The 72089-nt window shown below is 38.0% G+C and overlaps 3 protein-coding genes across 7 annotated transcripts; all 3 read left to right on the top strand.

Moving 5' to 3' along the window:
- Positions 1–27946: 27946 nt before the first annotated feature.
- Positions 27947–38820, top strand: LOC133714218 (2-succinylbenzoate--CoA ligase, chloroplastic/peroxisomal-like). Of its 5 annotated transcripts, none has more exons than XR_009848499.1 (13): positions 27947–28932; positions 29016–29088; positions 29172–29343; positions 29463–29561; positions 30033–30130; positions 30291–30484; positions 30558–30685; positions 30763–31187; positions 31284–31498; positions 31602–32783; positions 37358–37427; positions 37524–37613; positions 38582–38820. XR_009848499.1 is itself a non-coding variant. In XM_062140302.1 (10 exons), the coding sequence occupies exons 1-10, from the start codon at positions 28733–28735 to the stop codon at positions 31729–31731; spliced, it is 1668 nt and encodes a 555-aa protein (XP_061996286.1). In that variant the 5' UTR covers positions 27955–28732; the 3' UTR covers positions 31732–31874. The 5 variants fall into 5 exon arrangements, 1 of the variants encoding a protein (XP_061996286.1); XR_009848498.1 differs by having other exon boundaries at positions 38579–38820; XR_009848497.1 differs by having other exon boundaries at positions 37358–37613.
- Positions 38821–44535: 5715 nt separating this feature from the next.
- Positions 44536–46774, top strand: LOC133718449 (LRR receptor-like serine/threonine-protein kinase EFR). Its single transcript, XM_062145288.1, has 2 exons — positions 44536–46164; positions 46280–46774. The coding sequence occupies exons 1-2, from the start codon at positions 44619–44621 to the stop codon at positions 46699–46701; spliced, it is 1968 nt and encodes a 655-aa protein (XP_062001272.1). The 5' UTR covers positions 44536–44618; the 3' UTR covers positions 46702–46774.
- A 21065-nt stretch (positions 46775–67839) lies between these two features.
- LOC133716403 (probable LRR receptor-like serine/threonine-protein kinase At3g47570) lies at positions 67840–71454 on the top strand. The gene is made up of 2 exons (XM_062143115.1): positions 67840–70819; positions 70930–71454. Exons 1-2 carry the CDS (start codon positions 67840–67842, stop codon positions 71355–71357), a joined length of 3408 nt encoding a protein of 1135 aa, XP_061999099.1. The 3' UTR covers positions 71358–71454.
- Positions 71455–72089: the final 635 nt, after the last annotated feature.

Here is a 72089-nt window from a genome sequence, read left to right as displayed (position 1 = left end):
TCTCACTGGAGTAGCAAAAAAGTATTACTTCTCTTTCAAAGAGACTGCTAGAGGAAAAGAATGGCTGGAAGAAATCAAAACTTTGAAATCTCCGTATGATTTTGCAGTACCCCTGTACGATCAGTTCTGTGGAGATCTATCAAATCTAAGTGAGAAAGTTAGAGAAACGGCCAAATCAAATATCTATGCTCTCAAAATTTGCGACATGAGATCTTTTGAAGAATACTTGAATGAATTTCAAGAATATTACTGTACGATTGGTGAACTAGAGAATACTGATCTAGTCAACCTGTTGCACAGAAAACTCCCTGAACCATGGAGAACAGCTGTGCGAGAAAGCATAGCTGAAAAACCGATTGAAAGATTTTCAGTTGGAGGAATTGCCGACAGAATCAGGCAATTATTGAAAGAACAATGCAAAGCCAATCTTAGAGCAAAGATGGCTAAGAAACAACTCAAAGGAGTTGAAAATTTCTGTTATGGAATACTTGATATGCCAACTAACTGGGGCTGTCATGAATCCAAGTTCCACAGAAAAAGAAAAGAAAAATATTACTCTAAAAATTTCAAAAAGAGTAATAAGAAAAGAGATTGGAAATTTAAGAAAAGTTCCAATTACAAGAAACAACAGGATGAAGATCCAAAAAAGAAATTCTTCAAGAAAAAGAAGAATACTCATCAACATAAACAACCAAGCAAGAAAGCTTGCAGATGTTGGTTATGTAAAGCTGAAGGGCACTATGCCAATGAATGCCCGGAAAAGGGTAAAAGATCTACTAAAGCTCTCTTTGAAGAATACGAGCTTATAGTAGAAACAGCAAACATGAAAGGCTACGAAATAGCCTATTCTGATGATGAAGAAGACGACAGGTCAGTCTACTCTGCCTAGTCTGAAAAAGAATCATCTGAGTCTGAATCAGATTCTGAAGTAGAGTACTTCGAATCAAGACAGATGAATGTTCTAAGAATCAAAACCTGGGAAGAAAGTAAGACATAATCGCTAATGTCTTCTTATCAGGTGAACCCTGGTACATTCGTTTGTGACTACTGCCTATGTCACGAAAAGAATGGTCTCCCTATGTTTTGTGAAGAGTCAAAAAAGACTTATTACAAAGAATGCTTCATAGCTGAAGCAAGAAGAAAAACCAAGAATGGCCTTGTCAGCCAATTGGTAGAGCAAGAATATGAAGAATATTTCTCTGAACAAAAAGAGAAAGAAGTAGAAACATTGTTCCAAGAAATCATGGAACCATCTTCCTCAAAAATAAAGGAAGAAGAAATCGATGAAGAAAAAATCGATGAAAATATTGAACTGGTTGAACCACCAGAAATTGTTCCAGAAGAATGCAAACCATTCGTACCAAAGGAACAGGCTTAAGAAAATGAGCTTCAACAATCGAAAGTCGTCTCTACTAGTAGATATAGCAACTACATAAAGATTGGACTCAAATCCCCTGATCACAAGAAATATCATCTACATGCATTTGTAGATAATGGATCAGGTTTCACTGTTGCAAAAAGATTTGCAATTCCAGAAGAACTCTGGAAAGAAGATAAGAAAAGAACTGCTACTGGTGTCACTTTTGACGGTAGTCACCTTACAATGAATAAAGTAGCAAAAATGTTCATATCACCATTGGTGGAGGAACATTTATCATCCATAATGTCAGGCAATCTGAAGGCCAAGGCTCAGATTTCTTGTTGGGAAATGATTTCATTCTCCAACAGAGATTTATTCAGGATGAAGAAGCAATAGGCTTCAGAAAAGGAGAACGGGTGTTCTGGGCGGACAGGCTTACTCAAGCCAAAAGTGTAGTAGGTCCAAACTTTACTACACAATATCAGAGATCACAACAGAATAGTGGTGATCTTACCCCCTACAAACCCAAATTTGAACCCATACTCCAAATTAAACAACAAGAAGAATTACTTGTTGAAGAATCTTCTGAAGAAGAAGAAGAAGAAGAAGAAACTAGTGAAGATGAAGAAACTAGTTTCATCCATGAGCATAACCTCAAGCACTTCCAGAATAAGCTTGAGTCTCAGAAAATTCCCACTCTTGACAAAATCAAGAAACTACTCGAACAAAATATCGATGTAGATCCTCAAAAGTTTTGGGAAAAAGACCCAGTGGTCTGTGAATTGAGATTACATGACATGAATGCTATCTGTCATGTCAAAGCCATTCCTCAGTACAAAGAGGAAGATCAAAAGGAATTCAGAAAGGATATTGAAGATCTCCTGAACAAGAGGTTAATTCAACCTTCCACTAGCCCTCATCATGCTCCAGCATTCTACGTGAGAAATCATGCAGAAAATCTAAGAGGAAAAGCTAGAATGGTGATTGACTACAGAGATGTCAACAAGAAGACTGTCAAAGACGGTTATCAAATTGCTCAAGTAAGAGTATTGATCAACCAGCTCAGAGGAGCTAAAGTCTTTTCAAAATTCGATGCAAAGTCAGGTTTTTGGCAAGTCAAGATGCATCCTGAGAGTATTCCTCTCACTGCATTCGGAACACCACAAGGACATTACGAATGGATGGTAATGCCTTTTGGTCTAAAGCAAGCTCCCTCAATCTTCCAAAGAAAGATGGACAACATCTTCAAGCATGTCGCGGAGTTCTGTGTCGTCTACATTGATGACATCCTTGTCTTCTCCAAAAACAGAGAAGAACACATGAAACACCTCTATGAGGTTGTAAAGCTGATAGTTCAGCATGGAATAATCCTAGGTGAAAAGAAAATCTTCTTTATCCTCGATGAAGTTGATTTCCTAGGAATAAACATCAAGAATGGAGTAATAAAACTCCAACCTTACATCCTCGAGAAGATTTGGAAGTTCCTAGATAGAATTCCTGATTCCAAGAGTTTAGAAAGATTCTTAGGAGTCATAAACTATGGGAGAGATTTCATTCCCAAAATCTCAGGACTAACAGCAATGTTATCTCCTAAAACAAGTTCCAAGAGAAAATGGAACTTCACAGAAGATGATGAAAAACTGTGAAGCAGATAAAAAATCTCTGCAAGAATCTCCCTCCTCTACAACAACCAGAGGAAAATGATGAGATTATCCTCCAAACAGATGCGAGCGATAATTATTGGTCCGGTGTTGTTCTGGCAAAAACGCCTGGAACTAACATTGAAAAGATATGCAAATTTTGTAGCGGCAAGTTCAGCCCTGCAGAACTAAATTATCCCACAGGGGAAAAGGAAATTTTGGCTGTCAAAAAGACAATTTTAAACTCTCCAGCTTTTCTTGGAAAAACCTTTACTGTCCGTACCGATTGTGCTAGAGTAAAGAATTTCAAAAACTTAAACTTGATAAAGCTGCTGATAGAGGAAGACTAGCAAACTGGCAATTATTTCTTAACCAATATGATTATAATGTTGAATTAATTACAGGAAACAAGAACTATCTTCCAGACGCATTGACCAGAGAAATGGCAATGTTTAGCCGAAAAGATGACGACGAAGGTCGCAATCCCAGAAGCAGAAGAACTGGGAAAGAACATGAACCTGCTGAGGATGCCAAAGAAAAAATCCTCAAAAGATTCCTGCTAGGTCTAAAAGGACTAGCCACAACTGATCAATCCCAGGGTAAAGGATTGGCTAGCCCGTCTCAAACGGCAGACGGTAAAGGCTCATCAAGACCGTTGATGGCTGCTGCTTGGCCAAAAAGCAGACCTACTCCAACTGGAGTTATAAATGTTTTTAATTATGAATTAAGAACCTTTGCTGATCCTGTGTTCAGAACTGGCAGGAGGCTAGCTTACCACCAGAAGGCAATCCTTGATAATCTCTTATTTGCCTTTCAAGAAAGAAACAGTGGTATCATGTTCCCAGCTCTGTTTGCCTTAGCTGAAGAACTCCATGGAAATGCTAGACCATAGCATGAAGAAGTTCCTATACAGCAGAGTGCTGTGCGAAGTGAAAAAAATCACTATCTGGAAGATCCAGAAAGTGCTAGAATTCCTATCATAGCTTTGACAGAAACCGATTGGTTTGAATTCCATAATCTGATAGGAAGCCACAATTCTGAGGACTGTATTCCTCCAACCTTATTCATTGTTGCAGGACCTTATGTTGGAAGATATGGAGTTAATGTTCAGAGTGAACATCCTCAAGAACACAAGCTTTGGCTTGTTGAAAATGGTTTTGTCCATAATCTATGGATCAAAACAAATGATGATCTGAAGGGCCTTCCTCCCATCATTGTCAACACAGTCAAAAATGTCAGAAAAAATGACTGTACGCTTAGACTGAAGTTCAGATCCACCCCTCCTGAATGGATTCAAAAGGAAAATGGAGAAATAGAATATATCTCTCCATATCATTATGTCCGGATCATTCAAAGAAAATATCTTCAGCCCGCCTGTGTTGGTTACAATGGTCAGCCAAATTCAAGTATTCCGTGGATGAAAGCCATGTCCCTTGAATACATCAAAAAGATCATTGAAGAAGACACCAGAAATACATTCCTGGCAGCAGGAGAGAAGATAATAATCACTGCCTACGACCATCCTGAGGTAATCAGCAGTGACCTTTTCCTGTCCCTCGCAAAGAGAGAAATTGACTGTACCTTAACATGTTTACGCTGGGTAGAAAAACTGGAAAAGGACAACCACTACAAGATGTATGTAGATACAGATGTAGAGGATAATGCAACCACTACCAGAATGGCTGGGATGGATAGCGACTCCTTCATCCTTGGTCACAATTCAGAAACAGAAGAAAACATCTGAAGCAGCAGGTGTAGAAAGCACCGAAAGTACTTTTGGACTTTTCCCAAAAGTTGCTTTTGCTTTTCAAAAAGACAGGTGAAAAACATTTCACCTAAAAGAATCTGTTTTTCCCCGTCCGACCTCCACCAGCAGGAGCACTCAGGAAAGCAGGAAATCACGGAGTTGTTCTGTACATTTTGTTGTTTTGAATTCTAGTTTGAGTTCCGCTCTCTATATAAGGAGCTTTAGGTTTCATTTGTAAGGCATTCGAAAATTGAGACAGAATCATATTCTCTCAAACAAGAAAGCCATAGTAGCAGTGTGCTCTTCCCTCCTGTCTAGGAAGAAGTAGTGTGCTTGCATTTTCAAGTAAGTACTGTAATCATTCTTATGGATAGCTAAACAACTTCTTAGTTGTTTACCTGAGAATGAGGCTCTGAATTCTTAGCTTGTAATTATGTTTATATGAATAATTTCAGTGTGTTCACCCACTTCATCAAGTTTTAATTTCGCAAGTTAGTTTCTGTTATCATAATCATGTTCGGCCAGTATCTTATACTATCTTTAAGTTCAGTTTTCCTGGTTGTTAGGAAAATTTGCCTCAGCTTAGGATAGAAACAAGCAGCAGTGATTCCGCCTGTTAAAGTAACCGTGAGGCAGGAAGCCATTAGGTGAAAAACTTAGGCATGTTGAAGGCTAGTTTTGTTTTTCTCAGAAGTTGGAACATGGTTTTCTAAGAAAAAGTGAATTTTGGACCCAAAAGTCAGCATAGGATACACTAGGCACTACTTTAGAAAGGACTACCTTTATGAGTCTTTTCCCCTAAAAGTTGTGTAAATGGGCAAAATACAAGGATGATGGATTGATTGGGCAAAATACCATGAAATTTTGGGCAAACGGGCACAACCCCTTGAAAATAATGCTGATGTAACAATATGGTTAGTTAATTAGATTGAGTGCTTAATGCTTGTAGTGGTATGTTAATTAATAGTGCTTGTAAATAAAGCTAGCTAATGATGGTTAAACTGCTATCGTAATCGTAATGAGTAATTAAACCAGTTGGTGCTATTTTGGTTTTGTTTCTTCTTTTTTTTCCAGGGGTTCACTCATATCAACATATAGCTACAGAGACATAAAGACTGCAAACTTAGAGCTAGACTGCGAAACTGCAAAGATACAAAACCTGCAGCTCTTATTCTCTGTCTTTCACATCTTTGACTGTTTTTGTTATGCAATAATTGTGAGAAAGGGGGAGGGAAAAAACCAAGAAACCTTGTTTGCTTCACAAAATATTATTATACAATATTAGAATGATGTATCAATATACGAAAACAAAAAATATAACTTTGATAGGAAAAGTAACATAGTTGCTCACCTAAAAAATATTTTTATAGGGATTGTAAAGTATAAGAATAAATGCACAGTTTTAAGTTGCTTAATTCCAACCTTTAAATTTTATAGATGTGACTATGATTCACTTGTCCCTCATAATTTCTTAAAACTGTCTGATATGTGAGCAAGATTATTTAATTGAAAATAATAAAATAAGTAGTACAATAAGTAATGAGTTATCTGTAACACCAAAATATTGGCCAAATGAGAAGATATCATATATGTGTACCAATAATAAAATGTGACCTTGACTCAATGCCCAGTTTGAGCTAAAATATTCTCATTTAACCTGACAATAGATTTTAATTCACATTCACCCAATTTAAGTATTAAATGACAGTTATGGGCTTCTAAAATTTTTAAATTACACTGTACCACTAATCCATCTCTTTCTCTCTCTCTCTCTCTGCACTCTGTCTCTCTCTATATCAGTTAATACAACCAACTATCATTAAGAATTTCATATTTGGACCAAAAAACAAGTAACATATAGAATACCACAAAGAGAAAGTGTACCTTTTTTTTTTTTTTTTATGAACCTCCGCATAGAAATTTATTCAATAAAAATAAGAGGTGATATAAAGATGGGGACCAAACCAAACCTCTTCAGAAAACAACATCCAACGAATACGGAAATTGAGAAGACCCAAGTAATCTTTATTACAAGAATAAAAAATAAAAGGTGGTGCAAAGTCCCACCAAACTAGACCATTAGAAGAACAACAAAAATTAGCAAGAGCATCTGCAACTTGATTACCTTCTTTGAAAATATGTGAGGAGCAAAATTCCATCTGAGCTATTTGATGTAAACAACTACCCCATGCAACTCAAAAACGCCAAGGCACCAAATGAGAAAAACGAAGAAAACTACGAACAAGAGATGAATCAGCCTCCAACTAGATATGATTTCAATCTCTAACCCAAGCTAAATCAATGGATTTGATACCTGTCATTACCTCTGCATCAAGGGAAAGTGTACCTAATAAAAAATAAGCTTTTGCAATTTGTACATATTTTCTTAAACCACCCTTAAGAAGCATATTCTAACTTTTATCTAGAGAATATCTAACAATATCTTCCATCAAATGAAAAATATATCCATATCCTAAAAACAGCATTGCTTTTGAATAAGCATGAGTAATCAAATGAAATAAAGCAGCTCGATAAGAATCCATACCTAAAGCTAACATCATATAACCCAATTGAGACATTGTAGAATAAGCTAAACCTATCTTAATATATATATATATATATATATATACATAAAACATGAATTGGGACTTGTGTGGTAGGTTGACTTTCCTAATTTGATTTAGAGACAAAGTTGCAAGCGTATGTCACAATTCTCATTAGGTCGAACACAATCATTCATGCAACTATATGTATAGAAGACTTGACATAATCATCCAGACTGTTTAGACCAGTTTTCTTGATATTCGAACTTCTATTACCCATTGCAATATTATGAATAGATTCGTTCTTCAAACGGGTCATCCTAGTAACCTAATGTTTATTTCTTCCAGCACGTCAACATGTATATATTATACCTTATATGAGATAACATTCACAAGTTTTAGATTTGGGATTATAAACTTGTTGACAAGTGAAAGCCATAATTGCTTTAGGAAAAGGGTTATTATCACAAATGGTACCTGAACTATACCTCAATCTTATCGATGGTACCTGAACTTCAATTTTGATCACAACCAGTACCCGAACTTTTTGATTTCATTTTAAATGGTACCTAAGGCCACCTTCAGTCACTATTCCGGCCAAAAAAGCCAAATCTAAAATTTAAAAAAAAGTTCAAGGCAAGTCTATTACCAAAAAGATCATCACTATATATGATCGCAATCCTTGAAATCATCAAAGATCATCACTATGATCGCCTTACATGCTGTTTTTAGTCAGAATAGTGACCGGAGGTGGCTCTAGGTACCATTTAAAATGAAATCGAAAAGTTTGGGTACTGGTTGTGATCAAAATTGAAGTTCAGGTACCATCGATAAAATTGAGGTATAATTCAGGTACCATTTGTGATAATAACCCTTAGGAAAATATTGTAGAATAACCAACCTTGAAATTGTATCCTGTTTATCCCCAACCCCAGTTTTAAGCACATTATTTCTCTTCGACCGAGCAATGACGCTCTTATAATCTTCCTAGCTACGCCATTATCTCCTCTTAATATCTATGAATGCTTATGCCTACCAAATTTGGTAAATAGTTGCACTTTATCATAATAGACATTTCCATAAGCTTTTTTTGTGGAAAGTCTTTGTAGGCATCGTTCACTTCTTTTAAACGGGAAAATAAATAATAATCTCATGTCTCTTCTTCAGCATTCATGTTAGATAATCAAGATGTAAGAAATTATGTGCACATGTCAATATGTTTAACTAAAGAATGCAACTAATTAGCTCTATATATGTAGAATAAACAATCTTTAAGTAAAGATTGAATCCTATATATAGCAACACTAAATCGTTGTTGTTTTAAGGTGAAGTAATTCACCTTACATTATGGAACTAATCCATAAAAGGTACATGAATAAGTTACTAAGCATACAAGGTTTAGAACTTAGAATCCTTTATTGGGGGACTAGGTTGTAATACTATAAATATAGCCTAAAGAGCCTTGATCTATCAATCAAAACAATAATCAATACTCAGCTCCCTTGAGAGTTTGCTTAAAGCATTGATCACAGGAGAAGATTTCGATAACCAACAAAGGTTAGTAAACAATTTCATCTTATTAAGAATGAGCGCAAAACTATGATGTGTTATTTAGAACTTATACTAGAAGAAAAAGAAAGAGCTAAAATCATTTTACCACCTTGAACTTTACACTTAAAATCGATTGTGCCCCCAAACTTCTAATTTGATCGCATGTGCCCTTGTACTCTCCAATTTGATCAATTATGGTCAATCCTTCACTAATCTAATCTTAGAGCTAATTCATGTTACCTCCTTGAACTTTATGCCTAAAGTCGTATGTGCCTCCGAACTTTTAATTTAATCGCATATGCCCTTATACTCTCTAATATGATCAATCATAATCAATAGTAAACTATTTCCTTAATTTCTTTGTAGATTAGTGAGAATACATGCCCACTTAGGGTCAATTTTTAGCCTTGATCATGTAATAGTGTGTTTCTTGCATGATTAAAGGCTAAAAATTAGTTTGAGTAGACAACAATATATGAATAAATTGATAGATTAGTGAAGGATTGACCATAATTGATCAAATTGGAGAGTACAAGGGCACATGCGATCAAGTTAGAAGTTTGGGGGCACAATCGATTTTAAGTGTAAAGTTCAGGGTGGTAAAATGATTTTAGCTCTAAATATTAACTACATATACCTTATTATGAAAATAATTATATTTCCTATTATGAAAACTAGAGCATATAACTATATATAGTTAATATTTAGATAATCGGTAGATTTGGTATTTACCAAAAACCAAACCAACTTTTTCGGTAATATTCGATTTCGGTTTTATATGTTTCGATTACCAAAAAGTTGGTTTACCAAATCTAAAATATCAGTTGGTATTCAGTCGGATCAATAATAACCAAACCAAATGGCAGCAAAGTACTCCAGCATGTTATTCAAAAAAAAGTACTCCAGCATGTTATATCACGAACACTTGTGCCACCCTGGTCACTTGGTCCTCCCTTCCTATACCTCTTGATCCCTAGTAAAAATAATTACCACTGTCAGCATACCCGAACAATCTTTGGACCCCAAGGCCCTAACCATCTGCAAAATAAATAAACAGCTAAATAAGACAACCACATCTTTCTTTATTTCACCGCTAAATGAAGTAGATTCCAATTGCACCAAGAACAAAAGCATAATGAGAAGAAGTACCATATGCTCAAACTAGCAATTTGGGACAAGAAGCAACACATTAATCGAGAATGCAAAAGTAAGATTGAAAAAGAAAGGTAAATGCAACTACTCCTCCATACTTGATAAAAGATCAATGTGAATGCCTCCATACTTCATCTCAACACACACATGTGAAGCGGACTGGAAGGTTTGGATAGTGCAATCATGGGAAAGCAGTATGAGTGGAAGAGGGAATGTATTCGTTGTTTCAAGTGAATGCACGCCGGAGAAAATTCATTGGATAACCATGGATACCAATAACCAGAGAGGAATCAAATGATCCCTAAGACAAATATGGTAAAAGGTTCAAAGAAAATAGACAATATGAAACATAATGACATTAATTATAGTTGTTTCATACATGTATATGATTGTGTTGAAATTGATTTCTATGAGTTAAACGATTTTATTTTGCCAATACTGACTCTTCCCTGCCTCCCCCTCCCCTGTATCTATTGGTTATTGTTGTGCCTGTTGGAACTGTACTTGTATGTATTAGAAGATTTTGAACCAGAATTGAACTATCTTCTCTTGAGCGTTGATTTGTGACCTTTTTAGATTTCACCTGCTTAACCCCCAATTCATCAGAAAACTTTACCAGGAGAAATATGTTTATTGTACACACCCTTTTTCACTCATTATCAATAGTGTCATATTCTTGAAAGCTACATGGATCTTTTTATGATTAGCTTCATTTAAATTTGTTAGAAATTTGGCTCGGCGTATGATGAGCCTTGATTATGCACATTTTTGTTCTCTTAAGAGTTAAGATTCCTTTTCTTTTTCTTTTTGATTCATGTGTTACTATTCTAGGCAAATGCACAATTTGGAAAAGGCTTTTGGTAAGGATGTTAGAGTTTGTGACACTGCTCTCATTCTTGATATTTTTAACTAGCGGTCAGCAACACATGAAGCAGTTCTACAGGCAATTTATTATTGTTTTTTGATTAGTAATTTTAATTTTAAATTTCCATTTGACATAATGTCAACAACTAACTAGTGGTAGTTGGAAATTCTACCTCCATTTTGGCGTTTTAAGTTGTTCATTACAAAGACCATTATATTTCCAGAATTTTCACAGTGATAATTGTGATATGTTTCTAGGTTACATTGGCACAGATAGAACACCAGCAACCTCGACAAAAATGTGGACTCATCTTGAGCGTCAATCAGCTTCATTTAAATTTGTCAACAATAATGACAGTTGAATAGAAAAGAAAAAGAAAAGGAATCTTAACTCTTAAGAGAACAAAAATGTGCATAGTCAAGGCTCATCATATGGCGAGCCAAATTTCTAACAAATTTAAATGATCTTTAAATTGCAAGAGTACAAGGATTCCTATTCTAGTACTATGTACCGTGTGTTACCTCCACAACCTCTTGTCTATCTTTGAATGGTAGCGGAGGGGTATGTAATGGCCATTCTGGCTTGAGTAATGCAATCATTGATGGATTGATTCAAAAAAAAAAAAAAATAGGGGTTTACGTATGAAATCAATTCTACAGTTGATACTATATATTTTCCTCTTTTTTTTTTTTATCTTGATCTTATATATTTTCAAAAGATAGGTGAATATTGTTAACTATAACTCAGCAAATGCCACAAAGCAACTACTGCTAGGAGACAACTCTGCTACTACTTCACACACTAAGCCAACTGATCAAAGTGACTCAAATATGGAATACTGCCAGAATGATCAAGATAGGAGCAGCCTAGTCTAACCTTCACTACATCAGTCCAAACTAGGGCTGTCACTCGATCGATTTGAATCAATAATAGGCCTTACCAACTTCAAAACCAAAGCTTTTGATTTCAAGATGGAGCTACCAATTACCAAACCAAAATTTTCAGTATTTAATCATAACTATCAAATTTGGTATTTTGGTTTTTAGTATTACCAACTTTATAATTTTTGTAATATATATTAGAATAAACTATAGTAGATCTTTAAATTTGTTGAAGGATATTGACACTTAGTGTGCCTAGTCAAACTAGGATAAGTTCTATAGTTGTAATAGGAGAGGTTTCCTACTCCGAGTTAGAATAGGAATCCTTGTACTCTTAGATTATGCTCTTTGTAATCCCTATATATAGGGCTCCTATTCTCTATAATGAAATACACTTCTCTCATCAATCTCTCTCAATACCAATATACTTAAACAAAATTTGATATATTGTCGAAAACTTTGTTTTCATCTCCCTTATCCGACTATAGCTCTTTTATGTACATATGACATCAAATTTTAGTCATATTCAATAAAATCAATTATTTAAGGATTTTTTTACTAATAAGTTACTTAAGATACATGTACTGCTAATCTAATATTAGTAATAATGTTTAGGGGCCGTGACCACTTACCCAATTTAGAGTTTATACTATTATGAAAATAATTTTATTTCCAAAACGTCGATATGTTTTCAATAGAGTACATATAGTTAGTACTAGATTAGTAGTACATATATATTTTCTAATATTCTAGTTTTCAATGCATAAATATTAACTCTATGTACTCTATTATGAAAATAATTATATTTCCTATTATGAAAACTAGAGTATATAACTATATATAGTTAATATTTAGATAATCGATATATTTGGTATTTACCAAAAATCAAACCAACTTTTTTGGTAATATTCGATTTCGGTTTTATTGATTTTGATTACCAAAAAGTTGATTTACCAAATCTAAAATATCAGTTGGTATTCAGTCGGTATGATAATAACCAAACCAAATGGTAGCCCTAGCCCTAGCTAATCTTGTATGGATTAGGACTGCACATGGATTGGGTTGGATCAGTTTTGACTCTAAATCGTCTCTATACTAAAGTGAGCAGTTTAAGCATTTTGGACAACCGGTCATTAAAAAAAATAAGTTTAACCTGATCCAATCCAATCCAATTAAAGATGGTTTGGTTCGGTTGGTTAGGTGGTTTTAACCTATATTATATAAACATACTATTTATGAAAAAAAATATAATAAAATTCAATCTAAATAATAAAAATTATATTAAAAAAGCATATTCTAAATTTAAAATATAATAATCAAATCCAAAACCAATATTCAAAAACCAAAATCTAGAATAGATTCAAATAAGTGATTTAGCTATAAATACTAGCTTAATATGGTAGTATTAAAGGTTAGAGAATGAGAGATTGAGATATGTGATATGAGAGGATAAAATTAATCGTAGCGATTATATATTAGACTTCTAGGCCTTTGAGCATTGGATTCGATACGGTAGTATATCATTTCAGAATAAAGTTATAATTGGATATTTAGTACTTACTTAGAACAACTGGACAAATGAATATATATAAATATATATATATATATATATAAAATTCTTATTAAGGAATTGGTAGAAACTAAAAGGTTTGTAGGAGAGTTATTTTCGATAAGATTTGGTTACTTAGATTTGGCACAAAATTGGTTAGGTGTGATGCCTTACAACCCCTTTCATCTCATTTGATCAAATCTTTTCCACTTTCTTAGTTTATCAACTTTATTTGCACTTTAGTTATAATTTAGTTAAAATCAATTGAAAAGCCAATCCACTACTTTACCTTGTATCACCCTTAGTAGTCTTGGCCTCCAAAGGGTCTAGGCTATTGAACACTTAGATAATGGTACACTTGCATGTGTTTTCTAGGTTTCTTTTGCGGTAATCTAGTTAGGATAGAGCTTCCCCCAATCCTAGGGGTGGGTTCGGTTCCGATCGGTTCGGTTTTAGGCCGAAACCGAAAACCGAACCGAATTGTCGGTTCGGTTTGTGTATTTTTCGGTTCGGTTCGGTTCGGTTCGGTTTGTGTATTTTTTGGTTCGGTTCGGTTCGGTTCGGTTTTTTTTTCTTTCAATAAAACAGTTTTTTTTTTCTTCAATAAAACAATTTTTTTTTGTTTTTTGGCAAGAAAATAATCTTGCTTCGTAGTTCATAATCAAATTTCAAAGCTTCATTATATGAAATGGTTGGCTTTGGTTCTTGTTTCGAATTCGATCAACTAGGTCAAACTTAGTTACTCTTATAAACCTATATTTATATATCATACACTCCAAAGAGAAACCTCTATAAATTCAAAGAAAATAAAAAAACCGACCGTTGGATGCGATTATTACAATAAATTATGCGTGTGGTTAAAAATTTAGCAAATTTCACAATAGTTTCGAACCCGATCGGATTGGTCAACCGTAGTCACTTGTATGTTTTCTTGATTAACCAATAAAGTGACGACCGCAAAACGTGCTTATTTTTTTACATCATATTTGTAAATATTTCATTGATGGATGTGCGTTGACATAAGATAAAAATTTCAATTTTAATTACCAATACATTGGCCTATACCAATTTGTCTCCTAAATTAGTATGACTTATATATTGTATTTAAATTATTGAGGTTCATTCTAAAGCAACCATGAAGAGAAAAATAAATTTTGAGAAACCAACCACTCGATGGAGAGATTGTAATGTTTTATGGTGGTTGTAAAAAATCTGGCCAATTTGGTTCTCGTTTCGAATTCGATCAACTAGGTCAAACTTAGTTACTCTTATAAACCTATATTTATATATCATACACTCCAAAGAGAAACCTCTATAAATTCAAAGAAAATAAAAAAACTGACCGTTGGATGCGATGATTACAATAAATTATGCGTGTGGTAAAAAATTTAGCAAATTTCACAATAGTTTCGAACCCGATCGGATTGGTAAACCGTGGTCATAAAATTTCACAATATTTCGGTTCGGTTCGGTTTTCACCTAGCCGAAACCGAAAACCGAACCGAACATAATCGGTTCGGCTCGGTTTTTTTGTTTCGGTTCAGTTTTTTTCGGTTCGATTTTTTTCGGCTACGGTTCGGTTTTCGGTGCGGTTTTTTTCAGTTTTCGGTTTCGTTTGGCCACCCCTACCCAATCCCTTGGTTACGATGCTCTACACTTTCCCTTGGAACTTCCCCCAATCTCTTGGGTGCTTGGGCATGGATTCTATGATCGAACTCGAAGAGAAAGAAGCATGAATTGTTTTCCTGATTGGAGGTAAGGAATGGAATTAGGAGTGATGACGATGGACATGGTTAGGCTATTGCGGAGGTGAAGAAGAGTACAGGTGCTTTTGGTTGCGGAAGAAGAAGCCACGGAGAAGAAGAGAGGGATTGATATGAAAAAGGATAAAATTGGAATGAAAATTTTGACAAAACGACTTGATTTAACATTATTTTTAAAGTATTGAGGACTATTTTAACATGGAGAAGTTTTGGTGATTTTTTTCGAGTTAAAGAGTTCATATGATTTATATGACCCTGAATCATGGGTAACAAATAGTACAAGAAAGACAACTCTATTTGTTTGGACCCAAAATGAACATTTTGGCCTGACAAGGCACGTCTTGGAGAAATTGAGCCAATATCAGTGGCTCAAACTATATATTGTCGACAATAGCTCGAAATATATATTTAGAGGCTAAATAAAGCCTACTATGGAAGTATGACAAGTCAACTTTAGCATATTTTCCTACTTCGGCTAGGAAAAACCGAGCTAGACAAGGAAGGAGGGGCTCTCCTCGTCTACAATCGCTTGAAAAGAATCCAAACCAATTTTGTTGCAGCTGGTCAACAGTCTCTTTTCTTGCGCGGGCGTGCCAGCACCGTTCGGGTGCGGTCGTCGGGGGTGTCCCTTGACCTGACTTCTATCAAGCGATTGTAGACGAGGAGAGCACCAACCTCGTCGTGGGATTCTTTCTGCCTCGTGGTGAGGACTTTGCTGAAGTTTCTTCTTGTTAACACAATCGATACTCAATATTGCAGATGGAGCAGAGCGACATCACCGGGAAATGTTGAGATCTTGCTAAAGCGTGACTTTAGCTTGGCTGGGTTGCTAGGGCGTTACCCTTGCTTGGCTGGTTCTGTAACCGTTGTGGTCGCGGCACTACCGTCGGCTCCCGAGGAGACTAGGACCGAAGCACGTTGACAGAGGGTTTGGTGGCACTGAAAGTCGGCTTCTGAGAAGACTAGGACTAGGAGTGTGATCACCGGTAAGAGAAAGAGAAAGAGAGGGAGAGGAGTTGCTCTTAGAGAGGTTTGCTCTAGAGAGAACTTAGATCATCTTAGAGATGTTTTGATGTTGTGTTGTGAATGTGTTTGTGTTTTAGAATGAGAGGAGAAGGTGTTTATATAGGGAAGAAAAAGAAGAGTGAAATGATGAGTGGAAGAAAAATAATGAAAGTAGATCTAAGTTCACTTGTAAAATATGGAAAAGATAGAGAAAAGATGAAATGAAAGCAAAGCATGAAGGTGCAGCAACATGGAAGTGGTGATGATCTATTAAAGAGATTGTAGAAGAAAAATATATCCAAGGAAAAAGAGAAAAGCATCTAGCTTTCTTCATGTGGGTAGGAAACATGAACATGTGAATATTGAGCTGGTTTTAGGTCAGTTTCTGCCCCTTTATTCCTTCAATTATTTCTCCAACAAGACTTCATTATATGCCTTCGACTTCTTCATATGAAATGTTCCACTATGAGTGCAGATCATCCTGACAAATTTTCAGATTTTTATTCCATGTGGTTGGGCCGAAAATTCTGCTGGACCTCTTACAGATCCAGTTTTCCAGTTTTGCTTCTGTAGAAAATTGGGCTGATTGTTTGAAGGCCTTCCACTCAAAAAAAGCTCTTGCACTCTTCATAAGAAATGATCCTTGGGCTGTCTAGAATGGATCTGGAAAGTTTCAGCTCATTTCAAGTTCATTTGTTCAGTCTGCCGCCCCTCCTTCCTTGTTTAGCTCGGTTTCTCCTAGCCGAAGTAGGAAAATATGCTAAAGTTGACTTTTCATGTTTCCATGCTTCCATGCTTTCATAGTAGGCTTTATTTAGCCTCTAAATATATATATTTCGAACTTGTCGACAATATATAGCTTGAGCCACTGACATTGGCTCAATTTCTCCAAGACACGCCTTGTCAGGCCAAAATGCTTATTTTGGGTCCTCTCCTCGTCTACAATCGCTTGAAAAGAATCCAAAAAATGTTTGGCTCCAATTTTGCTGCAGCTGGTCAACAGTCTCTTTTCTGCGCGGGCGTGCCAGCACCGTTCGGGTGCGGTCGTCGGGGATGTCCCTTGACCTGACTTCTTTTCAAGCGATTGTAGACGAGGAGAGCACCAACCTTGTCATTGGGATTCTTTCTGCCTCGTGGTGAGGACTTTGCTGAAGTTTCTTCTTGTTAACACAATCGATACTCAATATTGCAGATGGAGCAGAGCGACATCACCGGGAAATGTTGAGATCTTGCTAAAGCGTGACTTTAGCTTGGCTGGGTTGCTAGGGCGTTACCCTTGCTTGGCTGGTTCTGTAACCGTTGTGGTCGCGGCACTACTGTCGGCTCCCGAGGAGACTAGGACCGAAGCACGTTGACAGAGGGTTTGGTGGCACTGAAAGTCGGCTTCTGAGAAGACTAGGACTAGGAGTGTGATCACCGCTAAGAGAAAGAGAAGGAGAGGAGTTGCTCTTAGAGAGGTTGCTCTAGAGAGAACTTAGATCATCTTAGAGATGTTTTGATGTTGTGTTGTGAATGTGTTTGTGTTTTAGAATGAGAGGAGAAGGTGTTTATATAGGGAAGAAAAAGAAGAGTGAAATGATGAGTGGAAGAAAAATAATGAAAGTAGATCTAAGTTCACTTGTAAAATATGGAAAAGATAGAGAAAAGATGAAATGAAAGCAAAGCATGAAGGTGCAGCAACATGGAAGTGGTGATGATCTATTAAAGAGATTGTAGAAGAAAAATATATCTAAGGAAAAAGAGAAAAGCATCTAGCTTTCTTCATGTGGGTAGGAAACATGAACATGTGAATATTGAGCTGGTTTTAGGTCAGTTTCTGCCCCTTTATTCCTTCAATTATTTCTCCAACAAGACTTCATTATATGCCTTCGACTTCTTCATATGAAATGTTCCACTATGAGTGCAGATCATCCTGACAAATTTTCAGATTTTTATTCCATGTGGTTGGGCCGAAAATGCTGCTGGACCTCTTACAGGTCCAGTTTTCCAGTTTTGCTTCTGTAGAAAATTGGGCTGATTGTTTGAAGTCCTTCCACTCAAAAAAAAGCTCTTGCACTCTTCATAAGAAATGATCCTTGGGCTGTCTAGAATGGATCTGGAAAGTTTCAGCACATTTCGATTTCATTTGGTTAGTCTGCCACCCCTCCTTCCTTGTCTAGCTCGGTTTTTCCTAGCCGAAGTAGGAAAATATGCTAAAGTTGACTTGTCATACTTCCATAGTAGGCTTTATTTAGCCTCTAAATATATATTTCGAGCTATTGTCGACAATATATAGCTTGAGCCACTGATATTGGCTCAATTTCTCCAAGACGTGCCTTGTCAGGCCAAAATGTTCATTTTGGGTCCAAACACTATTTAGACAATGGTAGCGCCTAGAATAGTCTATGCTTACAAAAACAACTCGCCTCGCAGGCAATCTATTTTGTCTGACCCTAGATGCCAAGCACGCCATTGTGGTATGCTAAAGCAAAATAATTCTACAAGCACTTCTAGAGAAGCTCCTATTAGCATAGACTCAAGACATATCGATCGAACAGATTGTACTTGTCACCTAACTGACGAAGTGGTGTTAGCTCAGTGGTTAGAGCACCCACTACCTATGTACGAAGTCATGGGTTCGAGTCACCATGGGGGCAGGAGTGAAACCCTTTGATCCTCTTTTATAAAAAAATTTAGTTAAAAAAAAAAAAAAAAAACTAGACTAAGACACTAAATCAGGACAAAATCCACCAGAAACCTAATGAAGATTGATTGGAAATACAAAAAGTAATATATAGACATAAAAGAAACAGCATAACATGGCTCGAAGATGATTACCAGCCCAAGGCCAGGGCCAACAAGGCTGACCCGACCCAACTCATCCTACCATCAGCAACACGATCTCAACACCGCTCCACGACCATCGTCGCCACCATTCCAGAGTTGCTAGCTTGCTCCCGCCAATGCCACCACCCAAGCCAACGCACTTGCGTACCCTTACGACCCAATCCCGACTAGAAACAAATTGCACAGTGCACCAAGCCACTCCTTAGAATGCCACCATTACCTCGAGAATTGCCGTCATCACTCCATGAACATGTGCCTCCATTGCCCATGCCGCCAGTGAGAATGAATTCGATTGACTAGCCGCTGCTGAACCCCCCCCCGACCAGCAATACCATCGAACCACAAACAGGGCCTAGAAACACTACCACCGGTCAAGCAGCCGTGACGCAATTAGCTTGGCCAGAGGTCGACGCCGATGCGGGCTACCGCTAGACAAGTTCTGCTTGACACGCCCGAGAGCTGCTAGACTTCAACTTCGAGCTGCTAGGGTTTCTCTTTCCTTGACTAGCCAATGAAAGTTATATGAGAAGTTTGGGTGATTAATTTAACATTAGGTGCTTGGAAATTTTTATCATTTATCCTATGTAATATTAATTACATATAAGTACATTTTTGAATGTTTTTTTAGCCATAAGGCCACCCACTATTTTTTTCCCTCATAAGGCTACTAGATTAAAAAAGGTGTTGAATTTTGGATATAAAAACCAACATATTGACATAAATATCACTAGAGTAAAAAGTCAACAACCATTCTCTCTCCCTTTTTTGGTGAGGTCTCCGGCGGGTCTCCGGTCGACCTCCGTCCAACTTTGGCGGGTCTCTAGCCGACCCCCGACCAACTTCGGTGGGTCTCCAGTTGACCTCCTGCCAACTCCAACGGGTCTCCGGTCGACTTCGGCGAGGTCTCCGGCGACCATAAAAGCTGCTGTCACTTGCAACAAAAATTACTATGGTGAGATTTCCGGCGATCTCCGGTAAGGTCACAAAAGCTACTGTCACAAGCACTAAAAGCTACTATCACTAGCAACAAAAACTAATATGGTGAGATTTTCGGCGACCTTCGGTGAGGTCATAAAAGCTACTGTCACAAGCACTAAAATCTACTTTCTCCAGTAACAAAAGCTATTGACTCAGGCAAGGTCTCAGGCAAAATTTCCAACAAGGTTTTTGATAAAGTTACAAAATCTATTGTCACCACTAAAAGCTACTCTCACTGTCACCACTAAAAGCTACTCTCACCAGCAACAAAAACTACTTTCACTAATAACAGAAAGTAACTCTCACTAACAACAAAAACTGTCGTCACCAACAAAAGCTACTCTCACAAGCATCGAAAGCTACTCTCACTAGCAACAGAAAGCTACTTTCATTAACAACAAAAGCTACTGTCACAACAAAATCTACTCTCACCAGCATCAAAAGCTACTCTCACCAACAAAATCTACTGTCACCAACACCAGAAAGCTACTGTCACCATAGGCCTCATCAACGGGCCGGGCCGAGGCTTACTATATTTTTAAATAGTAGCGGGCCAGGCCGGGCTTTATTGTAAATCGAAGGATCCAAGCTCGTCCATATAAAGCGGGCCTTGCGGGCTTTATTTACAAATAAATCTTTAAAGATACTAATTTTTTTTATAAACTTATATTTATATATCATACACTCCAAAGAGCAACGTCCATCAATTCAAAGAAAATAAAAAAACTAACCGTTGGATGTGATCATTACAATAAATTATGAGTGTGGTAAAAAATTTCACCAATTTCACCATATTTTCGAATCCGATCGAATTGGTCAACCGTCATCACTTCTATGTCTTCTTGGTTGACCGATGGCGTAACAACCGCGAAACATGCTTATTTTTCGACATCACGTCTATAAATATTCCATCGATGGATATGGGTGGACATAAGATAAAAATTTCAATTTTAATTATAAAGACGTTGACGTATACCAATTTGCCTCCTAAAGTTGTATAACTTATATGTTGCATTTAAATTGTTGAGGTTCACTTTAAAGCAACCATGAAGTGGAAAATGAATTTAGAGAAACCAACCGCTTGATAGAGAGATTGTAATGTTTTATGGTGGTTGTAAAAAAAATCCAGTCTATTTGGTTCTTGTTTCGAATTCAATCAACTAGGTCAAACTTAGTTACTCTTATAAACCTATATTTATATATCATGCGCTCCAAAGAGAAACCCCTATCAATTAAAAGAAAATGAAAAAACCGACCGTTAGATGAGATTATTACAATAAATTATGAGTGTGGTAAAAAATTTAGCCAATTTCACCATATTTTTGAATCCGATCGAATTGGTCAATCGTCGTCACTTGTATGTTTTCTTGGTTGATCGATGGCTTGACGACCGCGAAACATGCTTATTTTTTCACATCACGTCTGTAAATATCCTATCGATGGATGTGTGTGGACATAAGATAAAATTTTCAATTTTAATTATAAAGACGTTGACGTATACCAATTTGCCTCCTAAAATTGTATGACTTATATGTTGCATTTAAATTGTTGAGGTTCACTCTAAAGCAACCATGAAGTGGAAAATGAATTTAGAGAAACCAACCGCTCGATGGAGAGATTGTAATGTTTTATGGTGGTTGTAAAAAATCCAGCCTATTTGGTTCTCGTTTCGAATTCAATTAACTAGGTCAAACTTAGTTACTCTTATAAACTTGAGAGAATATCACAAACGGTCACTCAACTTTTACATGTTTGACACTTTGGTCACTCACTTTTAAAATATATCACTTTAGTCACTCAACTTTAACTTTGTTATTCACTTTAGTCACTCCGTTAAGTTTTTTCATTAAAAAGAAACTTTATTTGCCACAATATGAAGGATGTTTTCATCCAACCAAGCATAAAAATTGAGAAATATGAATTGGAATGATTGGAAGAAATGATTAAAGTGAGACAAAATACCCTTTTGGTGACTAAAGTGATTAAAATAGTAATAGTTGAGTGACCAAAGTGATATATTTGAGAATTGAGTGACCAAATTGTCGAATGAGTCATAGTTGAGTGACTATTAATGAAATTCTTCCTATAAAGTTATATTTATATATCATGCACTCCAAAGAGCAACCCCTATCAATTCAAAGAAAATAGAAAAACCGACCATTGGATGAGATTATTACAATAAATTATGAGTGTGGTAAAAAATTTAGCCAATTTCACCATATTTTCGAATCCGATCGAATTGGTCAACCGTCGTCAATTGTATGTTTTCTTGGTTGACCGATGGCTTGACGATCGCGAAACGTGCTTATTTTTTCACATCACGTCTATAAATATCCTATCGATGGATGTGTGTGTACATAAGATAAAAATTTCAATTTTAATTACAAAGACGTTGGCCTATATCAATTTGCCTCCTAAAGTGTATGACTTGTACATTGCATTTAAATTGTTGAGGTTCATTCTAAAGCAACCATGAAGTAGAAAATGAATTTAGAGAAACCAACCGCTCGATGGAGAGATTGTAATATTTTATGGCGGTTGTAAAAAATTCAGCCAATTTGGTTCTCGTTTCGAATTCAATCAAAGAGGTCAAACTTAGTTACTCTTATAAACCTATATTTATATATCATACACTCTAAAGAGCAACCCCTATCAATTCAATAAAAATGGAAAAACCGACCGTTGGATGAGATTATTACAATAAATTAGGGCTGGGCACTAAAAACCGAAGTCCCGGTCCCGTCCCGAAACCATCCCAAAATCCGTCGGTACGAGTCGGGATCAAAATCTAAAATTTACTGTTTGGGCCTGTCCCGTCCCGTGGAAACGGGCCCGGTACTGGTACTAGCTCAATCGATACCGGTTGGTCCCGTCCCGTTTAAATTAATTAAATTAAATCTTTAAGTTTTTTATATTACTTGGCTGATTTTAATTGGGTAGTTTAGTCCAATATGTGGGAACAAAGAGGAATGACCACACCTGATCACTAAACATTTTGACCTAAACGTCCTAAGCCGCTAAACGAAGAAATCAGTAGATCCCCAATTCGCTGTCTGTTCTAAGCTCTCTTCTCTAATCTCCACTCTCCAGTTCTTCTTCTGTTCCTTCTTCATCTAAATCCCCGATCCCCAATTTCTTTCCAATTTCCCTTCATACAGCAAGCATGATGAGATGAGAGTGAAAGTAGCCTCAACCTTACTATATTGTGAGGATTCGATTTTCAGCTTAAGCTTGTTCCAGCACCATCCAAGACTCTAACTCTCTTAGTAAGTGATGAAAAACTAGTTGTGTTTCAAGCAATTCCTAGATTGTTTCAGTTTCTTTTTCGTAGAATAGTTGGTAGGTCTTTTAATTCTTTAACTTTCCATGTCTGTAATGCATATAGGTTAAACCAAAATTGTTCTTGTTAATAACTTCTTTTGCATACCTTGATTTTCCGAGTTGTTATGAAGCATCAAGTCGATCTTCAAAGATCTATGCTCTATAATAAATTAATAATGACCAGAAAGAGGAAAACTGGGCAGGTGATCGATGAAGAAAATAAACAGTGCTACTGTTCTCTTCTATTTTTGTTTTATCATTTACTGGGCAAAAGAGAGTGGGACATAGCTTGTACCGTGTGCACTATTCACTTCTTTGTATTTCATAACCGAAGTACAAATCACAACACTTCTTCTTTGCATATATATATACAGGTGCATGTAGTACATTGTTCTTGTTTGGTCTGCTTATATGCATGGTTCACATGTTATTCAGGTATATGTGTACGTTTTCAATATGATCATATAGACTATTTGTAGTCAACTATTTGCTGATTCATACTTCATCTCCAGTTCAGTTATTCGATTCAAATCATTCGATGGCTAAAGCGAAGAAGGTGATAAGCTGCAGTGCTAGGAGGACAGTAGAGATGCATCCTGGAATGATTGAAATCTGGAAATTTTGGATACCTGTTAAGTACTAAGTGTAGGAAAAAAAAGAGAAAAAAGAAAAAAAAAAAATCGAGTATCCCGAATTGGGCCCGGGCCCGACCCGATCTCGATCGGTTTCGGTACCTCCAGTACCAACTTTGAAAAAACGTAATTTCTTCCGGGCCCGTCCCGAATAATATTTTCAGTACCGGGCTCGGTATCAGTCAGCAACCGACCCGTCTCGGCCCTACAATAAATTATGAATGTGATAAAAATTTTAGCCAATTTCACTATATTTTCTAATCCAATCGAATTGGTCAACCGTCGTCATGATATGTAGAATATATATGCACATATTCTATATAGAAGTATGAGAACTTCACAAACATATATAAACACACACACACATATATATATATATACATATATATCTATATATATCTATATATATATATATATATATATATATATATATATATATATATATATATATCTATATGTGTGTGTTTATAAATATATATACTTATATAGATATATGTGTGTTTATATATATATATATAACACCTATTATATATGTATTTTACGGGCCGGGCCGGGTTTTTGCGGGCTTTTTGACGGGCCGGCCCTCTACCTACCAAGGCGGGCTTTTGGCCCTGCGGGCCGGCGGGCCTCCATCGGCCCACTTGATCCGCGGGCTTTTTTATGAGGCCTATGTCACCATCAACTAAAACTTACTCTCATCAACGCCAAAAGTTAATCTAACAAACCCCAAAAGCTATTATGACAAACAACAAAAGCTACTCTTAGCAACACTAAAAACTGCTACCAAGTAGAATAAAAGCTACTCACAGAACTAAGAAAGTTTTTTACAGACTGAAAAAGTTATTCCCAACTATCAAAGCTACTCCCAACATCTGAGATAGCTAGGGCTGTCAATGGGTCGTGTCGGGTCAAGGTATTTGTCGTGTCGTAAGATATAAACCCAAACCCAACCGATTTAATAATCGTGTCAAAAATTTAAACCAAAACCCAACCTATTTATTAAACGGGTTACCCGTTTCCAACCCGCTTAATCCTTTTAATAAATAGGTCGTGTCTTGTTAGATAAAATGATCCATTTAAGCGTTAACAATGAGACCCATTTAACTAAAAAAAATGCATAAATTGATTAAATTCACTAAAAACTCCACAAGATGAAAAATATAAATAATTATATATAATTCATAAATAATTAAATCCAATAATTAAAAAGCGAAATATTTCAAATTGTCTAATCCTATGATCAAATACTCTGAACGTCTAAAATTTTAAGAAGAAACATAGCTTAATCGGGTTATACGGGTTCACTTCGTATTTGTGGGTTGACCCGTGGTCGACCTATTTATTAAATGGGTCATGACGGGTTGACCCACCACCGACACGTTTTTTAATCGTGCGGGTTCAACCCGCTTTATTTCGTGCGGGTTTCGAGTCGTGTTATCAGGTCATGTCGGAATTGACAGCCCTAGAGATAGTTATTACTGACTGATACAAAAGCTACTCTAAAACATCAAAACAAGTATATATTTACAATGTCAAATGCTTGAATCAAAACATCCGATTTCAACCAAACACAATCGCAATTAGGCACAAATTCAGCCAAATCGTCCGAAACCAACAACAACCAGTCTATTAGGGAAAAGAAACTTTTCGCAATCAAAACAAATCAAATCAAGGACCTGTTAGTCCCAATTATTCCTAAAAAAATAAAAATAAATTGAGCTAGTTGCTCGCCATAGAGGAGCAAGGAGGCTCGGGTCCGCCATAAGCTCAATAAACTGTTCGTGTTGTCGCCGCCGCCATTAGAGGATAATAGGAGAGGTCGGGCTAAGGCTCCTCCCTCTGGCCTCCGGCGCTCAGCAACCTTTGACCACTAGAATTCTGGATTTTAGCCAGATCTGTGAAGCAGTTAAAGAAAAAAAGCTCCGGCTCGGGCTCCGGCATGCTTTGATTTTCTCACCATATAATGGCATACTAGTTCAGTTCCATGACTTCCATCTGAAGAGAGCCGAATCAAATGCACCTAGTCAATTACAATTCCATCAGATCCAGATCCAAATTAGAATCTCTGAATTCATTTAAAACCTTATGCAAGAAGCCAAGAAAACGAACCTCATTTTCTTCTTTAAGATTGAGAGTGCTGGCGAAGGTGAGCGATTGTTGTGGTGGTCTCCTCGAGCTCGACGAAGTCGTCGGTGGTGATCCAGGACACCTCGGTCACCTTAGAACCCTCAGAATCGACGGCGACGAACCATCGCCTCATCGAACTGTCTATTTGACCAGGACAAGGTCATTGTTGAGTGCTACGAGTACGGCTCCTACTCGAACTTGTGTGGCAGGCTTCCGACGGTCTTGTACTGCCGAAGCCTAGCGAGATGGTGTTGGAGGAAGGGTTTGCTGTAGTTGGAGGACGAAGAAGAAGAGAGATGACTTCCTAGGGAGAGTCGGAGAGAGAGAGAGAGAGAGATTAATTTGATATTAAATGCTTGATTTCTTAGGTAAAAGGGTAAATTCGTTAGAGATGGAAAAATTAGAGGATGCAAGTGGCTTTATGAAGACAAAAAAAGGTGTGTGGCCTTATGGCTAATTAAGATTTCAAAATGACACTTGTGTGTAATTTTCTACATTTAAAAACATGTTCCTTTTTTCCTTTTTCAAGCGGTAAAATGTTTGGGACAATACTCCATTCGTAACTTATACCAAAAATGAGTTCACTGTTCACTACGGTACTGTTCTATACTGTTCATAGAACAGTAAAGTGACGGTTCTGCCCTCCATTTTCTGATCCCCTTGATGAAGCATTCATCTGCAGGAGGCCGTATTGTTAGTATGAGCTCAAGCCTCAAGATTGGGCAAACAATCCTTCAATTATTCATCTGAATATGAAAGAACATATGCGTTATGGCGCTTTATATCCAGACTCGAATTAGTGGTTAAGTTTCATAGATCTTATAATTAATATTTCCTTGGATTCTCATATCATCTTCAAACTTGAATAATTAACACTTGACCTTTTGGAGTTGGGTAGCGTCATATTCAATTTCATTAGTGGAAGAATTAAGTTACACTAACGTTAACACATTGTAGAATTTTCTCAATTGTCAAATACAAGCTCTTACAAAAAAAAAAAAAAAATTAGAAAAAAGTTCATGTTATACAAAACTACAAGATGAACAAGCACAAAAGAGCAAAACTTTAGTGCTTAAACGAACGCTCTCCCTGCGTGATATGAGTTTAGGCCGACCCATTGGCGATGTTCGATTGATGTTAGCCGGGTTCTCTCCAATATTAGAGATTGTTTGCTAGGATTTGTTGGTTTCACGGCTCACTAATGACGATGGTCAAATTATTCATCTGAGTCATGGAATTAGCATTGAAATCATTAGTACGATTGAGCACAGCAGTTCAAAATATCTTATAATATCTAAACGTAAAAAATCTTTGCACGGAATTTGTAAAGTAATTTTTTTTTTTTTTGCGTAAGAGTAATAATTAAATATCAGATGGCTAATGCATCGATCTTTCAACCATCTTAGATGGGTTATGAGGAACTAAAGAAAGAAAAAAGATTGAAAATTAGTACTGCTTACATGTGTTTTTCTTGTTTATCATTAATCCGATCTTGACTTGATCGTTATACAAAAAGTCAAAACTCAAACTGTTTAAACCTGGCTTTTGAGCTCAAGCATGAGAGCAAGTCCACCCGTTGTCAAGAAATGTCAAGGTCGAAAAGTCAAGACGTTGACTAGTCAAGAAACTGTTCATTGCCACTGGACATGGGTTTCCACCCGTTCTATTTCTTGACTAGTTAGTTTTACTGTTCATTGATTTTTTTTTTTTATAATTGGGAAATTGAAATAGATTTGATGTAAAACGATGGTAATAATAAAGATTTATGGATAATTAATGTCATAATTATTTTCGAGAAATTTAGTTTCGAATCGATTTTATTTTTGAAACGAACGTTATTTAGGGGGTCTTGAAAATTGACTTTTTACACATACATAATTTGGGAAAACTTTCTTCATGAAAGTTATAGAGATCGTCGATACGAGTTCGTACATATGTGGAATGCAAAAATCAGAGTTCGTATGAATTAGTTATGAATTATTGAAAATTTAAAAATTTTCAATAAATAGCAAAAGTTTCTGGTCTTTTTTTTCATAAGGACAGATTTTTCCTCTTTTCTTCACTTTCACCCCTGAAACTCTCTCTTCTCTCTCCTCCGCGTCTCCTCAGACCCGCCGGGTCCCGACCGACCCGACCCGAGTTTTCCGGCGCCGTCGTGCGTCCTCCGGCCGAGGACCCGGGCCATACGGGCTCGCCTCGGCCCGCTCGTCCTCCCCACAGTGGTGCCTCACCTCACCACTCAGCCCAGAAGGAGATCGAAGGCCTCCCACAGCCGTGCGACATGACCCGGAAGGAATTCCAGTTTTCCGGCATCCTCTCGGGCAACTGGGGCAGACGCTGTCTGCTCGCTGGCGCTTCCTCATTCGGCGTCTCCTCCACGCATCCTCTTCTCCGCGTCTCACTCTCTCTGCTTGTCTGTCGCTCACGTCAGCTACGTTGCCTTCGGGTCAAAAATTTAGTCAGTTTGTTGGCTTTTCTTTCGGACTTGGTCATCAAAAGCCAAAACTTGGCTGGTCACTTTTGGGCCGGTGGAGGAGAGTTTCACCACCTCACTAATCCCATGTTGTGGCCGGTCAAAACAAGACCGGTGGAAATGCTCTCATAAGATAACTTGTCTTGTTTTTTATTTTGTCGTAATTATATCATGATAACTGGCTATCTGAAGCAACGTGCATGTGATAAGATAACTGGATATCTCATCTTCCAATGACATTTTTGCTCTCTACTAGCTCCATAATCACACACACACAGAGCTTAGAGCTTCAAAAAATCACAGTTGACTCCCCATAGAAATGGGTACTTACTCAGACGCCCACATTTGCCACTGCCTGAGCCTCCTATCCACTCTCCGGCGCAACTCCGTGGTCACCGTCGCCGGAAACCGGCGGAAGACTGGCGAGGAGTTCGTGGACGGCGTCATGGGTCTGGCCCATGGCCTGCTCCAACTGGACCTCCAGTCCGGTGACGTCGTCTCCATTGCTGCCTTCAACAGGTTTGTTTACTTTGCTAGCAAGTACTAATCTTTAGATTAATATCCAAGAAAGTACTAATCTTTGGTTTTGTTGTGATCACTAGTGAGTTGTATTTGGAGTGGTTACTTGCAATTGCATATGTTGGTGCTATAGCTGCTCCTCTTAATTACAGATGGGTAAGTAGTAAATTTCAAGCTGTAATATATTGGTTCTAACAATTACTGCATGTTGGAAATCACCAAATTAACCCTTTTTGCAGAGTTATGAAGAGGCAGTTTTGGCAATGGAGGTGGTGAGGCCTGCAATGTTGGTTTCTGATGATAGCTGTGTATCATGGTATTCTAAGCTTCAACAGAATGATGTTCCTTCTCTAAGGTGGCATGTCATGCTGGATTCTTCCTCGGATTTTGTAACGACTTCGAATGTTAATGGTGTGTTACTATGTTATGCAGTTTCAATCAAATTCATGACCACATTATCACAGAGCCTTTCTTTGATTTTGCTAATTGAGTTTAATGTGTTACTTACTCTGCATTGTTTGTTTGGCCAGTGTTAACTACTGAAACAATTAGAAAGCAACGTGGGAGGGTTGCATCATTGGATTACTGTTGGGCACCTGAGGGTGCTGTGATCATTTGCTTCACTTCTGGTATGAACTCTCTAGTCTTTCTATCTGGTCTTATATATTTAGATCCTGCTTTTGAGATAATGTGGCATCAATAACAATTATATGTAATTAGTTGTTTTGATAACTTGATTGATGCCATTTTGGATCCTGCTTTTGAGATAATGTGGCATCAATAACAATTATATGTAATTAGTTTATATGTAATTAGTTGTTTTGATAACTTGATTGATGCCATTTTGGAGTTTAAAACTCTGAATGCATATTTATAAGTTATAAAAATTGAAAATTGTGTAAAGTTAATCGATCAACTCATGAGGAATTGCATGGAACCAATCACTAACATATGATTTGATATTCAAATGCTAACCTTTAGCTAGAGGATTTTGTCCGTCTTACTAAAAGGTCTTTCATGATTATGTCCCAAAATAGAAAGGACATATTAGAAAAAAGTTTAGACGAGAATTCTGTTTTGATTATTTATGTCTTACACAGGAACCTCAGGAAGGCCAAAGGGAGTTGTCATAAGCCATTCAGCCTTTATAGTACAGTCCCTAGCAAAAATTGCGGTCGTTGGCTACGGTGAGGAAGATGTATGCATTGTGTGCTTTCTATAGCTTTGTAATATCAAAAGTGTGTACTACTGATATTTGGATTCAAATTCAGCGTAGAAGCAGCAGAGTTGAACCACAAATTTGATTAGCTGAAGGAATTGATTGAGCTTTGAATGTATAATTGTGTGGTTATTTGCAGGTGTATTTGCATACTGCTCCACTTTGCCACATTGGTGGTTTGTCATCAGCACTAGCAATGCTTACGGTTGGAGCATGCCATGTATTTATACCTAAATTCGATGCTAAATCTGCCCTTGAAGCCATAGGACAACATAATGTGACTTCTCTAATCACCGTCCCTGCCATGATGGCCGATTTAGTTTCTAAATTCAGGTAAATAATCAGTGTGCTTTGGGTAGTAGCATTTTAATTCATTGTGTTGAAACAGTGATTTAACTGTGCTCAGGGGAAATGATGCATCTAAATGCATAGAGAATGTCAAGAAGATATTAAATGGAGGTGGAGGTTTGTCAATTGCGCTCACCAAAGCTGCCACCAAGTTGTTCCCAAAAGCTAAGCTTCTCTCAGCTTATGGTGAGTCCCTCATGTATAGTCGTTTAATCAGCAAGAATCTCAACCTGTCTTACATATTTGCTCTTGTGCTTTTGTAGGGATGACGGAAACGTGCTCTTCACTGACCTTCGTGACCCTGTATGACCCGAAAGTCGATCAAAGAAAATCGCTCTCAGTTGATCAAACAAGAGGTATTTGTGTTGGCAAGCCTGCTCCTCATGTAGAGTTGAAGATCTGCGCCGATGGGTCTTCTGATGGGAGGATTTTAACTAGAGGACCACATGTGATGCTTAGATACCGGAATGGAAGTCTGGCAAATGCAGCTGCACAGTCCAGCAATGGAGTTTGGCTTGACACAGGTGACATTGGATTCATTGATGACTATGGTAACGTATGGCTTATAGGACGAGCAAATGGTCGAATCAAGAGTGGAGGGGAGAACATTTACCCTGAAGAGGTGATCATCACACACATTGACTATGTGCACAAGTTACCATGCATGATCACAGATTGGAATTTCATCGTATGCAGCCATTGTATATAATGTTTCATGTAGAAGATTTCATGTTCGATCATTCTTTACCACTTAAGATGCAGTGAAAGTTGTTCAATGATACAGGTAGAGAGAACCCTATTACGACATCCAGGAGTTACCGGCGTTGTTGTTGTGGGTATTCCAGAAGCTCGTCTCACGGAAATGGTTGTTGCTTGTGTTCAAATAAGAGGAAACTGGCAATGGGTGAATACAAGTACCAAAGACTCAGTTGCAAATCCAATGCTTCACATTTCCAGTGAGATCCTTTTGCGATACTGTAAAGAAAAGAATTTGACTGGGTATCTCTCTCTTGAAATCTATGATTCTTTGCTATTCAGATTCCTCAAATCCATGTACTATTACTATATGGTGGTTTACGTGTTCTTTATCAATCTTTCGCAGGTTTAAAATACCAAAGAAGTTCCTTGTATGGAAGAAGTCATTTCCGCTCACAACGACTGGAAAAATAAGAAGAGACCAAATTCGGGGAGAAGCTATGTTGCATCTGCAATATTTGATTAGTCATTTATGATTCCCTTTTCTACCTTCTCATTGTTAAATGAAGGTAAAAATACACTATTTTCATGATTGGAATCATGACCTCATTCAAAATTGGGATTTTTGTTGTGCAACTAAAATGAAATTAGAAGCATGGGGAATTTATTCTGAGATTAATCAGACGAAATGAACATGTAACTATGCTATGTAAAAAGCCAAAATATCTATTGAGCTGGCAGACTGGCACATGTACAAAACAGACCATAAACCTATACGAAACAGGTGAAACTTGAAACAAAAATTCCTAGGGTATGGAAGAGGAGAACTTGTGCTTTACAACAGACGAGGGTTTTACCTCGGCAACTAGACAAAAAGGACTCTGTAAAGAAGATTATATTTCACCTAAACCAAGCTCACCAAGTGCACTGCCAGTACTGGTAGCAACTATTTGCATCTCTTTCTCTTCAGCAAATTTGCTTCTGCAAAAGATATGGCATCACATATATAGTTCTCATCAGACTCCAGCTCTTTCAAGCATTTCCTTAGCATTTGCTTCTGTAACATAAAAATGCAGAACGATTAAGCATAGGAACCAACAATATCAAAAACAACTATGGATCATATATTATATCAAATGACATGGTTAGAAGAGAGAGAACATTACCAAGTCAAAGGGCAGATCAAACAGATCTAATTTCTGCACTTAATTCCCTTCTTACCAGCTTCAAGATCTCAGTTATCTGAAAAAGCAAGAGAAAAGGCTGGATTAATACAGATCTTTTTTCTTTACATATATATATATACACACACAACTGGGACTTTAACAGTGATACTAGTATGAAATATGCCCGCGCACGCGCACGCGCGTGTGTGCGCGCGCGTGCCTGTGACCTGTCTACTATACATATACATATACATACCTCAGCTTCAGTTTTCTCAAGGTCAGAACATTTCTTTTCAAATCTCTGCTTGTTTGTATAACTTTTTGGGTGGTGAAGTTCTCAGAAACCCAAAACAGAAAAGAAATGGCAGATTCGCAGCCACGAGGTTGCAATTGCAGAGCTCAATGCTCTTTCATCGTCCCGGGTATCTCTCTCTCTCTCTCTCCTTCAAAATAAAATCCAAAATTTATGATTTTTGTTATTTGTTTCATCAACCCAATCTTATGAATGTGTTGGAATAGTATATGAATCGTGTTTGAGTAGAAATTTTTGGCTATTTGGTTTTGGAAAAAGAAAAAAAAAGAAAAAAAATTGAAGTTGGTGGTGGTATTCTGGTTACACAGACACTGTAGCTAATCCTTCAGGTTTGGATTTGATTGGTGCATTTGAGAGTTTCAGAATCTGCTTCACTATTTGGACTCTATTATATGCACTGATAAATAGTTGTTAAGACGTATTTAGGTTCTGTGCTTCCGATGAGGTCAGTATAAGTATGAACAATTGATTCAGAGTCACTAAAGCAGGGGCTTGCATATACTAGTTGTTCATTTTGATATGCCGTAGAGTTTTGTTAATTATTTTGCAATTCATCACTGCTAAGAGTTTCTCTCTTTCTTTCTAGCATGTTGGTTAGTCCTACATCTTATAATGCAGGTTTCAAATTTCTATGGTTTACTTTCATACCAAACTTTAGTCAGAATTGAGCATTATTTGCACTTTAGTCAACTCATACTTACATTAACTTTCATCGATAGCAATCTATTTGCTGATTAGTTCGGTGATAATTGGTTTCCAAAGACATCTAGCTAAAGAATAAGCATCCTCAACGCTTGTGTTGATTATACTTTAGGTTGGATGACTTATTCATGTAAATACTATTCCCATCACTCATCACTAGTTTCTGCTGCCACCAGTTCGTTTTGAGTTCTCAGAAATCCAACATTGCTCTTCCCCCCCCCCCCCCCCCCCCTTCCAGCACCCACTCATTGTCACCACCTTCTATTTCTCCTGTCTCCTCCTGTTCAACTTCCCAAGGCCTCACATAAATCTTGTTGGAAAATTTTGACTAAAATTGAGAGAAAATTAGGAGTTGGAAGGTGGAGAGAAAAAATCTTTTGATTTTGTCTTATTCTTGATGATTCAATAACAAAATCAAAAAAAAGAATTGGGAAGGTGAGAAAGAATTTGTGATAGTCTTGGGTACCACTAAAGTCCGAACAAGTGCGTCAGAAACATTATAAATGTCTTGATGTTAAGGGCAGAGAACAGTGATGTTGAGTATGGGAAGATGATTCAGACCAGAATATTGACAAATGAGTTTGGTAAGGGGTTACTGCTCTGAAGCTCATGCAAATGGCTACAATGAAGCATCACACCTCGTTCTGACAGTCTCATTTTACACAAGTCCAAAGTACCTGAACAGTTGATTGATTCTGAAATCATAGTGATGCAGGACCAATAGACGAAACTGCAGAACTAAGGATGTTGTCGGAATAATCTGCTGTGAACTCAAGAAACAGAAAATTAACTACTGGAGTTAGACCAGTAGGTTCTAAGAATCACACCTAGGGTTAGGTTGCATCACACAAACCTGGAGAGAAGCAAGGAACCTTCTTTGCCACGTCTCTTGTAAACTTTTATTGGCTTCTGTCATGTAGATCCTCCATCACATAGGATAAACACATGAATTGGAGAACAATTGATTTGGATGAGAAGTGAGGGTTGAGGATGATGGGAATGGTTTTCATTGGAGCAATTTTCCAATTGAAAGTGAATTGAAGGTTGTTCGGAGGACGAAGCAACTCAAATATGGCTGAGATGTCTCATCTGATGGAAGTAATGACTAAATCATGGATGAGATTGATTTTGATGTAAGGACTTTCTTATTTGAGCACATGAGAGGGATGAATTAGCGAAGGAAACCACTTTGCCGGTTGAAAAACAGATGCTTAAGGCCGCAATCTCTGGAGAGCAGCCGTCATGTTACAAAAGAAGAAATACTGAAGTTTATGCTGGAGTCGAATGATATTTGCTAGGATTGTCAATCAGCGAAGTGAGGAGGAATGGTTGATTGCTGGCCAGAATGGCTTCTCAGCATTTCAATTGGAGGATAGTGGGGTGTTGTTGCTAACGGAAGAAGTAGAAAAGGAGGTAAGTGGAAGATGGAATAAAAGACATTTCAGGTGAAGTAAAACATGAGAAGAAGGGGGCAGGAAGTAAGAAGGGGAACAGCAAACGGTATGAATGAAGATCATTAGCTGGAATCCATGGAATATAAGTGGGGTGGTGGGCTGTAGAAAAAGGCAAGTAGTGAAGGATCAGCTATGTAGAAGTGGTGCTGGTATGATCGCTCCGCAAGTGGAAGATGGAATAAAAGAGATAACTTGTTTGAAGTAAAACATGAGAAGAAGGGCGCAGGAAGCGGAAAGGGGACAGAAAAAGGTATGAATGAAGATCATTAGCTGGAATGCCTGGAATAGAAGTGGTCTGGTGAGCATTAGGAAAGAGCAAGTGGTGAAGGTTCCAAATTCCAGTGTCGGGTTTCTCTATCAGAATGTGGTAGACGATGTGGTATTGTGATGTTACATATTACTAAGTAGATCTCTGTTGTGGAATCCATAGCGGGTGCTTTCTATTTCAGTTAAACTAGAACGGATAGGTGCAAAACTGGTGGTTATCCGGTGTTTATTGGCCTTATAAAGCTAGAGTGTAGCTTTTGGGAGGAGTTAGCAAACCGTGAGCCATGTTGGTGTGTAGGAGGATATTTTCATGTGGTCAGATTTACTTCCGAAAGATCAATGGGTGAAATGCAAAAGTGAAATTTGAAAAAATTTAGTAACTTCATTTTGGGCGCCAATATTTTGGATGGAGTTCTTCACAATGCCAAGTTCACTTCCTCTAATATGAGGTAAGAAGCAGTTTGCGAGGTAAGAAGCAGTTTGCTGCAGATTCAATAGATTTTATGGTCGAGGGGAGACAAATTCTTAAACGTGAGGCAGCTTGCTCTTCCAAGGTAACATTTGATCATTATCCAATTCGTTGGGCATGCCAAAAGTAATATGGGGTCTGAGGCCTATAGAGCCAAGATATATGGTTGGAGCATGCTTCCCTTGTGAAAGATAAGTGGTGGGATGATGGGAGTTTCAAGATGGGAGGGTTAAGCCTAAATTTTAAAAAGAAAACTAACAGAATGGAGTAAAGGTTGGGAGACTAAGGGAAAGAAAGAAGAGCTGGATGTACAGCTGACTATATGGATGTATTGGAAGAGAGGGAGGGCCTGAATGAAGAAGAGGACGGACAGGCTTCCTCGAGGAATAGATTTGGTTAATTGGTCTTTATAGAGGGGAGTAATGGAGGCAAAGAGAAAAACTACGGTAGTTGAAGTGATGTAGGGTCAACAACTCTAAATTTCATACAGTGACTAATTGGAGAAGGAAAAGATAATTGAGTAAGTTAGAGTAGTTGAGGACTCTTCTAATTTTTTCTCTTTTAAAAGGGGTAGTTGAGACTTGGATTGCTTTGAGATTTGAGAAACTTAATTGAGTAAGTTGGATCGCTTTAATTATGCAAGATTGTATTCAAGCTCTGAGAGAACTTGCTGGGGTCTTGAAGGATTGGAGTGGGGCACAAGTTTAGGCAAAATTGAGGTGAATATAAGGTCAATTTTGAGTTTCAAATTGCTGCTGCAAGGATAAGTCTCCGGGACCTGGCGGTTTTACAGTGCTATTATTTCAGCGATGCTGTGACAAGGTCTTTTGGAAATTTATTTATTTATTTTCAGAAATAGAATAGTTAATGCAGAAGGCAGATCAGATCTTTGAAAATTTGGAATTAGAGACCCATAAGTCTGATAACCAACCTTTATAATATCATTGCTAAGGCGCTAGCTGCTAGGCTTTGAGAGCTATTACTTCTGATAATATCATCACTACAGGTGCCCCCTATGTATGAACTGTTTTATCTTTGCATCAGTTTTGTTATTCTGCAGGTTTTGAACTTTTATTGAAAAGAATATAAGAATGGAAAAGGAAGAATTCTTGAATGTGTTGGTTAGGAACCAGCAATAAATTAAGAAGGGATTTATTTCCTTAGTCCCTAGTCCTTACTCCCTAGGGTGAAAGACCCAAGCGGAATCTGGGTTTTATGGGCTGTACTTGGTAGCCATAATCCTAGCCCAGTTTCAGAGTAGGAAAGAGTTTGGAGAAATGAGAAAAGTAATAAACTACTTTGTAATAATAATTAGACGACGGAGATTTAAGGGAAGTTTTATGAATTACATGCAAAAATATTTCAAAGAACGGTTTCTTTGTGGGTTTGCTTTATGGACTGTGCATCTAATATATTATTTTTTAGTGGAATGTCTATTTCATGGGTTGTGGTGATTGCAGTTTCTTTTAAATCTCTGTGGATTCCTAAATGTGTTATTTGTTAAACTTTTGATGTTGTTATATGTAATCAAGCTTGTCAGTTAAGTCTCGGGGTCTGCATGTGACAATTTCATTTTCTGCCGAATTGTTAGTCAAAATTTTTAAAAAATGAGTAGGCTTGCTCTTTTGATTTTATTTTTAATCTGCTCTGGCTTTTAGTTTCCTTTAGGTTTCTCACTTTTCATTCTTTACTATATAAATTCAAAACCCAGTTGTCATTCTCATCCTTTCTTGTGGATGTAATGCTTTCTTACTTTACTGAAATGTGAATTTTGTTTTTCCTTAACTACAGACGGTGTATCAGAAGAATGGGAACTTATTTTTCCATACGACAATCCAGAAAGCATCGGCATCTGAACAGAGTAGAAATTTTTCTATCAACTTCTAAGGTGACTTTCTCTGGCTTGGAAACAGCTCTACTGATGCAATTTTCCTTCTTCATTGTGGGTATTGGTCAGAACAACTAGATTTGGCTAAAGCAAGCCTTGGAAAGTTGAATTCTTCTTGATACGGCTTTGTCTACATTGATGCGTCGGCAGCTTTCTAAGGTAAAAAACCTGTGTGTTGATATTCACATTTATCATACATGTATTGGAGAATGAATAGCAGATTGCATGCAGATGCAGTATGTTTATGGGTGCAATTTTTTTTTTTTTTTTTTCTTTTCCACTGCTTCTGCATCCAGCCAAGGTAATAAAGGAATAGTATTGCAGAAAATGTTCCATTGACCTGTCCCTGAAATGATACATGTAAAGTAGTCTTTATATCTTGTCAATACATAATCAAGTACAAGCCTTGTGGACAAGTGCCCACCACAGCAATATTAGTCTGAACTAAATAACAATCAAGTCCAACCATTCTGTGTAAACCTAGGTGTGTGTCATTTGTGTGAGTATAAGGGTCAGGTTGAGGAAGGTTCTTTTATGTTGGTGGTGCGCTATACAGTAGTCCGGGTGGAGAAATCAAATGATTAGGGGGCTGGGGGGTCATGATGATTGGATTGAGGGAAATATGGTTCAGAAAGAAATTGAGATCTTTGGGTGGTGATGGTGATGGATAGAACTGGGTCCCGAGGAAGAGATTGATGTCAACTGGATAGATTTGATATTAAGAAGACAGTTCGGAGGAGACAAAATTAAGGGTATATTTAGTATTCATACTAGAGGATAACCATATGGGGGTCTAAGTGTCTCAACTAAACCCCGAAAGCTACCTATAAAACCTTCGAAATTGTTTTGGTATTCCTCTCATAGCTTTAACCAAATTACTTTTATTGCGTGATATGTTCTTCAAGAGAAAAAGCTCCTGTTCACTACCTAGCGAATGAGTCATAGTTCTTCAAATCACATGAGGATTGATCTGATGCTCATATTTTCTCATTTCTGGTTCTTGCATTTCAAATTAAGGGATTTTGTGTATGGTTGATGACTCGATTTCTATTCATGAGGACTGATCTGATACTTTTACTGTTTTAATTGGTCCTTTTTTGTTGTTGTTGTTGAACATGATAAAGAAGGGGTGCATTTCTTGTTGCATAGAATCGTGCTGCTTGGGAGTTGAGGAGACATTTTCCTTGTTTGTTTTGGTCATAGAACAAAATTTCCTTTGCTTTTTGTATGTCTCGGTGTTACCATTGTTAGCTTTTAGCATATAGATATATTATTGAAGAGAAGTAGTCATGGAAACTTTTGGAGAAGAATGTTGTACAACTCAAATATGACTTTTGAAGTATATTAATGAGTTATTTTCCCGGAATACCTTCATCTGTTTTAGATTTATTGTGTTCTTTGTAGTTTTACATCTTTGCACCATTTGGTGATCCCTTGCTTCTGCTGTTTCTTAATTAAAGTACTATTTGCATCCCACATTTCCGTCACAGAAATTTCAACTAAGATCAGAAGTTAATTTCCTTTTCCATCTCTGCTCATTAGTAAGAAATCTTCCACGACAAAGCAATTATGTGAAGCATTTATGAGCAGCTTCCAAAGATGCTTCCAATTCTGATCAGAACTAGCGTTATAGTTGAAACAACTCTGTTAAGCATAATTGACAGTAAACTTACTAGATGTGCGCCACCAAATTACTTCATCCGCACCCCTATCATGACAACCAGCTGGAATCAAACAATTTGATCATTGCCTAGTGGAATCATATTCAATCCTTAATACCAGCTTGGTGGGCAACCATTAAACCATGAAGGAGCCCCAAGAGAGGCAGAGTATATAGAGGGTGATTTCACAAGTTTGTCTGTAGCCACGTTTCACCCCTTTATTTTTTTGCAAATTGGGAGGGAAAACGAATTTTCTTCCAAAATTAGAGAATAGTTGATAACTTCCATCAAATCAAGACCAAAACACCTCTGATAGTATTGAGTTACATAAAAAACTGGCTGGTCGATGAAGCCAGGTTTGTAGGAAAATGTGGCAGAATGGTCTTATATTTTAGTCAAGCGTGTGCGCCATAGTGCACATCAGTCTTGCTGTGTTCCATTTACTGTTGAGGCAGTTGAGCACTTAACTAATATTACATAGTGGATGAATCCAATTTTCTAATTTTGAAATCTGAAAAGAAGAATATTGGTTGAAGATATTCTCATTGATAGATACAGAAAATGTTTTATACAAGAGAGGTCTAAAAGTACTTGAGTCCTACTACAACAATCTAGGAATTAATAAGGTAAGTAATCTACGTAATCTCCTAAAGTAATATCTCAACAATCCTGATTCAATTACAATTATGATACACAATATTTTCTACACTCCCCCTCAAGTTGGAGAATGAATGTCACAAGCTCCCAACTTGCGAATCAAAGGAATGAAAACTTCCTTTCCCAAGGCGTTTGTGAAAACATCAGCTAATTGAAAAGAGGAACTCACATGCTTTGTAGCTACTGAACCATCTTGAATCTTGTCCCTGATATAGTGACAATCCATTTCAATATGTCTGGTCCTTTCATGAAAGACATGATTAGCTGCAATATGCAAAGCTGCTCTATTGTCACAATACAGCAAAGCAGGCTTTGAATGAAGAATATTCAAATCTCTAAGAAGACTCCTCAACCACGTCAACTCACAACAAGCTCCTGTCATTGATCTATATTCCGCCTCGGCAGAAGAGAGTGAAACTGTCTTTTGTCTCTTTGATTTCCAAGAAATTAGTGAGGAACCAAAAAATACACAATAGCCTGTAGTGGATCTTCAAGTCATGGGACAACCAGCCCAATCTGAATCACAGTAAGCACGAAGTCTAAAATCACTTTGTGAAGAAAAAAACAGTCCTTGTCCTGGCGTATTCTTGAGATAGCGAACAACTCGTAAAGCTGCTTCCATGTGAGGTTTGCGTGGCTCATGCATAAACCTGCTCAACACATGCACTGAGTAAGTTATATCAGGCCTTGAGATGGTGAGATAGATCAATCTGCCAACCAATCTCCTGTAGTGTGAAGCATCCTTAAGCAAATCTCCCTTGTTAGATAATTTCAAACCACGCTCCATAGGAGTATCAACAGGAGCTGCTCCCAATAAACCTGCATCACTGATAATTTCCAATGCATACTTTCTCTGAGAAATATAGATTCCATTCTTGGAACGAGAAACTTCTATGCCAAGAAAATACTTTAAATCACCAAGATCCTTAATGCGAAAGCTGCTGTTGAGAAAGTTCTTTAAAGCAGAAATGGTGATGGGATCATTACCAGTGATTAATATGTCATCAACATATATCAATAAAGCAGTGAATGACTTCCCCTGTTTACGAGTAAATAATGAGTAATCTGCCTTAGATTGAATATACCCAGCTGATCGAATAGCATCAGAGAATTTTGCAAACCATTGCTGAGAAGCTTGTTTTAAACCATATAGAGATTTGTTAAGGCGACAAACTAAGTTCTCCCCCTGTCGCCGAAGACCAGGAGGAGGAGACATGAAAATTTCCTCATCAAGATCACCATGTAAAAAAGCATTATTGACATCTAACTGGTGAATTGCCCAATTTTGAGCAGCAGCCAACGATAACAAGCATCGAACAGAAGTAATTTTCGCAGTAGGAGAGAAAGTTTCATGATAATCGATACCTTCCATTTGAGTGAAGCCTTTAGCAACCAAACGGGCTTTGTACCGTTCAATAGAACCATCTGAGCGATGCTTGATTTTATAAACCCACCGACAACCTATAGGTGTCTTTCCAGCTGGTAACGGGGTGAGAGTCCAGGTGTTATTGGCCTCTAATGCTTGCAATTCACAACGCATAGCTTCTTGCCAATCCGGATGAGGAGCAGCTTCAGCATAAGTGCGGGGCTCAGTAGCCTGGCTAATCTGAGCAATAAAAGACTGATGTGCAGGAGTATAGCGGTGATATGAAATGTAGTTGCACAAAGGATAGCGCGTACCTTTGACAGAACCTGGAAACGAAGAAGATGACTGATTTGGGAAGGCGGAGGTGACCTGCGAACAGATGTAATCGCTTAAACGGACCGAGGGCTGGCGTGGCCGGGCAGAGCGACGAAGAGGCTGTGGGTCTGGGGAAGGTAGTGGCGATTCCGGGATAGGTGGCTGGACAGCCGGCTGCGGTGCAGCAGGAGACGATTGCTGTGTGATGGAATTGAGTGGGGATGAAGGTGGATCGGATGGGGGCGAGCTGGATGGAGGCGGACAGGCGAGTTGCTGCAGCGAAAGATCAGAGTGCGGCTGGGAGAGCTGGGACGGCACTGGGTGAAGGTCGCGCTGGGTTGGAGAAGAACTGGAAGAAGGAGACGTAGGATCGGGTTCTTCAGATTGACTGGGTTGAGTAGGTGGTGGGCCTGGGGATGGCTGGGCGATCTGGGCTGACTGGGTTGAAGACGTGGGAGCTGTGATGTGGGCCAAAGGACGAATTGGAAGGGAATGTGGTTCAGGAGTAGACTGATATGGAAAAATATGTTCATGAAAAACTACATCACGACTAGAAAAAATTTTGTGAGTAGAGAGATCGTAGAGTTTATAGGCCTTCTGACCAATGGGATAACCGATGAAGATGCACTGGACAGCTCTAGGAGCAAATTTATGTGTGATATTGACGGTAGTAGCATAAGCTAGACAACCAAAAACACGAAGGTGATGAAAAGAAGGAGATTTGGAATAAAGACGCTCAAAAGGTGTATTAAAAGAGAGCAATGGAGTGGGTAAACGATTAATAACATGCACAGCAGTAAGTACACATTCTCCCCAAAATTTTGGAGGAAGGTTAGCCTGAAATTTAAAAGCGCGGGCAACCTGGAGGATATGGCGATGCTTGCGTTCCACTACCCCATTTTGTTGGGGCGTATAAACACAAGAATGCTGGAAAAGGACTCCATTATCTTGGAAAAATTTTTGAAGAGAAAGGAACTCAGCCCCATTATCACTGCGAAAAGTTTTAATCTGTGATGAGAATTGAGTAGATGCAAAAGCAAAAAATTGTTTTACTAAAGATTGAGTTTCATGTTTATGTTGCATTAAAAAAACCCAAGTAAAACGAGAATAATCATCCACAATAGTAAGAAAATAATGGGCACCAGAAAGAGAAGAGAATGTTTATAAGGACCCCAAATATCACAATGAATAAGATCAAAAGGTTGAACAGATGAGATAGAACTAGTACCAAAAGAAAGACGACTCTGCTTTGCTAATGGACAAACATCGCAAGCATGATGCGAATTAAGAGAAATATTTAAGAAATATTTAGCAATATAATGTAGAGGACGAGACGAAACATGGCCCAAACGACGATGCCAAAGGTTGGTAGAGGACATGGTGAGGTGACAGGCAGGTTGAATGGGTGATGAATGATGTGGTTTGGTTGTGGTTTTCTCCGTCGCTAATGCCACCAAATAGTAGAGACCGTCACGTTGCTTACCCAAACCAATCGTTCTCTTCGAAACCAGATCCTGCAAAATACACCAATATGGGAAAAAAGTCACAGAACAATTCAAGCCCCTTGTCAGACGACTGACCGATAACAGATCAACTTTGAATGTAGGCACACACAATACATCACGCAAGTAATACACAGAATTCAGAGGCAATGATCCTTTTGCAAAAATATTAGCCTTCTCTCCGCTAGGTAATAACACAGGAGGCAATGAACAATTTTTACTCTTATGCGAAAATAATTTAGGAGATGAAGAGATGTGATCCGTCGCCCCGCTGTCAATGATCCAGCTGCGGGAAGCGATCTTAGATAAACCTGAAGAATAGGACTGATTGGGCTTGTTGCTCCTAATAGCCATGGCAGCTGAATGTGATTGAGGACTAGAAGAATCATCAGATCCTTTGTGATTCAAAATAGCCAAAACTTGCTGAAATTGTTGCTCGGAGAGAGGATTGCAACCGGAGGAACCGTCTTGCCGATTAGATTGATTTGGTCGATTATGTTGATTGAACACTATCACCAAGGCCGGATGATCAGAATGATCAATGAAAAATGATTTGAAATTTTGATTTCCCATGAAGACGAGATCGAGGACTGTTGTACGAGATATAGAGTACAACGGAATGAGAAGAAAATTTGTTGCACTAGAGACAAGGTGCAGCGGCTATGGATTCAGGATTCTAGTCCTGCTCTGATACCATGAAAAGAAGAATATTGGTTGAAGATATTCTCATTGATAGATACAGAAAACGTTTTATACAAGAGAGGTCTAAAAGTACTTGAGTCCTACTACAACAATCTAGGAATTAATAAGGTAAGTAATCTACGTAATCTCCTAAAGTAATATCTCAACAATCCTGATTCAATTACAATTATGATACACAATATTTTCTACAAAATCTTAACATGCTAAGAATGCCGGATACCAACTGATCCCCGTGCAAATTTCAGAACACTAATTAAGGGGGATCCCATAAAGATAACACATCACAATTTGTCAGAGTAGGGTTAGCCATGCCAAGAAAATGTTATCTGAAACATAGAAGCATCGCTGTTGTTTAATATTGGTTTATAATGCAAATTTGATCATACTGCACTTTTACGATGCATATGTTGAATTAAACAAGTCTAACTACCTAAATGAATAAGGAAACATCAAATTAATAAAGAAATTAACATCGATATATAATCCTGCTTCCCAGTTAAAATACCAATCCGCGGACTCTAAGGTCTCCAAGACGCCATTAATTTCATTTTTAGCTGAGATTTCAAGAATTGGAATTTTCGGGGTTCTGAGGCCACTACGTGCATGTTCAACGTTTGCGACCACATAGGAACCCTCATATGTGGCTATTATTTTTCTATAGCTCATTAGTCCAGCTGAAGACTGGAGTCAACTGTATATGATTGAAAATTCAATGGAGAAAAGAAAACTGGTGTGGATTGAGAGTGAATTGCGTTGAATGAGTCATAGAATTAGTCCCCCTTTTATACGGATGACTTTGTTTATGATGAGATTGGCAAATCTGTGGCCTATAGACTCAAGCTATTCACCATTTTTTTTCTCTTCAGTCTTCACAGCAACTTGAGAAACCTTGCATGAAATTTTCATTTTAAACTCTGCCTCCCAAATTCAAAAACTGAGCTATACTTTCTGGCCTAAATTAATGGAGATCTCATGCATGGGTGTGAGGATTTGCTTAGTATATATGCTACTGTTTCCCCTGATGATCATCAACTTGGCCTCTTCAAATCTAAGAGGAAATGAGGTGGAAAGACTATCCTTGCTTGCCTTTAAATCTGAAATAGTCAGTGATCCTCTGGGGATCCTTAGCTCCTGGAATGATTCCTCCAACTTATGTGATGAGTGGCGAGGGATTACTTGCGGCCGAAGACACCAGCGAGTCACGGTTCTGGACCTCCAGTCCAGCCACCTGATGGGTATTCTATCTCCACACATCGGAAACTTGAGCTTTCTCAGGACATTAAATCTCCAAAGCAATAGCTTCAACCACACCATCCCTCAAGAAATTGGTCGATTGTCCCGGCTGCAAGTACTACACCTCGGGAACAACTTCTTCGAAGGTGATATCCCAAAAGAAATTAGCCGATGCACAAATTTGATAAGTTTGCACCTGAACGGAAACATGTTGCATGGGAGAATTCCTGAATCTTTGAGTTCTTTGCGGCAGATTCAAGATTTTGACCTCTCTCGTAACAACTTGTCTGGAACAATTCCCGATTATTTGCAGAATTTCACCTTCTTGCTCAATTTGAACCTATCCTTTAATGATTTTGAAGGTGAAGTAGGAGTTTTCAGGAATACAAGTGTGGTTTCTATTATGGGAAACACACGAATTTGTGGAGGTGTACCTCAGTTAAGATCGGTCAATTTTATCTCTAATCGATCCAACTCAAATAAGCCAAAATCATTTTCTAAGTATAAACCAATTATCCCATTTTTTTGTGGGACAATTGGAATTATTATCTTAGTGGTGTGCTTTGTACGCCTCTATAGATCAAGAAAAGCAAGAGTTGAGCAAAGAAAAGCAAGAGTTCAGTCAACTTCAGAACGATCATTGGACATTTCATTCTTAAAGTTGTCATATGGAGATCTCTTTCAAGCAACTGGTGGGTTCTCTTCTTGGAATTTGATTGGTGCCGGTAGTTCTGGTTCTGTGTTCTGGGGAGTTCTCGATCAGCCAAAAGAAAGAATTGTTGCTGTCAAAGTACTCAATCTTCAAAACGCGACTACTTCTAATAGTTTCATAGCTGAATGTCAATTCTTGAAAAACACTAGGCACCGAAATCTTGTCAAACTAGTGACTGCTTGCTCTAGTATTGATTTTCAAGGAAATGAGTTCAAAGCTTTGGTTTTTGAGTACATGATGCATGGAAGTCTAGATGAGTGGCTGCATGATTCAGCTGACAGAGTAGTTGAGCTACCCATTGTGGAGGTGCATTTGAATCTTATCCAAAGGGTAAATATTGCCATTGACGTAGCTAGCGCTTTGGATTATTTGCACAATTATTTTCACATCCCAATAGTTCATTGTGATTTAAAGCCCAGTAACGTTCTCTTGGAAAAAGACATGACTGCCTGTGTTTGTGACTTTGGTTTGGCAAGTTACCTCCCAAACACTTCTTGTCCGGTTTCTTCGCTAGAACGCTCTTCCAACTCGATAACGGGTACCATTGGCTATATTCCCCCAGGTAATACTGAATTGACCAATGCTTCAAATTCTTTCCTGAGATTTACAAGAAAATGCAACTTCTTTATTTTAGTTTATGACTATAACCAATATGCTTTTATGCAAATAATGTATAGAGTATGGCATGGGAAGTAAGGTGTCAACCTACGGAGACGTGTATAGCTATGGAATCCTGTTACTGGAGATGCTTACTGGTAAGAGGCCAACAGATGACATGTTTACAGACGACATCGACTTGCACAATTTTGTTCTGATGGCTTTGCCTGAACGTGTGAAAGAAATATGTGATCCTGTGCTTCTTCAAGAAAAGGAAAGCAGCACTAGTACAAATCCTGCAAGCAATAGGAATGATGTCCAAAATGATGAAACACGAAGAGTTGAAGAGTGCCTTATTTCCATTGCTAGGATAGGAGTTGCTTGTTCTGTGCATTTGCCCAAAGCGCGAATGGAGATTGGGAAAGTTTTAGCTGAACTACGTGTAATCAGGGATGTACTGACTGGAACCAGGATGCCTAGAGAGCACATGATAACTGCTTAAGGCCTTAGCTGCCAATGATACGGTTGGTTGCCGGAGAGTCCAACATAGTGTGATGGATAAACCAGCTTTCACTATTTGGTGAGTTCAATATATCATTTAATTATGTAAAACTCCCTAGAATTTGTCCAGATCGATGTTACTACAACAGTTCATTGAGTCATTTGTATTTATTCACAAGGAAACTAGAAATAACCAAACTGAGAATACCTTTGTTTGCGGTGTTCTGATTGAGAATCAAATCTCTTCTTCTAAGACACATTTTAAGACAAATTTTAGCAAACAGGCTCTGCATCGCACACTAAAACCTCCTCAAATAGCACCTCTCTGATTTCAACAGTAAGCCTAATTTTCTGCCTAATATTCTCCTGCAGAATTCAAATGTAACCTCTAACCAAATCTTCAGAGTGAAATAGAAACATTTCTCAACTCAAATTGAATCATGTTGAAGAAGTCGATATATCGAGTAAAGTTATGTCATTAAGAATGAGTCACTGGCCATTTGTTAAGAATGTTACTTGTCTGGCAACTTAGATTTCAGGACCAATTGTGTCATTGTCTCAATCCCTTATATACAATATACAGCTAGTAGATTGAATAACAAGTATTTATGATCATCATACACCACCTCACTCTTTACAAACCCAGTCTCCATGTGTGCCTCTCTATAATGCCTGCTTCAAGCTATCTAAAGTTCTTAAAGTTTTGGTATTTCACCATGCCTTACATTATTTTGGGATCGTTTTGCTCTTGAAAATGTTTGAAGCACGTACTTTGAAGACACAAGCACCAAGGAAATCTTGAAAGAGAAGCACTGTGGAATTGCTTAATTAAGTTTTTCCTTTAGCAGAACCCAGGACACAAGCTTGAATATACTGTAATACTCTTTGATTTGCTCACTCTGTCCATTTGATTTTCCTTTTTTCTTTTTCCTTCTCTTCGTTTTCCTAAATGCACCAAAGAGAATTTAATTCCAAACACAATTCCTCTTTCATATCAATACTCCAGCAATTAAGATGAAAATGAATCACTGACACAGTGACACCAGAACCAAAGGATAGTAATATAAACCACAATTCTATTAAGCACTATAAAAAGATATAAGAATGTTTCAGCTAATAATGAAAGACATGATAGGAGGGAGTTCCCCTAGTGCATGGATTGTCTTCTTGCAGTACATGCTATCGAATCAGGATCAGCTCCTATGTATGATGTCAAAAATTAAACGATACTTTGCTATATCAAGGTGGTCAAGGGCCCAAACACTACAAAAACTACGGTTCTACACTTGGAGACACCAACAGAGTCAGCAGCAAGTAAAGCTTGGATAGACTGAGGGGGATCCTGAAGAATATGAAGGCGTAATCCCAGTGCATTATTGGCAAGACCATCTGCAACACTATCCTGCTCTCGATATTGAATCAAATTTTTGAGAGAGCTATTGAGATTAATCTACAGTTTTTTTAGACCAACTCCACCACGGCACTAGAATCATATTCGATAGTTACATAAATAATACCAGCATGCTGGGCAATTAATGATTACCAGCATACAAGATACCACTCCAAGTAGACGAACAAGAAGTTCTGGGAGTGTCTTTCACATGGAAATTATCTTCATGCTGCACTGTTCCTTATGAAACACTGAAATTCAAAAAACAAAAATAATAATGATTAATTAATTATTGCATTTCCAGCAGTGAAGGCAAATATTAGGATGAGAGGGTGTTTCCTATTTTATTTTCACCTGCAATTAACTAACTAAGGATAGTTGATTAAGTAAAACCAATCAAACACGAGTATCCAAGCCTTTCACTCTGAACTCTCTAAGTCCAACAGTTCTACCACTTTTTACAGCTAATTTGGATTCGCTTGTAACACTAGATCTTAAAAAGAAAGATGACGCGGGCGGAAGTAACGGGGTTTACAAGCGATAAACCCTAAAAGACATAATTCTGGAATCCACCAGAGAAAGAGAGAAAAATCTCAATTTTGATTGATAATATGATAAAAGATAGTTCTGCAGCCGTTTAAGGTTGCTTATATATGGGAAAAGAAACCCTAGGGCGACTAACAATGAAACCCTAAAGCCCACGGATTAAAACAAAACAAATCCAAAATAAACTAGAAAACCTAAAATAAAAAGAATGTAAAACTAACCTAAAAATATTAAATCACGAATCGGATAATGAAGACGATACATTTTGGCCTAAATCTGATAGGGCTCACTAAAGTGAGTCTTGAAGATCTCGTCGTTCCCATTCTGGAAATGTATCATGCGTTTCAAACGGACATTCTGGCCAAAAGTTAGTCAAATCTGATTCAAAATCAAAACCTGACTTTTCGCACGAGAAACCCGAAAAGTCTAAAACCAAATCTTCTTGAATATTCCAGCGGCTAGTAACCTGATTACGCGTGAGTTACCAATTTTCCAATCACTCTTCTTGATTCTACACCGCTTCTTTACTTTTATGGTTTTTCTGCTAAACTGAGTCCATTCTCGTCCTACATCATTCTCCTCCACTATGAAAGAACTCGCCCTCGAGTTCCTCTTGAATAAAGGACAGGAATAGGTAGACAAAAGACCTGAGAAAAAATTAGACAATTGGACATGTGGATTATTGGCTGGATCTTCTGCATATTCTGATGACACAATCATGAACCCAACACCACAGATGAGTCTGTTATAGGCAACCTTAGTAGATTCTTCACAGCTCTCAAGGTTGTACTCTTGAATAACATCTGGCTCTGAATGATTTATTTTAGGCTCCAAGACTTCATCAGTACAAATAACCATGTCTTCATGAGCAATTTCATCTTTAACCTCTTCTTGGTCTTCATCCATGAATTCTTGTGGAGGTTCTTCCATTAGAAATTCTTCTGGCTTTTCTTCAATTAAACTATTAATCTCAACCGGCAAAGAAAACTTGGACTCTAACTTCTTCTCGAAAACCTTAGGAGGATAATTCTTGATGTTCTTCCTTCCAGGCTTGATTTTAATTTTGTGTGACTCCCACCTAAATAAATATGTGTCATCCTTGCAATAACCACCTTTGACGCTTTCATGCCATGGCCTTCCAAAAAGCACATTAGTGTCATCCATGTCAATCACATGACAAGTAATCTCTTCTTTATAAAATTTTCCCATAGAGACAGGAACTTTACAAACCTCTGTTACTTGTGCATATTCATCCTCTCCAAATGGAATCCAGTATGGATCACTCAGCTTCACTGTCGGCAATTGAAAATAATCCACAATTTTGTTTGCTACAAAATTCTCTCGTAGACCACTGTCAATTATTACAGAGCATACCTTGTCTTTGATGACACATGTAGTTCGGAAGTCGTCATAATCCGGCGTTGTGAATATCCAATGTTCCATGTTTCTTCTTTCTTCTTTCTTCTTTGTTTTTTTTTTTTTTTTTTGATTGATGAGGTTGTCCTAGGGCAAATCCCTTGGTATGTTCCTCTTCAACGAAACTTTCTTTGATAGATACTCTACGACCAGCGTCGTTGAGTTTGGTGGTTGTGAACTTCTCCCTTGGATCGTCGTCTGCTAAGAAGTGGGCGAAACCCGCTCTGATACCAACTGACGCGGGCGGAAGTAACGGGGTTTACAAGCGATAAACCCTAAAAGACATAATTCTGGAATCCACCAGAGAAAGAGAGAAAAATCTCAATTTTGATTGATAATATGATAAAAGATAGTTCTGCAGCCGTTTAAGGTTGCTTATATATGGGAAAAGAAACCCTAGGGCGACTAACAATGAAACCCTAAAGCCCACGGATTAAAACAAAACAAATCCAAAATAAACTAGAAAACCTAAAATAAAAAGAATGTAAAACTAACCTAAAAATATTAAATCACGAATCGGATAATGAAGACGATACATTTTGGCCTAAATCTGATAGGGCTCACTAAAGTGAGTCTTGAAGATCTCGTCGTTCCCATTCTGGAAATGTATCATGCGTTTCAAACGGACATTCTGGCCAAAAGTTAGTCAAATCTGATTCAAAATCAAAACCTGACTTTTCGCACGAGAAACCCGAAAAGTCTAAAACCAAATCTTCTTGAATATTCCAGCGGCTAGTAACCTGATTACGCGTGAGTTACCAATTTTCCAATCACTCTTCTTGATTCTACACCGCTTCTTTACTTTTATGGTTTTTCTGCTAAACTGAGTCCATTCTCGTCCTACATCATTCTCCTCCACTATGAAAGAACTCGCCCTCGAGTTCCTCTTGAATAAAGGACAGGAATAGGTAGACAAAAGACCTGAGAAAAAATTAGACAATTGGACATGTGGATTATTGGCTGGATCTTCTGCATATTCTGATGACACAATCATGAACCCAACACCATAGATGAGTCTGTTATAGGCAACCTTAGTAGATTCTTCACAGCTCTCAAGGTTGTACTCTTGAATAACATCTGGCTCTGAATGATTTATTTTAGGCTCCAAGACTTCATCAGTACAAATAACCATGTCTTCATGAGCAATTTCATCTTTAACCTCTTCTTGGTCTTCATCCATGAATTCTTGTGGAGGTTCTTCCATTAGAAATTCTTCTGGCTTTTCTTCAATTAAACTATTAATCTCAACCGGCAAAGAAAACTTGGACTCTAACTTCTTCTCGAAAACCTTAGGAGGATAATTCTTGATGTTCTTCCTTCCAGGCTTGATTTTAATTTTGTGTGACTCCCACCTAAATAAATATGTGTCATCCTTGCAATAACCACCTTTGACGCTTTCATGCCATGGCCTTCCAAAAAGCACATTAGTGTCATCCATGTCAATCACATGACAAGTAATCTCTTCTTTATAAAATTTTCCCATAGAGACAGGAACTTTACAAACCTCTGTTACTTGTGCATATTCATCCTCTCCAAATGGAATCCAGTATGGATCACTCAGCTTCACTGTCGGCAATTGAAAATAATCCACAATTTTGTTTGCTACAAAATTCTCTCGTAGACCACTGTCAATTATTACAGAGCATACCTTGTCTTTGATGACACATGTAGTTCGGAAGTCGTCATAATCCGGCGTTGTGAATATCCAATGTTCCATGTTTCTTCTTTCTTCTTTCTTCTTTGTTTTTTTTTTTTTTTTTTTGATTGATGAGGTTGTCCTAGGGCAAATCCCTTGGTATGTTCCTCTTCAACGAAACTTTCTTTGATAGATACTCTACGACCAGCGTCGTTGAGTTTGGTGGTTGTGAACTTCTCCCTTGGATCGTCGTCTGCTAAGAAGTGGGCGAAACCCGCTCTGATACCAACTGACGCGGGCGGAAGTAACGGGGTTTACAAGCGATAAACCCTAAAAGACATAATTCTGGAATCCACCAGAGAAAGAGAGAAAAATCTCAATTTTGATTGATAATATGATAAAAGATAGTTCTGCAGCCGTTTAAGGTTGCTTATATATGGGAAAAGAAACCCTAGGGCGACTAACAATGAAACCCTAAAGCCCACGGATTAAAACAAAACAAATCCATAATAAACTAGAAAACCTAAAATAAAAAGAATGTAAAACTAACCTAAAAATATTAAATCACGAATCGGATAATGAAGACGATACATTTTGGCCTAAATCTGATAGGGCTCACTAAAGTGAGTCTTGAAGATCTCGTCGTTCCCATTCTGGAAATGTATCATGCGTTTCAAACGGACATTCTGGCCAAAAGTTAGTCAAATCTGATTCAAAATCAAAACCTGACTTTTCGCACGAGAAACCCGAAAAGTCTAAAACCAAATCTTCTTGAATATTCCAGCGGCTAGTAACCTGATTACGCGTGAGTTACCAATTTTCCAATCACTCTTCTTGATTCTACACCGCTTCTTTACTTTTATGGTTTTTCTGCTAAACTGAGTCCATTCTCGTCCTACATCATTCTCCTCCACTATGAAAGAACTCGCCCTCGAGTTCCTCTTGAATAAAGGACAGGAATAGGTAGACAAAAGACCTGAGAAAAAATTAGACAATTGGACATGTGGATTATTGGCTGGATCTTCTGCATATTCTGATGACACAATCATGAACCCAACACCATAGATGAGTCTGTTATAGGCAACCTTAGTAGATTCTTCACAGCTCTCAAGGTTGTACTCTTGAATAACATCTGGCTCTGAATGATTTATTTTAGGCTCCAAGACTTCATCAGTACAAATAACCATGTCTTCATGAGCAATTTCATCTTTAACCTCTTCTTGGTCTTCATCCATGAATTCTTGTGGAGGTTCTTCCATTAGAAATTCTTCTGGCTTTTCTTCAATTAAACTATTAATCTCAACCGGCAAAGAAAACTTGGACTCTAACTTCTTCTCGAAAACCTTAGGAGGATAATTCTTGATGTTCTTCCTTCCAGGCTTGATTTTAATTTTGTGTGACTCCCACCTAAATAAATATGTGTCATCCTTGCAATAACCACCTTTGACGCTTTCATGCCATGGCCTTCCAAAAAGCACATTAGTGTCATCCATGTCAATCACATGACAAGTAATCTCTTCTTTATAAAATTTTCCCATAGAGACAGGAACTTTACAAACCTCTGTTACTTGTGCATATTCATCCTCTCCAAATGGAATCCAGTATGGATCACTCAGCTTCACTGTCGGCAATTGAAAATAATCCACAATTTTGTTTGCTACAAAATTCTCTCGTAGACCACTGTCAATTATTACAGAGCATACCTTGTCTTTGATGACACATGTAGTTCGGAAGTCGTCATAATCCGGCGTTGTGAATATCCAATGTTCCATGTTTCTTCTTTCTTCTTTCTTCTTTGTTTTTTTTTTTTTTTTTTGATTGATGAGGTTGTCCTAGGGCAAATCCCTTGGTATGTTCCTCTTCAACGAAACTTTCTTTGATAGATACTCTACGACCAGCGTCGTTGAGTTTGGTGGTTGTGAACTTCTCCCTTGGATCGTCGTCTGCTAAGAAGTGGGCGAAACCCGCTCTGATACCAACTGACGCGGGCGGAAGTAACGGGGTTTACAAGCGATAAACCCTAAAAGACATAATTCTGGAATCCACCAGAGAAAGAGAGAAAAATCTCAATTTTGATTGATAATATGATAAAAGATAGTTCTGCAGCCGTTTAAGGTTGCTTATATATGGGAAAAGAAACCCTAGGGCGACTAACAATGAAACCCTAAAGCCCACGGATTAAAACAAAACAAATCCAAAATAAACTAGAAAACCTAAAATAAAAAGAATGTAAAACTAACCTAAAAATATTAAATCACGAATCGGATAATGAAGACGATACATTTTGGCCTAAATCTGATAGGGCTCACTAAAGTGAGTCTTGAAGATCTCGTCGTTCCCATTCTGGAAATGTATCATGCGTTTCAAACGGACATTCTGGCCAAAAGTTAGTCAAATCTGATTCAAAATCAAAACCTGACTTTTCGCACGAGAAACCCGAAAAGTCTAAAACCAAATCTTCTTGAATATTCCAGCGGCTAGTAACCTGATTACGCGTGAGTTACCAATTTTCCAATCACTCTTCTTGATTCTACACCGCTTCTTTACTTTTATGGTTTTTCTGCTAAACTGGGTCCATTCTCGTCCTACATCAAAAGACAACAGAAGAAAATAATAAAGCAAAACCGCCAACCAAACCTCAAAATAAGTGGAATACACCTGTAGGTACCTTAATAAACAACCAAACCACAAGTACTGCAGGGAACATAGCAAAAGAAGGAGCAGCAAAATGGCATATTGTGGAATTCATTACAATTCGTAGACAATATAAAGAAAACTGGTATTTGGGACCAAATTAACACAATCAAATTCCACTATGTGAGGACTGAGACTACAGCGAGTGTCTAAGAACTCTTTACCAGCTGTTTCAAAGGGGCACCATTAGCAATGCAAGAATTCTTTTGGTTAGGAAACAGAGAAGATTGTACAATTGGAAAAGGGTAATTGCGAGCTGAGTGATCAGAGGGTTCTAGCAATTAAATAACTCTCAACCTACAAAAGACTGAAAATAAGGCTAATCCAGAAGTGATGGTAAATCATATAATACGTCCAACAATTTATGGCATGTTGTAAATATTAATGTGGCTATTGAGCCTATTGATTGAATATGAAAAATCACCATGAATCCATGATGCATGAACCCCAATCCTATTTGTTTATTTATTTGGTATATACATATTTATATATATTCGTTTTTGTGTCTTGGTTTATTTGGTTTGGATTGTTTGTTTGGAAAAGAAAAAAAAAAGGTTAGGATTCTTGGATTTGAAGCATTTGGTCCAGTAGTACCATATAGTGCATACCAATTAAAAAAACAAGCAAAAAAAAAAACGGATTGTGCTGTTTCTGCGATTCGAACCCAACCACAGCATGCATTAGCCCAGCCAGTTGTCCACTGTGCCATTATGGCATGCTGGAATTTATCAACACCATTTAATATTAATACTGCGAGAAGCAGATTCAACTCCATATAATTGGTGATTGATTAATTGATTCAATTCATGTTTTGGTTTTAATTGACATTTATATTACGCGAATTATGGGCTTAATTTTTTGTTACACAAATTTGAATTATGTCATTATAATTCCTTATGCTAGAAGCATTATGGGCTAAATTATTACGGGATTATTACATAAACGTTATGCCAGAAGCATTTTACCCAATTTATTACCTATACAAAATGCCAGAAGCATTAATGGGATTTGAACCCAATTCCTTAGGTACATAATCGTTGCATTAATTTATTTATGTTACGATTTAATAACATATATTGAATTTGGTTATGTTATAATTGTGAATATTAAATGTGGCTGAGTCAGAAGCTCAAATCAAGCCCAAAGTCACAACAACAAACCCGAGCTAGAAGCTCAGGCCCAAGCTACAAGGCCATAACAAAAGTTCGCCACGTGTTGCCATAACAAAGGTTATGAATCTTCTCAAAGTAGGCTCATCCAGTTGGATGCGATGTCTAGGTAAGGTTCAGATGAGGCTGTGTACTTAAGTGAATCTCGCTCCACCTAAGCCTCATCCTTCCTTACCTGGTCGTATTCAATTGGAGTTACTGAAAAGATTGAGTAATAATTTTTCATTCTTTGCCAGACCAACTTGAGCCTAGCAGGTCCACTCTCCCTCTGCGGGACCTAGCAGCCCAGCAGGCCTTACACACCATTTGACTTAAGCATGAAAGCCCTGGTCACAAGCCTGCAGACTAAGCCCGATAGACTTCACTATCAAGCCCACTCCTTCTTTGGTCCAGCAGAATCAAAATAAAAGGAAAAATGATTTGATTATATTAGGGCCGGGTTCGAACCCGGTCAATATGTATGTCAATAAGGCACTCTAATCACTTTGACATTATGGCTGTTGTAAATAGATTCATCATGTCTAATATGTGTAATTAATTGCCAGAAGCATTTATTCACATAATTGTGTGATAATTGATATGTTATCTCAATTGATTTGTGATTTTTATTTATCCAATTTGTGAGATTATTTCAATTTGCTCTATTCAATATTATTGTGTTACTTGTCTAAATTTTTGCACTAGAATATTATGTGTAGAAAATGCAGGTACCTAATGAACTAATTTGACCTGGTTACTAGCATGCAATTAATATCTCAATTGATTTGTGATTTTTATTTATCCAATTTGTGAGATTATTTCAATTTGCTCTATTCAATATTATTGTGTTACTTGTCTAAATTTTCGCACTAGAATATATGTGTAGAAAATGTAGGTAGCTAATGAACTAGAAGTTCTAAATGAACCAGTAGTTCATATATAAATCGAACTTGTAGTTTCGATAATGCTGTTTAAGAAACTTGAAGTTTCCTTCATAAATTCACCACACATGATAAAACCAGTAGATTTTACATGTCTAATCCAATTTTTCATACCATGTTATAGAACCTGAAGTTCTCATTACTTGCTTATGGACGATATTACCCAAAGCACTAATATTATTTGTTCCTTTCCTGTAAGAAATGTCAAATCTCAACATGTTTGACTTTGTTGCTTTGGAGGTTTCCAGAAGAAACTATCTAAAGTGGACTCAAGATGTGAAAATTCATCTGACTATAGAGAAGATGAGATCAACAATCGATACTGACAATATCGTCACTGAGGCTTTTAAGGCAAGTGCCATAATTTTCAAGGATACACAGACTCTTTGGGTCGCTCTGGAAGAGCACTTTCACCATTAGATGACCATTTTCTTGCTTGAAGCAAGACATGATTGGTAGAATGAAATTAGCCCATATGACCGTCTGCCACTTGGCCAAAGCCCAAGAGGCCACGTAATCAGGCTCCACGTGGCCAAGGCCCACGTGGTAGGAACCATGATGCCATAACTCAGCAAGCCGGAGTTGAAAGGAACACTGGTCCGGCCTGTCGCCACCAGAATCAGCATGATCTTTGTTATCGATGTGGAGGAATTGACTGCTGGTCCCGCACCTGTTGTGCGATAGCGGAAGTAGTAGATGAGTATTACGCCGGTCGCGGAACTCGAAATACCAACTTTATTGAAGAATAATTTTCTATCGATTCCACACTAGAGATCATGGATTTTCAGGCAGCTACTAAACATATCGAGGATTAGAACTCGAAGACATGGGTATAATTGGCCCCTTGTGCCATATTTTCATCTTAATGAATGAAACATCTTCAGATTTTGGTGATTTATGTTTTCAATTATTTTGGATTATAGAAATGTGGTTATGTTCGAATATATTTAATTCAATAAACTTATTTATACATGTGATCCATTGGATTAAATAAATGAATAGGCATATTCTGTGGGGAAGTTTGTTGTCTGGTTAAAAGTGCTATTACACACACCATACTCCCAGATCGGAGATATTTTGGAAACTTATAGTCTATTCATACCTCTGTGACAACTGTATCAGGCCAATCCAACCTGATAGAGGGTTATGGCAAAACCCAACAACATGTTGTCCAATGGTACTGAACCTACCATTAATGAGGCCTTATAATCTCCACGTTCCAGAACGTTATTGAGTATTAAGGATATTCGAACCAACAGTTAATTACCATGTTGAAACCACTGTGAAAAATGAGTGGATTATCTTTGCATAACCTCCGAGTATGCGGCCAGAAGCGTACATTGGAGAAATTGAAATCTGTTAGCTAGAAGCTAACTAATTCAAACAACTACTTGCTATGGCATGACCGTTTGGGACACTCAGGTCAAAGTATGATGCACCCTATCCTCAACTCATCGCAGGTGCATCCCCTTCTGAATAAAGGTCTTGTATGTGACACACTATGCCATACTCGTTAAGAATATTTAATACTAGACCATCATATGCAAAGACTAGTACATACACCACCATTTTTCTGCACAAAATGCAAGGGAAATTTGTGGACATATATATCCAACCACCATGTGGAACAGTTAAATATTAATGGTTTTGGTTGATGTATCGACAAAGTGATCACATGTTACACTACTGTCCATAAGAAAATGCTGCTTTTGCTAAACTCTCGATCACCCAGATCATGAAATTGAGGGCTCACCACTCGGATTATCCCATATAGTCCATAAAACTTGATAATACCGGAGAGTTTATATCGAAGTCTTTCGATGATTATTGCATATCCCTTGGGATTGAGGCTGAACATATAGTTCCCTATGTTCACACCCAAGATGGTCTTGCAAATAGAATCTTGGTAATGCGCACCAAGCTTCTAATTTCTGCATGTGGCTATGCAATCTTGCATGCAGCTATGTTGGTCCCGTTGAGGCCAACTGCTACCAACTTTACTCCGCGTTACAGCTGGTGACTGGGTACGAACCTGATGTTTCGCACTTACGCGCATTTGGGTATGCAGTCCTCGTGTCAATTGTGCCGCCACAACGTACAAAATTGGGTCATCAACAAAGGATGGGCATACATGTCGATTATGAGTCTTATCCATTATGTGCTCTTTAGAGCCCTTGATAGGCAATCTCTTTACCGCTAGATTTGCGGATTGTTACTTTAATGAGACAGTCTTCCCGCCGTTAGGGGGAGATAAGAACGTTACCGTTCTTGATGAACGACGTGAATTAATATGAAATGCCCCTACTATGTCTCTTCTTGATCCCCAAACTGCACGAAAATAGTGAAGTGCGGACAATTCAAGATCTATAGAATATAGAATACAATATGCCAGACACTTTCTTTGATCTAGCTAAAGTGACGAGATCACATATACCTGCTGCAAATGTGCCTGCAAGGATAGACGTCTCCGTAGGACATTTCGTCCCAGATGGACGAGGTATGACCATGGCGGCTAACCAGTCATATGTCCTTGCCCAGAAGCGAGGTAGACCATTAGGTTCGAAGGATTCTTATCCCTATAAGAGGATAAACTTGGCACAAATGAAACCTCTTAACATCGCAATCTCAAACTGATCCATCTCATGAGATAGATCTGGATTATGGGTCTGTCCTAGAAGAGACGGCGTTGGAGGACGCTCCAACTTCTGAACCCACTCCCGAGAATAGGGAAATCTCGTTAAATTTAGTGATATTTGGAATCAGAATGAGATTATCATCGATGATATGTTTGCATTTGCGGTGGCCACTGAAACTATAACAAGCGATGATTTCGAACATTGCTTTGTTGATCAATATCAACGAAGAGGCGACTGGTCAAAAAGGAAATAAACAATCCAGGTCAAATTAGATTCCTTGACAAAGAGAAAGGTGTTTGGGCCTGTTGTTCCTACACCTCCCCATGTTAAACCTGTAAGATTTAAATGGATATTTGTAAGGAAGCATAATAAGAAAAACGAGATTGTGATACACAAGGCTCGTCTAGTGGCGCAAGAATTTTCTCAACGCCCTGTGATTGATTACGAGGAGGCGTATTCTCCCGTAATGGACGTCATAACGTTCTGCTACCTTATTAGTTTGGTAGTTTCCGAAAAACTGAATATGCAGCTTATGAATGTGGTCACAGCTTATCTCTATGGGGATCACGATACAGAGATATACATAAAAGTTCCCGAAGGACTTAATATACCCGATGCAAATAGTTCTAGACCACAGAACACGCTCTTCATTAGTTTTGAAGCGTTCACTTTATGGATTGAAACAATCCAGACGGAGGTGGTATAACTGTCTAAGTGAATATTTAATAGGGATGGGATATGTGAATAATAAACTATGCCCATGCGTGTTTATTAAGGAAGCAAGTTCCTAGTTTGGAATTGTGGTGGTCTATGTCAATGACATGAATTTGGTTGATACTCTTGAAGAGATCAAGGAAACCGCAAAGCACCTGAAGTTGGAATTTGAGATGAAAGGCCTTGGGAGAACAAATTATTGTCTTGACCTGGAGCCCGAGCACAGTGCAGATGAAATTTTGGTCCATCAACCAAATTACATCCTGAAGATGTTAAGATGCTTTAATGAGGATAAAAGCAAGCACACCCATGGTCGTCCGAAGTCTAGAAAGAACCGTATCGTCCTGCAGATGATAACAAAGAGATATTGGTGCCAGAAGTCCCATATCTAAGTGCAATAGGCGTATTATTGTACTTGGCTTAATGCCCTAGATAGGACATCTCATTATTGTGAACTTGTTAGCTAGATATAGTTTTGCGCCAACACGCCGCCACTGGAATGGCATAAAAGACATTTTTCGCTACCTTAGAGGTACGGCGGATATGAGCTTATTCTATCCCTAAGCATCAAGGAATGGATCAAACCCCCTTTGATCCTCAGAATGATGCTTGCCTTGTTGGATATGCTAATATAGACTATCTATCAGACCCGCACAAGGCGCGTTCCCAAACTGGTTATGTCTTTACCATTGGGAATACTAATTTCTTGGAGGTCTACGAAATAGACCCTTGTTGCTACCTCTTCGAATCATGCTGAGATTCTAGCTCTTCACGAAGCAGTACGTGAATACATATGGTTGAGAGCCATCACAAAGCATGTTCGAAGCACATGTGGACTGTATTCCACCGCTGATGAACCAACCACTATCCACGAGGATAATGCTGCTTGCATTGGGCAAATGAAGATGAGTTTCATCAAAGGAGACAACACCAAACATATTGCACCGAAGTTCTTCTTCAATCAGCAACAACAGGAGCATCAGAAGATTGAAGTCAAGCAGATTCGATCTGAAGACAATCGTGCAGACCTTTTTACCAAGTCACTACGTACCAAAGTCTACATTCCAGAAGCATGTACAAGGTATTGGTCTACGTAAATTATCTGAATTACCTAACATGTAATTTTCAGGGGGAGTCGAAATCAGGGGGAGTATCCCGAAGCATACACACTTGACCATCGTGTACTCTTTTTATCCTTCGTCCAGGGTTATTTTGTCCCACTGGGTTTTGTTACCTGGCAAGGTTTTGTTACCTGGCAAGGTTTTGACGAGACACATCTTTGGCATGGTCACCCCTACTTATTGCATCCTGAAGATGCTTTGATTTGGCATATATGCATTTGCTCATCTTTTCCCTTCGACCACGGGTTTCTCCCACTGGGTTTACCGGGCAAGGTTTTGGTATAGCAACTCTAATGCATCCCTCTCATAGACGTACATACTACCAACCTATGGTGTTGATAAGAAGACTTCACCTACCTCTGAAGCTGTGATACTGCTACTCAAGCGCGTTGTGCTCTTTTTCTCCTTCGACCAAGGTTGTTTTTTTTCCCACAGGGTTTTTATTACTTCACTACTACAATAAGTTAATCAGACGACGGGTATTTGTAGTTGTGTGATGACCAGCCTCACTGTGGTCTAAACGAGTGTTGTGTGATTGAAAAATCAGACAACGGTGATTTCACCGTTGTGTGACAATACTTTGCTCAACAGAATATCTGTTTCCTTTGTGTGAATTCTGCGCAGGCATGTGCCTAGCATGGCATGCACGGGGATGTGTCGGTACATTCAGACAACAGAAGAAGGAATTCACCGTTGTGTGAGATTCATAACACACAACAGATATTACTCATTCTTTGTTGTCTAAGATATGTAACACACAACAGATATTACTCATCCTTTGTTGTCTGATATTAATAACACTCAACTGAAGTGAAATTATCTCCCTTGTTTGTTGATTACTCAGACAACAGATATGATTTCATTTCTGTTGTGTGTTATGAATCTCACACAACAGAACTTTGTTTTCTTTTGTTGTTGGTTGTTAGTTCACACAACTACTCTATTTGGTTAGCTGTGGTGTGAATATTGTAATCAAATTGGGTAGTAATTACCACAAAAACAATACTCTAATTCATATCATTCCATTACCATTTTTCAAACATCCATACATTCAAGTAACTAGATAATGTACCAAACAAGAAATCATTCCTAGCTGCGTACACTTGAATCAAAAGCTGATAAAATTATTCCTAGATATCATTCCAACTGCTGTTCCACTGACAACTACTTGGCGACCTGATCTGCAACTGCTTTGATGAGCCCCTCAATATCAGCATCTTCATTTTTTGCATCATTTTCTGCTATAAGATGCCAAAATGACATGGAATAAGCCATTTTGATACATCAAACAAACTTCAATTGATTCACCATATACAATTTTATAAGCATTGCAATAAATTTCAATTGATTCACTGTATTCTTGTTACAAAATTGAAATCACGAATCAAGACATGAACAAAAGTGAGGAAAACAGGAAGCAATTTTGGGTACCTTCCATCCATGCCAATGATCATGATGGTATTCTTCCGCTTGCCAAAGGCAACAATATGTTGCAGACCTTCCTGCAAGTGAAATTTGGCCACTGACCATTCTGAGCTGAAATACTTTGGCAGCACACTTGCAAAAGATGAAACCCAGAAAATGGTAGATCAATAAAACATGTAATGAGGTCTTGAGAGTTGGTAGAAGAGGCAGACTAGATAACTATCAGATTAACCAAAAACTTAGAATTGCAATCAGTCAATTTGTCAACTATACCCTAACCAATCAGAAAAGTGGGAAATATTGACGTAAAGCAATGTAAAGGGAAAGTGCCATCATGAGATTGTTTATTGATATACAAGCACAATAAAGATTATGTAAATTTGGCAACATAATCTGCTGCTGAACATTTAAAGATTAATGACGCATGTAAAAACGTGACATTAACTGCAGCTTATTAACAAAATGCCAAAAATCCACTAGCTATAAGCTCCAAGGAGTAATTTTACATAAGAGTATTTATAAGAGTTCCTATCACATACATAGGCCAATAGACTCCAACAAGTTTCATTCATTCTGTCACTAAGGAAATGACAATCATATGCATATACTAATGAGCCTTTAATATTTTAAACAGACCATTAGTGACTCCATCAACCATAAGCTAGCTGTAAAACTATAACACCTAGTTAGGGGAGATCAATAATATATCTTTATCCAGAACTTAACATAGATTATTTACCAAACATCAGTTTAATTTACATGTCGAAGACAACATCACTTGTAAATGTTGTCTAGTTTGATATCCCTGCAACAAGCCAAGATTCAAATAGTTATTTCAATAATTTGAGATTCAAACTCTAGAATCCAAGGAATAAAATAAAAAAATAAAATAAAACAGGTGAAATACACTGATAAATAGAAATCAAATACAAAATTTTAAGGGCCACAAAGGAAAGGAGAAGAGGGGAGGGGGGTTAGTTCACAGCTTTATGAAAGGTCAAACTAACTCTCCTATAAGAGCTGTTGCTGCTCCTCAAAGTGAATGCATCACTATGTATCCAGTTGCTTAAAATTAAATATATTTGGCTAGTAAATATATTGCTTAACAGTAAAAACATGTGAGCATGGAGACTTTGGCTAGTAATCTCAGGTTTAACTACTCATACCAATCCAGTAGGACAACAACACAAGGGCATCAATTAAACTCATAGTTTTACCCAACATTAGCAACTAGAACAATTTCACTACCCAACTAATAGACTAAACTACTAAACTTCGAGAGAATAAGAGCCTGATATTTAGCAGTCTTTCATATATATCACACATCCAATACCAGAAGGGAAGGCACACAACAAAAAAAAAACAATCTATAACCCTATTTCAAAAGCATGTCTAGGTCCATGTTTCATGACAAAAGAAGCACAACAGAATCATATACACATGAAGAGACAAAAATACATACCGATGTAGATATTGTCTTGATCCCTTAAGTTGCATGGATAAGACATCTGTATATCACTATCTTGACCAGCAGTTTTCATTTTATTCCTCTGCACCTTGGACTTCAAGGATGCTGAAATAACAAGATTGAAAAGTAATTAGCCATTTGAAATAATACTACTAAGACAATTCTCTACAGCATTCTGAGGAGCTACTAAGACAAACAGGTCATTAGTCTCATCTACATATTTGGCAGCTGCACTTGCAAAAAAAGAAGCTAAGGCCATGGCATACAATCATTTATTAGAGAGCTGAATGATGAACTCAACAGGAACACAAACACAAACACAACACTAAAAGAATGAAATCCTTGAAATCAAATAGGAACACAAAATGTCTATATACCACCTCACGAGATGCCACAATCCATTACCTAAAGAAATTTCTCTGAGTTGAAAAGGAACATCTCCAACAGAAAATTACCATTTGATATACCAGTTGCATAGCTTCTTGACCTAGGAGATATCTGCACATATAGCAACATGTCAGGAATTGACACAAGCTGGACATGCACTTCCAACAAAACAGAGGAAGGAAAACAAACGAGCTCACGCATTAAGATATTATCCTACGTGTAGTTTCTATGCACACATATTGTAATGGACAAAGAAGAAGCTTGATGTAAACCCAATAGAAAAAACATACCACTTTAATCCTTGAGCTACAGATTCAAACTTATTTAAGATCCAAATAAGCCTATAGAAGCCCATATAAGTTTTAAATGGCAGCACAAGGCCTTAAGACTTATTTCAGATTCAAAGAAGCTCAGACCAAGCAAAAAAAGAACCATTGCAAGGAGAAGAGCCCTGTGATTTCGTTGAGTTTTCAACATGTCCTTGACCAATAGAACAAAAGCTCATTAAGTATTCAGATACAATCTCAATTCAAGTAACTGCAATGAGTTCTGATAATGCATATATGATCAGCTTTTTGGTTAATGAAACTACGACTGCTCCAGATACTCATATATAAACTAAACAGAGGACAAAAATGAAGAGACAACACCATCTATTGAATGCTTTCCAGGCATCAAGCTCTGCTTCTCTATAGCAACACTGAAATCAAATTAAAATTTTAAGTCTAGACTTTTTTCTTTTCCTGCAATTATTGGCAATTAAACACGACATTAAAGAAAAAGAGTGAGTGCCCAGAAGAGGAAGAGTGACGAAGCTTGATGAGGGAAGCGCAAGACTGAAGGTGAATTCTAGATTAACTAAAACACATCTTCAGTATCATTTCCTCTCAATTCCATTAATCACAACACAAAATCCAAAATGAACACATCAATTAAAACTTGACCAAAAAAGCACCATACTTCGAAAAAGAAGGAAGAGATAAGCTAGTACATACCTTCTGGAGGTGGCCTTGCTGATCCAGATTCGGCATCAAAATGCTCTCGTAGGCCTCGTTCCCGCCGTCCTTCACCGGCGACGCCTTGTCGTTCAGCCCAAACTAGTGGAGCCTGGACGACGACCGACACGAAATGAATCTGTTGCTGCACATCGTGATCTTCGACGAAGACGACCAGAGGCTCGAGATTCCCCAAACAAGTCGAGTCGCGGATGGCTAGACTCAACCCGTCTCAACGCTAGAAGAATCGAAAATTTAAACTCTCCGGGTTGTTGCTCATCTCACTGCTGCTCGATTACTTGGAACCCTAGAATGTTCAATTCGCAATCCGATTTTTTCAATTGAGGAAAAATTTGGTATGGATTTCGAAAAATTGAGAGGAAAATGGGGAAAATTGAGGGATTGAATTAGTGGTTTGGATTAGAAGTGAGGAGGGCACAGGAATTTCATTTTGTATAAGAAGCAGAAGAGAAAGTGGTGAAGAAGATGACTGAGAGGGTTGAGAGCTGGTCGAGAGAGGTTTTGTTTTCTTTCTTTCTATAGAATCGGAGAAACTGAAGAGTCTTCTGCATCTCTTTGGATTTGGAGGGGAGGAGGAGAGAGAAAGTGGATCTAGGGCACTCTATCTCCTCCATCGCTAAAGAGGATTTGGATTTCAGGAGATAAAGAATAGAAGCAAGGAAGTTGGGGTAGGCGGACCTAGGAGTGGAGGAGGCGGTGAGAGAAGGCTTGGCTAGCGACGACATCTTCCTGGAGAGGAAGGTGGCGAAGGTGTGAGGGAAAGGATAGAGTGAGAGATAAGGGAGTATTGAGAGAGAGGACAAGAGAGAGAGAGTCGGGGAAGACAGAGAAGTTTATTGAAACATGGTCGTGGGTAAGCTAGTGATTTTTTTTTTTTTTTTTTTAAGTCTGTCAGACAACGTATGGTTAAGAATCTGTTGTGTGAATGTATATAGGTAAAAATTTAGACAAACAAGGGGAGGGAAAATTGCCGCCTATGCCTACATATGTTTGATTTGAGTGAAACTTTGCCGTGCTCTGCAACCAAGTTCCATGATCAGACAACAGATCTTTAACAATCTGTTGTACAAATTTGTGCATCTTGCACAAGGTACACCTAGTAGGATTTTTCGAACTTCATACAACATTCAATCACACAACGAATAAGAAAAAACTGTTGTGTGTAGAGTTCAAATTCCATGTTGGTGAGCTTGTTCTGAGAGGGAATCATGAGCTCAGAATGGAGGGAAATCAGCTTCCCATTTACACAACAGAAACGTCTTAACTCAGTTGTGTGATATCTTCCTAATTTTTTTTTTTTTCAATTTGCTTACATTCACACAACAGAAACAGAATTGTACCGTTGTCTGACAGAGTTTGTGTTAACACACAACAGCGGATTTCTGTTCCGTTGTGTGATGAGTGTTGTGTGTTTCGATTTTTGTAGTAGTGCTTGGCAAGGTTTTTGACGAGGCAACTTAGAAGCGCATAGCAGGGGCAACACTATTGACATGGAATATCTAAGGGGGAGTGTTGTAAATATTAATGTGGCTATTCATGTAATAACAATTAGTGTTGCGTGATATACGCCAATTAAGATTGATTGGTGATTAACATAATATAATTAGCGATTGATTGATTGTAATCAGATTACTCATCGTTAAATAGTTACCTTTTGTAAACCTGAGGTACTCCTATATAAACCTCATTGTGAGATGAATAGAATCACTTCATTCTTCACACTCTCTATTCTCTGCGTCATTTCTCTCCTCTCAAACTCTCTTACTTTTCATTTTACAACATGGCACAGTTAAAGAGTATTACAGACCTGATCAGCTGGCAATTCTATATCATAGACATCATTCCACAATCTTCCTCAGCTTCAATGTTGCGAAACAGTCTATGGTAGAGTGTGCACTATAGGCTAACTTCCATATTAGCAATCAAAACCTGTCAAATTCAAAATGGCAATTTTATAGGAAGATTTATTGCCTCATATTATCGAATCTCACCAAAAAAGAAAAATTATTTTGAGTCCAAGCCTAGCCGGATTTTAATTCCTGGCTCTGTCGCTGTCCATGAAGACCTTATTTTGTCTCTTCTCTATTGTTAAAAAGAAAGAAGTTGACAAGATAACTGGAGTTTTGCAAATGCTATGGCAATGGTGTGTTACCAAACTTGCCCTGTCTTCTCCAGCTGTCACTATATAAAACCACCCTTTGGAAGCATACAGATACTGAAAACAAAATTGAATCTCAATGATTTTATACTAGTCCCCTTGTCAATTTAATAATAATAATAATAATAAATTGTTTAAGGACAGGTTCCGTTAGCTGATTTACGGTTTAGGGAGCCGACTGCATATGTTTAAAAATTCAAAGGAGGAAAGAAAAATGGTGCGGATTGAGAGTGAAGCGTGGAATGAGTCAAAAAATTAGTGCCACTTTTCCACGGATGACTTTGTTTCTGGTAAGGTTGACCATTTTTTAGTAGCGCTCATTCCATCCAACTTTTTTTTTTACTCTGTTCAGTCTTCACAGAAACTTGAGAAACCTTGCCAGACTTTTTCATTTAGAACTTTGCCTCCCAAATTCAAAAACTGAGCTATACTTTGTGGCCTAGATGGGAATCTCATGCATGGGTGTGAGGATTTGGTCAGTATTCATGCAACTGTTTCCCCTGATGATCATCACTTTGGCCTCTTCAAATCTGAGAGGAAATGAGGTGGAAAGACTGTCCTTGCTTGCCCTTAAATCTGCAGTCTATGATCCTCTGGGCATCCTTAGCTCCTGGAATGATTCCTCCAACTTATGTGATGAGTGGCGAGGGATTACTTGCGGCCGAAGACACCCGAGAGTCACGGTTCTGGACCTCCAATCCAGCCAGCTGGAGGGTACCCTATCTTCACACATCGGAAACTTGAGCTTTCTCAGGACATTAAATCTCCAAAACAATAGCTTCCACGGCACCATCCCTCAAGAAGTTGGTCGATTGTCCCGGCTGCAAGTACTACACCTCGGGGACAACTTGTTCAGAGGTGATATCCCCATCAATATATCTCATTGTTTTAATCTCCAACGTCTTGTCTTGGCTAATAACACTCTTAGTGGGAAACTTCCAATGGAACTTGGCTCATTGGTCAAGCTTCAAATACTTACTTTCCGTAGGAACAATTTAGCTGGGGAAATTCCACCTTCTTTTGGAAATCTTTCTTCCCTTCAGTTTCTTTCTGTGGAAGAAAATAGATTGACTGGTACCATCCCTCACGAAGTTGGTCGATTGTCCCGGCTGCAAGTACTACACCTCGGGGACAACTTCTTCAAAGGTTATATCCCCATCAATATATCACATTGTTCTAACCTCCAATATCTTGTTTTGGCTAATAACAGTCTCACTGGCGAAATTCCAATAGAACTTGGCTCATTGTTGAAGCTTCAAGAACTTACTTTGCGCGGGAACAATTTAGTAGGGGAAATTCCCTCTTCCTTTGGGAATCTTTCTTCTCTTAAGATTCTTTCTATGGAAGAAAATAATCTGCAAGGTGGCCTCATGAATAGCCGCCTTGGGAAATTGAAAAGCTTAAGATATCTTGCATTGGGTACAAACCTATTGACTGGTACCATCCCTCCCTCCATATACAACCTTTCTTCAATTCAATACATTTCTGTGATTGGAAACCAATTTCATGGAACTCTTCCTTCAGGGTTGGGCTACACAATATTTCCAAACCTTCAAATCTTTCAGTTCCAAATGAACAGATTCAGCGGACCAATTCCATCTACGATCTCAAACGCATCCAACCTTTCACTATTTGGGATCTCTGATAATAGTTTTACCGGAAAAGTCCCTAGTCTGGCAAGACTGTCCAATCTGGTTCGGTTGGAAATTGATTATAATAATCTTGGAAATGAGGATGATGACTTGGAATTTCTCTCTTCTCTGGTTAATTGTACCAGTTTAGAACTTCTGGATATTACTGGGAATAACTTTCAAGGAGTGCTTCCTGAATCTATCAGCAATCTCTCAACAAAGCTCAAGGTAATGAGCTTAGGAAGGAATCAGCTAAGCGGAAGCATTCCCATTGGGATCGGAAATCTCCTCAACTTGGGAGTACTAAGCTTCGAGGCAAACCTATTGACAGGCACCATACCAAATTCAGTATGTAAGATAAGTAGATTGTACAATCTGTTTTTAAGTTATAATCAGCTATCAGGTACTATCCCATCTTGTCTGGGAAACTTAACTTTGTTAAGTAGCTTAGTTCTCAAGTCAAACAACTTGCAAGGTGGCATACCACAAAGTCTTGGTCAGTGCAGGAATTTGTTAGCTTTGGTTCTTTCTCAAAATAATCTTAGTGGTCCTATTCCAATAGAAGTCATCCGTTTACCATCCCTGTCACAAGTTTTGGATTTATCCAGTAACCATTTTAGTGGTTATATTCCCATTGAAGTAGGTTTTTTGTCTAAACTTGCTTCCTTGAATCTTGCTGAAAATAGATTATCTGGAGATGTCCCAGGTAGTTTAGGGGCATGCACAGGTTTAACAAGTTTGCACCTCAATGGAAACTTGTTGCATGGGAAAATTCCTCAATCTTTGAGTTCCTTGAGAGGGATTCAAGATCTTGACCTCTCTCATAACTCCTTCTCTGGAACAATCCCTGATTATTTGCAGAGTTTCCCCTTCTTGCAGAATTTGAACCTCTCATTTAATGATTTTCGAGGTGAAGTACCCATACAAGGAGTTTTCGGGAATACAAGCGCAGTTTCTCTCCTGGGAAACAGACGACTTTGTGGAGGTGTACCTCAGTTAAGATTGTCTAAATGTAGGTACTTGCCTAAGACAGATAAAGCATTATTGTATAGGCTGGCTATTATCACAATTTCTTCTGGGGCCATTATTTGGTCAGTGTACTTTGTGCTCCTCTATGGATCAAGAAACTCTGGAGTTAAGTCAGCTTCAGTATCATCATTGGATGTTTCCTTCTTAAAATTGTCATACGGCGATCTCCTGAAAGCAACTGAAGGCTTTTCTTCTCGGAATTTGATTGGTTCCGGTAGCTCTGGTTCTGTATACTGGGGAGTTCTTGATCAACATGAAGAAAGAATTGTTGCTGTGAAAGTACTCAATCTTCAGAGTTCAAGAGCTTCTAGAAGTTTCATATCTGAATGTGAAGTGTTGAAAAGCATAAGGCACCGGAATCTTGTCAGACTAGTGACTGCTTGCTCAAGTATTGATTTTCAAGGGAACGAATTCAAAGCTTTGGTTTTTGAGTTCATGTTGGATGGAAATCTAGATGAATGGTTACACTATTCAGCTCAAAGAGTGGTTGGAAGCCCCATTGTGCAGCTGCATTTAAATCTTCTTCAAAGGGTAAAGATTGCCATTGATGTAGCTACTGCTCTGGATTACTTGCACAATCGCTTTCACGTCCCAATAGTTCATTGTGATTTGAAGCCGAGTAATGTTCTCCTAGAAAATGACATGACTGCCTGCGTTTGTGATTTTGGTTTAGCAACCTACCTCCCAGATACTTCTTGTCCAGTTCCTTCAGTACAGTACCCTTCCAATTCGATAAGGGGTACCATTGGCTATATTGCCCCAGGTAATACTATATTGACCGATGCTTCAAATTCTTCCTGATTTACAAGGAAATGTATGTTTTTACTATACAAACTATAATGATCCATAAGCTTTCTTGCAAATAATTTATAGAGTATGGCATGGGAAGTGCGGTCTCAACACATGGGGATGTATATAGCTATGGAATCCTGTTACTGGAGATGCTTACTGGTAAGAGGCCAACAGACGACATGTTTAGAGATGACAAGAACTTGCACAATTTTGTTCTGATGGCTTTGCCTGAACGTGTGAAAGAAATATGTGATCCGGTGCTTCTTCAAGAAAAGGAAAGCAGCACTAGTACAAATACTGCAAGCAATAGGAATGATGTCCGGAATGATGAAGCACAAAGAGTTGAAGAGTGCCTTATTTCCATTGCTAGGATAGGAGTTGCTTGTTCGGTGCATCTGCCCAAAGCGCGAATGGAGATTGGGAATGTTGTAGCTGAATTACGTGTAGTAAGGGATGTACTGACTGGAACCGGGATGCCTAGAGAGCATATGATCTGCCTAAGGCCTTAGCCGCCAAAATGATTTGTTGTGGGAGAGTCCAACATAGAGCCACGGATGAACCCACTTTCACTATTTGGTGAGTCCAACATATCTTTGATTATGACATTATGTAAAACTCCTAAGGATTGATTCAGATGTTAATTTAACACTTCATGGAGTCATGTATTTATTCAAAGTAGAAATAACCAAAGTGAGAGTATATACCATTGTTTGCATATTTCTGATTCTGAAAATCCAATGGAGAGCCTATTCTTAAAGAGACATCTTAAGATGGATTATATCAAACAGGTTTCTGCATCACCCACCAAAACCTTCTTGAGTCACCCTACTCTGATTTCAACAGCACCATATTTTCTGCCTAATTTTCTCCTGCAAAATTCAAAATGTAAACTCTAACCAAATCTTTAGAATATAAAAGAAACATTTCTGAACTTAAATTGAACCTTATTGAAGAATTTAAGCAAAGTTCTGTCATTAAGAATCCCGTGATTTTGTTTTCTTTTCAATTTGCTACAGTAAAACTACTACTGCAGTAATTTTGGTGCACCATAAACATTTCTCGTTGGTTTGCACTATATATGATAGATGACAGGCGCAAGCTATATATTCAAGTTATCATGTGTCTGGTGATTTGAATTTTGTATGAAACAGAGGAGAACATATAAAGCAGGGATGTATAGCAGGGATGATAAACATGGTGTAACGAATAGATTGCTTATTAATTCAATGCTATCACACCTC

The sequence above is a fragment of the Rosa rugosa genome, chromosome 6, assembly GCF_958449725.1.
Source record: "Rosa rugosa chromosome 6, drRosRugo1.1, whole genome shotgun sequence".
Taxonomy (NCBI): Eukaryota; Viridiplantae; Streptophyta; class Magnoliopsida; order Rosales; family Rosaceae; genus Rosa; species Rosa rugosa.
Note: the sequence above shows the minus strand (reverse complement) of the source record. Positions and strands in the feature narration are given on the sequence as shown.

Bases quoted from the DNA above. Each gene is read 5' to 3' on its own strand.
- LOC133714218 (XM_062140302.1), top strand. From the start codon at position 28,733: ATGGGTACTTACTCAGACGCCCACATTTGCCACTGCCTGAGCCTCCTA. The intron at 29,344-29,462 runs GTGTGTTACTAT...TTGTTTGGCCAG, and splicing joins AACGACTTCGAATGTTAATG to TGTTAACTACTGAAACAATT. The intron at 30,485-30,557 runs GTAAATAATCAG...AACTGTGCTCAG, and splicing joins GATTTAGTTTCTAAATTCAG to GGGAAATGATGCATCTAAAT.
- LOC133718449 (XM_062145288.1), top strand. From the start codon at position 44,619: ATGGAGATCTCATGCATGGGTGTGAGGATTTGCTTAGTATATATGCTA. The intron at 46,165-46,279 runs GTAATACTGAAT...AATAATGTATAG, and splicing joins CATTGGCTATATTCCCCCAG to AGTATGGCATGGGAAGTAAG.
- LOC133716403 (XM_062143115.1), top strand. From the start codon at position 67,840: ATGGGAATCTCATGCATGGGTGTGAGGATTTGGTCAGTATTCATGCAA. The intron at 70,820-70,929 runs GTAATACTATAT...AATAATTTATAG, and splicing joins CATTGGCTATATTGCCCCAG to AGTATGGCATGGGAAGTGCG.